Raw genomic sequence first — 72,089 nt, 5'->3', positions numbered from 1 at the left:
TACATCGGCGTTATGAAAAGTATGTTCCAAGTAAACACAGGCTAGATTTAATTGTACTACTCTAAGAGGTGGTACAGTCGTGGACTGAAGTGTTTGTGTTTGAAAACATGTTAATCGCTCCAAGATTTTTTTTGCGTGGCCATCTTAGAAAGTCTTTTCGTTTTGGTATGGATTCACTTCTTTGGTGGAGGAAGTGGGTGGTGTCTGAATGTTACTAGTTATACCCAAACCGCCGCCGTACAACATTTTCCGAGTTTGGCTGACTCGTGGAAATGCATTGCAATTCCTTTCTGATTGCTTTCGCATAGAAGACGAAAATGTACTAAACATATTGCATTTGTACTAACATAATACAGCGTCCAAATCGAGCCATTTTTCTTGTGTAGAATCCTCATTAATCAATGAGGATTTTACAGCCAGCAAGGGGCAGAAAACGGGCAGTTTCAGACTCTTCCTCACTATCTACTAGTGACCTATAATACACTACGTGCTACCTCATCCGCGTTTTAGTGTGGTCGGTGCATGGCAATGCAGTTCTTTATACCCGTCCACATCGAGCACTGCTACGAGTACAAGAAAATAACGTGAGCTAGAACAAAAAAAAAAGATACGCTGCCTCCTGCGCTAACCAAAACTTGAACGCTAAAATGTTCCACATTGCGGTATCTGTTGGAAAGCGATCTATAATTGCCATAAAGCTCAAGGATCTTAAACCACCATGTCTCTTTATGTAATTCCGTTTTCCTTCCTTAGTTACACGCCTTTAGAACTTGCTGATTTAGAAATATCTCAAGACCACAATAGGAATATGTATGTATATTAATAAACTTACTTACTAAGTTAGATAATATAACTCAAATAAATTCAAGCTATTTTTTTTCACAACATTGCATATTTTATACAAAGCTTCTACACATCCGTCCATGCGTCTGTCAAGCAGATGTTAATGCAAACAGACTGTTAAGCCTCATTTAGACGAGGTGAAAACATCGCGCTAATTACAATACATTGCTGGCAAAGCTACTTCACTTTTGAAACCAGAGCTGTGAAAATCCGCAATGGATTGCTACACACGATAATTCTCGCATTATCTAAGCGAAATTTCATAGTCACAAGTCTAATTTTAGTATTTTTTCTCAAGTAAAGTATATGTTAGTGTCATGTTGTAATTGGTTATTAAAGCTTGATCAAGTCGAGACAAATTATAATAAAAAACAATCGCTCGATAATTGTGAGCTTCGGACATGATTACAAGTAATTTGTGGTTGCAATTGTTTTGCGTATGATAATCAATGTTGTTTAGTTGTTCGTTAATTTGTTGTTTTGAGATTATGTTGGGATTATTGTTTTTCATTGCGGTATAAGTTTAGTGATCAATGCTTAAACTTCCCGTATATAAGAAGGGGTCTGTGCCCAGTAATTATGTGTGATTAATGCTTTGATGATTTTAATTAGAAATATTAGTTAAAATTCTTGAAAGTATTAAGTTTTCTATGTTCATTTATACGTGTCATTATACTAGTTAAATTTATTTTATGACCCTTTTAGGTAGGTATCTGAAATGGTGTCATTAAATCTTAACACCTAAATTGTTCGTTTTTGAGGTACTATTCAAAGGCACAATCCAAGACCCACTAGTAATAATATATGTATTTTACAAATAAATGAAATTAAATAGACACGGTTTGTTTTTTTTTAATTTCATTTTCATTTTCTTTTCTCACAGCATAATGCTTTTCAGAATATACTACTTGCATAACGCAATAATGCAATGACGCGTCGTATTTAATTTCGAATACAAGGAGTTCTTATTAAGTCACATAAAGAATATATTATTATTTCCGTTGTTACCTATAACCTATAGACTATTATAAAAACTACCCCATATTATGTGTTAATGTTTAGTCTATTTTTCATGGTAAACAGCCATTTTGCATATTATCTAACGAACAAATAAACTCTGCCATAAACAGTTAACAAATGTGTTAGAAATTGCTCGTGTATCGATGTTCATTTGCATTCAATAAAAGACTAGAATATTATTAGATATGAGTTTTTAATGTATGTCGTGGAAGTGAGACACCGATATACGAAAAGTAGAGCTCTATCTCGCTCGCACACTTGCCATGATTATGCAGACGAGTTTCATATTACAAGTACTGATATTTTTATAGCAATTGCTAACAAGAATTGGAATAAACGTTTCAAACAGAAACGTGGAGTTATAAATAAGCTGTGGGCTGCGCACGCGCATAATAATCGTATATTAGTTGAATTGTGATAAATTTAGGTATGGTGATGAAATATTTACAAGCTTAACACGAATAATCATCATCATCATATCTTTAAACGCTTGCTTCCGGTCTTGGCAGATGTGTTTTGCATCAGCTGGGAGTATGAGCACAGAAATACTTGAAATTATTTATAAAATATTGTAACGGTTTATTTTACTTGTTTTTAGTATTTAACAAATGCAAACATCATTTTATTTATCTTGATAAGAATATCTACAATCGTGTAAAATATTTTTTCGTTTATTTAATAACTTGTATTTGTATTAACCGAATAACTAATTTAAAAATATGAAGACACGCAACGAAAAACGTAAATTAACTTCTTAATTAAGTAAAGACATTTTTTATTTGAATTTTACGCATTTTTATAAAATTTGTATCTAGCGAATACGAAACAATAGAAGTTATTTAAAAATGTTTTTAATTTTTATTTATAAAATTAATAGTTTAAAAATTTTAAAAGTTAAAAATAATTTAAAAGTTTTATCATTTCCAATGACGATAGGAAAATAATAATTAATAATTTTCAAAAATATTTATTATTAAATTCCTGATTTAAAAAAGTGCAAATACTTTTTTTAATAATTTAATTATTTGTATCTGAGTTACGCGCATAATAATGAAATTATTCATTGATACCCCAATTATTCAAGATCGTAACTCATAAATTGAATCAATAAATAAATTTACGATTCATCTTCACACCTGCATTCCTGGATGGGGTAAACAGAGGTGTCCTATTACAGAACGATGTTAGCAATATTAAACAGTATCTATGTGACAAACTTGATATTACTGTCATTTACCTATTCCAAATAAGCAGTTAATGGCTCAATATTAATGTATGGGGTAATAATGAACAAGCTACGTAGGACTTTAGGATAAGCTAGCATGTTAAATGGCACGTGAGTACTTGCATCTTTGCATCAATGTAAGAATTAATCCGGTCTCTAAAAGGCTGGATATAACAGTTTACGCCAGTCATAAGTCAACGCAGCTTTCATTTCTTGTGAGGAGGAAAGGAAAAAAAATAGGTCACATGCACAAAAAATCCAGACTCAGAACGAACAGTTGTTGGTCACAAAAATACTTGTTATACTCGCGAACGAAACCTCTACTCTTCTCGCCACTCGACTATCCGTGCAATCAACATTTTTAGTAGTTAGACAACTAATAATATTATAATCAGTAGACTACAAGGATAGGCCATTTAAAATAAAAAAGTTTAACACGTTAAGCATACATCCGTGGTCGAGTGGCGTACACACCGGTTTCAAGGTGTCGCTAGCTCTGAGGTCCCGGGATCGATCCCCGGTCGGGTCAATGTAAAAATTCACATTTCTACATTGTCTCGGGTCTGGGTGTTTGTGGTACCTTCGTTGTATCTGAATTCCATAACACAAGTGCTTTAGCAACTTACTTTGGGTTCAGAACAATGTATGTGATGTTGTCCGCATTTTTTTTATTTATTTATACCTATATTTTTTATAGGTACACGAAACGATGTATTTTTTTGTTACTACCTAACATTTATTCTACAACCATATCTTCTAAATAAAAACTTTCCAGAAATCACATAATATTAATATAACACTTTTGAACACAACTGTACCTAGCCAACAATAATTATGCAAACTTTACGTCAAAATGGTCACTCGTGAAAATATGTCAAACGTAAATACATGCAATTAATGTTTATGAAACGTGCCCCCGGTACGTACTAAAGCCGATTATGTCAAGAAAGTCCGCGAATTTTTGACGTTAATTTGTAATTTAAATATCGAATCTGCATATTTTGCATATTGTGACCGTTGTTCGGTTTTAAAACTGCATTTTGTAGAACAATAATTAATATTGATTTGTGATTTCAAATTGGATGGTATTGGATATTCATTATCAAATGTTTTTTTCGCGTATTTAATATTGTTTGTTTAAATAACACTTTTTGAATTTGGTAGTACAATGGACAACACCCTGGTTAGAAAATTGGAGATCTATCCGGTTCGCAGTATGATATAAAGCTTCCATTGTCTTCAAAACTAATGCATGGCATGACCAATAACTATTAACATTTATTAGACAAAGTAACTATTACTTTAAAATATTCCTTTTTGTTAACAACTTTGAGTTGATTATCACTAAGTGCTAGACATCTTCATCAGCCTAGCCTTTTCCCAACTATGTTCAGGTAGGCTTCTACTCTTACCAGATGCAAATAAATAGGTACCAGTATTTAACGAGAAGCAACTGCCTATTTGACCTTCCAGTTTCTGATTTCCCGTAAAGACTATCAAAGATGTCTAAATAACGGAAAGGACCCACAATTTACCGTGCCTTCCGAATTAGCCAGCAACTCTTTATGGCAGATGGCCACCCATCCACGCAACGACCGTATCAAGCGTAGCTTAACCTGCGATCGTTCTATTTGTGCAGTAGCAGCAGCTCGTCCTTCATCACTATGAACTACTCAACCTCATAAAAGCACCCGCAAATCATTCATTAAGGTCCCACTCTAGTGGGTGGCAGACTTAATTGTAACAAGTGATGTTTGTAGGACATGCGAGCATTAACGACGTGCACAGGTGCACAGGTGTACGCAGACCTTTATTTTAGACGTTAAAGTTATTAAGCTGATATCGAGTACTGAGTGATGGCGCTACCGTCAAAGCGACTGTGAAATAATACCGCTCTATGTAATAACTTAGGAGGGTTGACAAAAAAATATTTTTAATTTTTTATGAGAGTATTTTTTTTTTGTTAAATTTGTTATTTTCTTCATGTGACTAAATAATAGTGTAGTTACCGGTACGGATCTTGAGTGCTGACCTTCACCTGCGCAGAAGTGATTATTTGGGAGGGATTCGTTCTGGGCTGCAGTTGCATGCACCTCAAGACGTCGAGTACGCACAATAAAATTGATTTTCGTTTTATTTTACGATGCGCAAAGCGATCCCCACTCTGTCGCCGAGCGCTGTAAGTAGGTTTCCGTTGTCATTAAACGATATGCTATACTAAGGTTAAGATGTCTTTTTTACGTTATTCATCGTTTATCTCATACTAATGACGTATTTTTACCAAAACAGCATCTGTAAGAGCAAAAAACATGACATTATTACTACTAAATCTAAGCACAGCTCATTTATGGGCACACTTTTGTTCAAGATTTGTTTTAAAGTATTTTATTTTTCTTGAAGATGGTTCATACTTAAAAAAAGCAACTGTTATCTCCGTCGCATTTATAAGGCCTGCGATACGCGTTTTTCATTGCTATTCTATTTTTATGTTATAAAAAATAAGTTCTTCGGCAAATGTACAAATGTACAGAATCCAAGAAAACAACATAGTTATTACAAGACTATTAACTGAATTACATCTATAAACATATGTTAAGATTAACACAAAAAAGTACTAATTATTATATTACCCTATTCCAGGTTTAATTTACGATGCAATATACTTTACACCTTCTATAATTATTGAACAACCAATAAAGATGTACAAAAATAAATAAAAAATATTACACGCAATAAAAAGGATGAGAAAAATATTTTTACAACTTCGTACCAAAAAAAAGTTAAATAAAGAAAGGTTTATAATTACATTTCTGGACAGGGTAAGTGGATAAAGTTACATGGAATTCGAATAGAAAATTTCAAATTATGTAGCGAAGATTGAGCAATGCGGTGAAGTGAGTTGATTGCTATCTTTTTAAAAAACAAAACTTACGGTTCTAGCTTCTCTAGCTAAAGAACATATTTCGAAAGTCGATGGCGTTGATCGAGAACGCCCTAAAGTATGGAGAGAGGGTCCAAGTCACGTGACTAATCTTAACGAAATGTAATTTCTTACATTGGAGATTTTTTGTTGAATATACGTCTGTAGAAATATTATAAGAGGGTAAATTCTGTATTCAAATAGCTACTGGACTTTTTTTAGTTTAATTGATATCATTTGATTTTGAAATTGTGATCTCAATTTAATTTTGGAATAATACTTCAACTTAATGGAAGCAATAGATTGATGTTATCAACATTGACATATAATATTTTGTTTCCTAAACAATTGTACTCACTTACAAGAATGGAAGGGAGGCCCAATCAGTAGTAAACTGAAGGCTATACAAAAAATACACCGATCTACTTTTATTCCATGACACATTGACCCAGGCAACACGATAAACATAGTTTTTTCCAGCCAATAAGGATAATAAAATTGAATAAAACAAAAATGAAATAATAATCATATTTTCTTATTTGTTTTGCCATCGTTACTCGCTAAAGAGTGAAACCGGACCGATTTCCTGACGATGCAACACAAACAGAACAGTTGAATATTTTACATTTAAAAATTCACCTTTAAAACCTTTTTTGTATATTTATTTTGTCCCTAAATATCTATTTACATGGCACGATGTATATCTAATTGTAAAAGGCAGGATGAATCCAAATAGGCGTATTAGTTACGAAATTTATTGCGACTTTTTATAGAGCAATGATGGTGGTCGAAAATTACTTTTTTAATATTTATGAACATTGAATTCAATTGAATTTTTAAAGGACCAAGACTGGTTGCAATCGTATTGACTATAAAATGTGTGTTGGTTTTTTAATGCTCTGTGGGACGTTTTTTTTATTAATACTTTTTATAGATTTTTTAAGTTATGAAGTTACTCATATTTTGCCCGTTGACAGTGTCAAGTATTAAAGGAATTAGGTTGAAACCTTTTATATGTTATCTATTTGATTACAGGAAAAGTGGCAAACATATTAGGAATAAATTACAAATCAAAATAGTTTCTTAAGATTATTTAAATTCCTAGAATTATTATTTATTTAAGTTTCTAAATTATTATCTTGCTGCAGATGTTTTTTTTAATCAAAAGACAAAAGACCCGGATAGAGCAATCATCTGCCCTGCGTCACATCACAATTGTCATAAACCATTTTAAAGTTCGACCAACAACAATTAAAAACAAAATTTATTGCAACTAATATGTAATATCTCGAACAAAACCGATCTCATTAATACAATATTTATTTCTGCTTATGTTATAAACGGACTGTCGTAATGATACCTATCTTAATCGTTGACGCACGCTTCCAAGAACGTATGCGTAGCGGCGCCTGCGCACGCGATTCTAACGGCTTTTTTTTTTGAAGTACAGTGAAAAGGGTCAATGTCGTCTTAGTTCGAGAAGCTGGGAGCTAATTTGGATGTCCTTTGAAAGTTACAAATTAAAATGATTTTGTGTATACATTATTAAATGATGTAACGGTTTACTCACGCGTATTTATCGGGGTAGCCCGACTAGTTTCGGACCCAACCGGAGTCCTTAATCATGAGCAGACGCGGCGGGATCGCGTATACAATTGCATTCTATAACAATAATTTTAAATTGGTGGTAGTAGGTACTAATTCCATTTTGTACTTTATTATTTTTCAACTTTAAGAAAGCAAGACTACGGTCCTCTGTCAATTTTAGAACTTTTTGTTTTGCTAACAAAAAGTATTTTTTTTATATGCTAGCAATGTTTGTGACTTATTGAATGAAGATCGAAGAAAGGAAACAATTCTTGCAAAATTTTACTACCGAAAATATAATAATCAATTAAAAACATAATTACCTGTTCAGATGCAGACACGGATGGCAACAAACAAAATAATTTCAAAACATCAAAACTAGTAGTCAAGTTCACTACATAACATTAATTAATACTTAACTGTTAACATAATTCTAAAAATAGAAAACACCTAGCACAAAAATAGAGACGTTACTTCAGTGTTCCATATATTGGCAGATAATTCTGTTAATACCTTAGTTAAATCGATAAATACACTCGAAAGGTGTCCCATTGAGTCCTCAAGTAGCGATAAGTCCCTTCAAGCCCTAGATTAAGACTAATTATTTGAATTAAAGGATAAGTGCAAATGTTAAAGGGATAACAGTTATTTTACCAACAAATAGGAGCAGTTTTGAACGGTATAGTGGAACTCTGACAAGATAAGGGACGGGAATATGCTCTTGAAAGTATAATTGATAAATAAAAGATGTGCAAAGTGTTTGTTGTTGGATAGCTACACAGTCTTTGAGTCTATTGTCACTATAACAACAAAAAATTTAGAACAATGTCCATAACTTGGTTGGCTAACAGATTACTAAATAGTTACTACGTAAGTGGGGTGCCGAATAGAATTGCAGATTAAAATTTTGTTTGCCACACAAACGATTTGTTCTTCTTGAGCTTATTTCTTCGAAACTCTCAAATTTCGCGAGCGAGACGTACACAGTACCAAAAAACTCAGTGCTAAGACTCGTCGCAATAATATTATCAAGAGACACTTCTGATTCACTTTTTTTCCTATTGCGATTACGATGACAAAACATACAATTTCCGAAGTTCAACGACTACTTATCAATTTAAATTGGTGTTTAACTGTTGAAATTAAGGACAAAAGCCCTTTATTTTATGTTATAGACTTTTGTCAATTGTTTTAATTTATTTTTTACATCTTTTACTTTAATTTATTATTCGTGTAAGGAATTTGTGCTGCATTATTAATAATTGAATTTACTATTAACTGCAAATAGTGTACTAAAATGGATTTATGCTATCGTCTCAAGTTGGATTCGAACCTGTGACCTTTTATTGACTGTTGTAGTTAAGTGCTATAGAATTAAAAATACAATGGATATGAGGGATAAAACCATTAATTATAAATTATCTCCGCTTTCAATGGCTATCTCGAAAAGTATGTCCTTTTTGGTACAGCTATTTAGAGTGTATGCTCATCGATATTCAATTAATGACAAGACATTAATTTGGTATCAAATTACTTTCCCATTTCTCCACTTTTCACATTTATATTAGTGTAAATACCTATTTTGTTTTCAATTTAAAATTACATACAACAAAGTAAACGTTCTTACATAACGTATGTGCATAAATAAAAAGAAATACCTACCTATGTAAACGTGTATTTATTTTGAAAAGCGTCATCAATATGCGAAAACTACTCATTAACCTAATTATTAGCCAAAACACAATTTCTGCGAAAAATAGCTTATTAATGCCTTAAAAAGACAAACAATTAAAGATTCCGAACGAACACCTTTAAAAAAACCGTTACGTTCAAAAACGCCTGTTCCGTGTTCAAAATTTTAAAATCGCAAAACGTTCGTATAATTTGTTCGAATTGTCAGCTTGCGAATTACGATCTGATATGATAATTGTTATAAAACTGCTCATTTTTTGCTACAAGATTGTTTATAATTTTGTATAATGCATTTAATATGATGTCAAATGTATCAAGATTGTGTATTGTAGTGTAATAATGTGTTGGCTTCCAGCATTTAATTATAGGTAATGTGTGGTAAGAAGATATCGACCTTAATAATGATCGTTTTTTGTAAAATCTAAGCAAAGACAATTGGTATGTCATGTGGTTTATTGGTGATAAACCATATATTATATGAAATTAACTCAGAATTCTTTATTTCTATTTCAAAGTTACAAAATTGCCCATTTGATATCAACAAAGACTTTTATCATCGGAATTGACACACAATAACGCAAACAATTTTATTGAAATTACTGAATTTATACATTTAACATTGTAGGTATGAATTTCGAGATATCCTTTAAGGATTACGGATCGACTGAGTTGAAATTGTATCGACTGTAGAAGCAAAAGTAGAAGATTAATAATGTTGCCTTCGAAATTTGGTTGGTTTTTGGTGTCATCCCATGCTCTAAGTTCAGCGTTCTCGCCGGGCGCTGCTGCTGGGGCCGCGGAAACCCTAAGACGTCCACAATAATTTATAAAAACCTTCTTGCTTATTTCTAAATATATTTTTGCTCTTTATAAAGAACTTGCAAAGCGTTTGGTTGACTCTACCCGTGATGAGAAGGGTGGTCTGCTTTTTACTCAAAGAATTAGAATTGCCATTCAACGTTGCAATGTTTCTAGCCTCCTCTGCACCCGAATTTTTCAGGGTTGAACACGTATTATCATCATCATCAAGACGCATGTTTATTTTTATATAGTATTCAAATGTCAAAATTTGGTATAGTTTTATGTAATATTATTATATCAGGCAAAAACTATAGTAAAAATACAAATGATTAAACAAACATCCATTTAACGATCGCCCTTGACTTAAAAGAACTAATAGTTTTTACCAGTAGTAAAATTCGTAAGGAGGTTATAATTAGCTAACAAGGCTAATATAATTATCAAACCCAAAAACAAGGTTTAATAATTCAATTTATTCGACGGAACCATACTCAAACAAACGTAACCCAACACGATCCGTACCAATTACACGATTCCTTTGTATCACCCGCTTTGAACATCAAAGGGGCCGAACTGAACGATTCTTCATACTCATTTACTAAAATTAAACCACTATACACCGACCAATATAAGTTGAACCCTCACATTGCATAGAAAACAAAAATATTTTATGATGACTGTTAGAACGCCAGCAAAAAGGCTTAAACTAGAAAAATTGAATTAATAAATTTTATATTCTCAAAAACTACATGAAAAAAACTGTTTAGTAAGCATGTTTTTAAATCGAAACATTTAATTTTGTAGTTAATTTTTGAAGCCAAACTATCTGTTTATTTTCTCGACGTATAGCCAGAGGTCAATATATCTGGTAGGTGTGGTAAGATGTCAAATAGTCAAAGATTCACCGACCTATTATCTCGTTAGTAGTGTGTATGTTTTTTTGATGAGCATTTAAATTGAGCGTGTAATTTGTAGGTGTTTGTGTGTGTGCGTTTCCTTGAGTAGGAAACAAAAAGTTATGTTTCTCTTTATAAGAATGATTGAAATAACTAAGCAACAAGTCATTCATGTTCTAGAATGATTTACTCACACGTAGTTTTCGGGATCGTCTGACTAGTTTCGGATCTAACTGAATTCTCGGATTGCGACATCGCCGATTTTTGATTCGCCTTAGAGGCAATAAGTGAGTTGATTTTGGATTTTCTCCTGGTACAGAAAGCCCTCATGTTTTACTACCTACTTTTTCCCTGATTAAAATCTCAAGTACTTCTCTTAAATGCTCTCCCAGTGCTTTAGTAAAACACAAATCAGTACAAAGTCATTTAGTAAATTATGAACTGTTAAATAATTAGTACAAAACTTTTTTTGTAACCTTTTTTTGTACCTTTAACAATACTTAAAAGTAAGCTGCAAAAACTGCACTACTACATAAAAGTGTGATGTGTATGGCACCCGCAATATAATAAAATTCCGGAATATATTAAAGAAATCTATCAAACTGAGCTGTTAAAAAGTTCCTGATTGAAAAATGTTTTTATAGTGTTAGAGATTTTTTAATGTAGTACATAAGTATAGTAAGTAGTTATAGAATAATATTTTTAAAATATGTATGTTCTATATATATGTTCTATATATAAATATGTGGCCGGAACTTGCACAAAACAGAGAAGTGTGGAAGAGTAAGGGGGAGGCCTTTGCCCAGCAGTGGGATCTAAAACAGGCTACATAAAAAAAAAAAAAAAAAATGTATGTTCAATTAATACCGTTTTAATTTGTTATTTTATTCTTAAAAAGTTATGTTTGTTAATTTTTTGTATGCTAAACTGTGGCAAAACATGTCTGGACTTAAGGGTTATGTCTGTCATTCCCAATTTTTTTCCATCCACATTTACATTTCTATGTTATGTTACACATGTTTATACAAATAAATATATCTTTATCTTTATTTATCTTTATCTTTAAGAATTATCTAATTTGGTGACGTCACTCGAAAGTTTCTAAGTTTCTCGAAATAACATAATATACAACAAGTAGGTACTTAATCAAGAACCTAGATAAAACAGGGTTTAAATTCTATCGAAACCATACAATACCATCTCAGACACCACACAAGATCCAATAAAACAATTGAGTATCAATAAACATGAATTCATAATTGAGCTCACTGATTGACCTCGCAGAGTAAGTAGCGTGATGCATACCGTTGCGTCTTCAGTCCATTGCGCAGGCGCATCCAGATGCTAGATAACGTAGCACAATTAGCGTATGCAAACACTGTAATTACATTCCTAGTATTGTATGGTACTGCGAGTTTTTTGTGTGGAGAAAATCTTGCGCACGTGTGGTTTGGGGATCCGTCAGAGTATCGGTAAAGCCTTTGTTGGTTGGGTTTGAAATGATTTATACGGTTTTCGAATAATGTTGGAAATGTGTGACCTATAAAATAGCACCTTATATTTATAGAAATCTTTAATAGATTTAAATTGAAATTCTCTGAATTTCTAATGTGAGAAAAAAGTCAACATGGAGACTCCGTATGGGACTGTTGCTGTTTTGGATGTGAGATATAGCTTTATCCTGCGTATAGTGATGTTTTACTGCCAAAACAGAATCAAACTTACTTTATTATATTTTTTGAAAATATTACCTGAAATAGAAACCTTTTTTTACCTAATGACAGCTTTTTGACATTTAATTAAAAAAGAATAAACAAAACCGGTTTATCCAGGCCAAACTTCTGAGGTAAGAAACGGATGAATTGAGAAAGTCTCGGATTTTGAAGTCGATTCAAAAGGTTACAGAGCCACAAAAATACTTCAACACCTAACCTCTAAGTTCCTTGAACGTTTTATCCAGCACGGCCCTACAATAGTGACATTAATGAGGTGTACGGAACCATTGGCAATAAAAGAGAATTGCACCAAACCAAGTAACCGTGTAAGTAGTGAGCATGCGGACGGTGTTGATCAAGCATGCGATTCAATCGTTTGGTTATTTTTCATTACGTTAAAAACAAGCCACACTCATTACTCACTTATAAAATTAAACATGTTATTGATTTCTAATTGTAGATGAAGATATTAACGTTTATTGTATGAATGTAGAATATTAATAGATGATAGTTTAAAAAGGTGTGGTACTAGGTACTTGTATGTGGAGGTACACCACACCTCTTTAAACCATTCAAAATTATGATTATAGATAAATCCTAGATTGTTTTTTTTCTGTGTATTGATGAAAAAAAAATATTGTTTGTTGCTGGTGATCAAAAAATTGTATCATTTTGAAAACATGTTTTGATTAAATAATTCTAGTGATTGGACAACACTCTTTCTAAAATCACCTTTGTTACAATTGTCTCAACATCGGGGTAACGTGTGTGTTTGGGGAATTTACGATAAAAACATAAAATATTTACGCTTTACAAAAATTGACAATTTGAAATTATATATCCCATTTAAAGCTCCAAGAAATTATTCCTTACATACAAAATTCAGTCATCAATTGCTCAGCTTTGTATTAGAGGAACAACAATATTTCTATAACTATTTTCATTGTACTTTATTTGTTTTAAAATATTAATGCACTTGTTAATTCCAATGTCCAGTAGCGATATTCCGAGCATGCCATCTCTCAAACACTTTACACATAAAACAAGACACAAACAAATTAGACTTGAACACATTCTTGACGAGCATTATCGATTCCTCGACAGTTCACAGTCTACAATTTTTAAAATGCAACAAAGCTGTCTTGTACATTTTTAACCATCGACATTTATCGCGTTGCCAAGTTGATTGACGTTAACCTTTTGTTTTATCTATCGCTGTAGTTGTGCATGAACTTTGTATCCTATTCAAGGCATATTATTCTATTTTAAAGTTGGCTATTTAAGTAGTTCAATCGTTTAAATTAACTTTATCAGACTTAGTTAGAATAAGAAAAAAATAGATAAAGATTTTGTTTTTGGCTCAAATAATTATTATGTATTGCCTTTCAACGTGGCAATGGTGCCAGCTTTCCATGTACGTTTTCCGATTCGAACCAGGATGAAGATGTCTTTTTGACGCTTTAAATGTAATTATTCTTGTGTTCATTTTTAAGTTTGATGAACTGAGTTCATCATCATCATCATCAATTGGTAGGTATGGTGTTTTCCATCTTTCTCTATCCTATGCCATATCTTTTATTTGATTGAGTCTTTTATTACATTTGCTCTATGTACTTCCTTCTTGAGCTCTGTCATCTCTTGGAGCCACTAGCTTATAGTGGCTCAACTGAGTGTAAACTTTTATAAGATCACAAGGTTTCTACGAAAATTTAAGGTAGCTAAAAGTTCACTCCTAATATTTCATTACTTATACTTTTCATAATAAATTTATAACTTGTGTATTTTTTTTTTAAATTTGAGTTGAGGTGCAATATTATAATTTTCGATTTCGTGATGTATTGGATACCAAGTCAAACTCGTTTCTTATTACCGAAATTATTTTATTTGGATGGGAAATCATCAAATGGTTCCTTTGGGTTGAGCAGAATCGAAACTTAAAACTCACCAATTTCTCTTCCTTTTCCCTTTGTCTACTGTATTCCAAGTTATTATTTATACTCAAAGAAGGAAATCAATATTTTCCATTTTATAATACTGTCATATTATACGCTATATTATATATGTTCATTATGTGATATTTTTAGCATAAAGTCATTTCTACAGCTTTTTTTCTTAAATTTACATTCCCTTCGAATCCTTCCATGTATCGTGGTCACGGGTGGCCGGTAATTATTTATTGCTATTAGATTCCGAGTACAACAATATGGTCGTTAGAGACGTGGAACATAAGATTAGAAGGAAGTGGCATTTAAGCTACGCTAGCGAGTCACATTCGGAGGTGGCGATCAACCTTAGCAATAATAATGAAAGATTTAAACGGATTTATTTTAAACGAACCCCTTAGGAAAATTATATTTTCCTCAATAGGGTATTTAGGATATTTTCCAAGGATATCTAATAATGTAAATCAATTTAGGCCGTCAGACAAATTTCTAAAAATATTCATAAACAAGAAAGGAAGTTAAAAAGCATTTTAGTTTGGTAAGAAGATTTCAATAATCTGTATACCTACTAGATAAAAAAAATACTTATCTATTTTTTTTGTTGAAATCTGTCTAACGAACTAAACAGTTTTTTTTTGTTTAATACACGTTTTGGTAAACTTACGACCTCTGACTTAACAGTCCAACAAACATACGGCCAGACTATTCACGTAATAACACTGTAGAAGCACTTCTCTCCACTTCTATGTTCCGCGGTTAGACCAGTTTCTAATCAATCTACTAGCCCCCTATCGCCTCAAATAGAACTACTATTATACGCTCCGGTGCTTGCCATACAAGAGGTTAAAATACTAGCTAGGTAGGCACGTATGTTTCCCACAAACATAGCCTGAATTAACATAGATAGTAGGTAGATATACTATCACGCATGCCTTGAAATGGTACCTTTGTACCGTCTATCAGCCTTCAGAATAGACACGAATGTTATCGGAATAGTATTTATAATGATCTTTTGAAAATGCTTTTCCCAAGACATGTTGGAGGATATTTAATTTTTCTGTTTCAGTGGTAACTGGTTGTCTTGCTGACCTTGGTTTAATGAGCTATTTATTAAGTTGAACCTCCTTACGTATAGCCTGTCTATATAGATTAAGTGGATAATCTAGTGGTAAGGTCAAAGGTTTCAAGTTCAGTTTCAAGACAAACCGCGCACCGATCTTTTCTTTTTAAACTACTCCCGCGGTCAGGGAATTAATCCTTGTGTCGCGGTTGGTTTACAAACATACAAATCACATGCACAAAGACACCCAGACTCAAAGCAAGCATTCGTGGATCTCACAAATGCTTGTCATACGTGGGGATCCTACGTGGGTTCTTAGTGGGTTGTAATGTGTGTATGTAACATGTAAATGTGGGTCCTGCTCCTGATCTCTATCCGGTCGTATCGGATTGCTGTTCTATTGGGCTTTGAGAGTGATTGAACAGAAAGTGCACCTCCTTGAGTGTTTACGCATACGCTTGTGGACTATAATGAATTACAAAATTCAGTCAGAACATTATTATTATAGTTAATGTTACATCTTTATAATTAGCCCTTGATATCTACTTGACATTTCATTCGAAAGATACATTCTTGCAATTAATTAAAAATTATAATTATTGATCTTTAAAAACTATCATAGATCAATGTTTACAAAAAATGTAGAGCTATCATTCTATAACTAAGTTACATCCTCGCCCTAAGGGCATATAACCTTAAAATAAAATAAACAAGTATCATAAATCATCATTCGTGTGATCAAAAGAAAAAATAAAGAAAAAACTCGAACAAGTACTTAAATGTTAATTTTATAGTAGCTGTATAAGTGAACGTATAAAAACTAAATAAAAAAAAACCCTTAATGTTGCATATAAAGAATATTACATTAATTATTTTTATATGAATTCGTGCATAGCATACATTAGGTACAATTTTGCCAGCCATTCTCCGAAACGTAACCTAATTTACGCTGGTTTTGAAGAGTCTCTCTGTTTCTTTTATTTGTGACATATCGATCGATGACTTTAACTTGTACGTCCTGAAATCTGGTAGATCTAGCCCAGCTAATATTTGGTATCTACTAATCAAGTTTCCTTACAATGTTTACTTACTTTGAAAAAGTCACATTCGTAATTTTCTTCCGTTGAGATCTAACACTTCATGCATACCAATCCATGCATACATCAAATCTTTAAACCTAACCCATGCAAATCATTAAACAAAAATGTAAAATATTGAAGATATTGTTGAGTAATGCAATCTAAATCAAAATTGATGACTTTAAAAACCCAAACACCTCCAAAAGTTACCAAACCAATTAAAAAAGATAATATTAAACCAAAACTTTAACAAAGAAGAACAGCTTATCGTAACGAAATTATAAAATACCTGTAAAGCTATATAATTACCGCGTATCATAAGATAAAACTATGACACTCTACTTATTAACTTATAACTTTGTGCCGTCGCAATTACAACAAGGTCCTTTAAACAACAATTAACGAAATGCCTCAAGTTCCACATAATTAAGAACTCAATCCATCTAGCCAACTTATAAATACGCAACGGAAGGACACTTCACAATAACATAGTATGCAAAAAAATATATAAAACAGGTTTTATCTAAAATCTAGAAACGTGGATAATTGCTAACACCCGTCCAGGGACCGTTCTGAATGTTAAAAAAAACATACCAGACGCCATTACAAGTAAGTATAACGATTACACACCGTTTGGCAAAAAAAGTTTGTGTTAAAAATTATACCTGGAATGTATTGTAGAAAAAAGATGTAAGCGACATCGAAAATTTAACGGGAAATCAGCCTTAGAGACCGACACATTAGATTGGATTTAGAACGCGTCGTGCAAGCATTAGAATGCCCTAAAAATGTATAACAGTGGTCTCGTAGAAAAACATTAAGCCATCTGTAATTTGTATAGTGCGAGAGACAGGGAGGACCGAGTGTTCAATACGGGGGTTAGCAAGTTAGAGCGAGATGGGTATATTCTAGGTGATACTTTTCTAACAATGTTATGGTAGCCAATAAGGGAGCAGAAAGGCGGGCCGGCTTCTGTTTTCAAATAGATTGATGAAAATTGGTTCCTTACATTGGGTTCAGTAGGATTATGGTCATAAAAAACGGGTATATTTGGAGGTTTTGTTTTTTAACTTCTTTGAATTTACTGAGGTTTTTTATGTTAGTTAAATGACGGGTTTAAAGTTAACCGATGGATGGATGACTGGCAGGTAGCCTGGGAGGATTTCCTGTTAAAATTTTGAAGGTGTATTTAATATCTATACGCTAAACAAAATTTATTAAGTTTCGTTAAAATTTATTAATTTTGTATTCAAAATGATTGCATATTAACATTTTAATATGGCACTAGTTATGTCGAGAAAACCTTGTTCTGCAATAGGTATATCTTACTAATACAATAAACGTGAGAGTTTGCAAGTATGGCTGGTTGCTTGTTGCCTTTTCACGCAAAAACTACTGAACGGATTTGGACAAAATTCTTTACACAAATAGGTTTTAACCCGGATATTTAACGTGGGATCATTATCGATTTATAGCGAGCAGACAGCTAGTTCCGTATACAACTCTTTTGCATATAACTCTATAATACCTTGCCATAAATTCTATTTCAATACCTAATCGAAATGACGGTTAATTATTCCATTTAATTGAAAGTTAATACACGCAAAACAATGTCATGTTCGCCATTTGTTGATACAAACGGCTGGGTGAATTTTGATGAGACTTTCATTCATTTATAATTATCTTGCTTCGGAATCGAGTACTTACACGCAATGGTCAAGAAATATCAATTTGTAATTTTTAGGTACTGTCGAGTTCATTAATAAGTAGTACTGTCAAAGATTGAAAATTTTTGATAGATGATTAGCTAATTTTTGTACAAAAATAAGCTAAGCATGAATTAATAGCAATTCGATTAAATTTGAAACTATTAGTATTCTCTTAAGCATCTTGCTTTCAAAGTAATTGGAAATTCATTGTGTTGACCGAGAGTGTTCAACCCCGTAATGAATTTGGAAAAATGAGTTTAGTTATCACAGCATTATGAACTTATTTCATGTTAATGTTTTTTTTAAGCCTGAGAAAGGCTTTATATTGATGAACGCGACTATACAGGGAAGTATTTAAACATGTATTATGAGTATAACGACTGTCAGCTGTTTGAAATGAAGTCGCATAACGTCTGCTTACTCAAATTTGACCATTTCAGTTTTTAATAAGTACGAATATTATGAAATAATATGTAATTATTTGTTTGATCTTTCTCGTAAAAGTTAAATAGTAAGTAATATAATACATATCAGTATTAAATTTATAGATTTTTTTATTAAAGCAAAAAGTCCTTAAAAAGCAGCTAAAAACCTAATTTTAGCTCAAAAAACATATTCTAGACTCAATATAAAGTGCTAACAGACACAAAAATCAAACACACCAGTCATATCTACTTGTGTAATAACATTGCAGCTAAAATTACCCATATTACGACGTAATAGCTGAAATGAGGTAACTTCAACAAATCTAGTAGCCGTGATAAACAGTGCTATTTATTTTCAAAATACACTGTTTTTGCATCGCACACGATTGGTATCGATATTGTTCGTGTCTCTTCCACCATTTATGTTGCGGTTATAGTTTGAAAATTTACTTCAAAAGTCGGACTAGTGATAATGAGTGCTTCATTAAGACAGGCTTAAGAAAACTGTAACTGTTGCTTAATTTAATTTTTTATTTTAGTATTTTTAAAGTGGTAATACAAATAAGCATCTGTGATTTAAAATGTGTAGCTGTAAAGATTTATGAGATACATCCCGGTGACGGATGGACAGACAGAAAGCGGATTGTGAATAGAGTTCCGTAACTCGTAAAGATAATATAATTCATTAAATTGTTTTTATGAGAAGTAGTTTCATTGGAATGAAACTGAAACAAAGCAAAAGTCTTATTTACAAAAAAAAAATCTTTTTACATTTCAACATTCCAAAAAATTAAATTGGCTCTACATGGACTCTACAATCCAGTCAACATCCAATCACCCTAAAACCATACTTTCACAGTGACACATAAATAAATAACCATTTAATATCCATCACAGTTGTGTAGCGATAATGCCACCATACATACATACACACAAACACCATACAACACTATGGAACATACAAACGTCGATCGTAGTTAAGATTAGAGGTAATTGTAGCGACCTGGTTAAAAAATATTACCTTCCTATGTATTTTATATAGAATTGTACTTATATACCTACTAACACTGATTATTTACCTTTTTATGGTAGATTGTTGTTATAATGGATATTGAAAATGTTTTTAAAATATTTCTTATTTAATTAAGTAATTATTTTGTTTTATTTTTTGAGCTTCTACTCGTAGTAGCCATTTATCTTGTCGTGTTATCACGAAAATGCTATGAAATTATGCATCGTATTAAAAATTGTTGAGTTTTACGAAGAGATAACATGAAACTTGATTTTATTATTTATAATTGTTGGTTAAAGATATGATCGTTGTAAATCTACAACAGGTAAACTTTAAGATAATCAAGAATGTTACCATTCATGGTAATTTGCGACAGCGTTCTCGCTTGGCCCCCCACTAAAGGGAGCAAGGAACCATTCCAGTGGTTTTAGTCGGTAGGAGTCAGCACACCCCTTGGCCTTCCCCAGGGCGAAGGAAGGACATGAGGATATCCACTCTATAAAAAAACAAAAAGTATGTGTTACCACAGGGCCCCAATTCTGCTTACAATGGCCGATGAATGAATGTAAAGTGGACACTTTTCGGTATTCTCAAAGCATTTATCTAATAAAATCATTGAATATTCGTTGTATTGATTGTGAGTTTTCTTCCCCATTAGTTGAGGCCGAGGTAACTATTTTATGTTTGTAAAATCATATTCAAAAAGTTTCTGGTCTGTGTTACATTTAACAGAAGTGTAGACGCTTTTCTACTGCTTAAAAAAAAACACAAATTAAAAAAAAAGATTCAATTCTTTCCATTCTATCTAAGTAATGTACCAACTTACAAACCAATATTAACAGTCTATTCTAGACCAGTTAATAACACCAACAAATCTAGGTAACCGATAGAAGGTCAACTTATAATGGACTTCAACAGAACTCTATAATACCTATCATTATCAATACTTAGCAATCTATCCACTCAATTAAATAGGAACTGAGAAATGGGTATAAACAAAAAATCTGTGTAAAACCTCTTTGGTCTGATTCGTAATATCATTTTGAAAAAGTTGTACAATCAATTTCGACTACTACCTGATTATTGCTCAAAGTTTTGCTATACAGGAAGAGGCCTGTCTCCAGTTAATATTTATACGCTAGTAGTAATTATTTTATTAGGTACGTAAATAATATAAAAGTTACCGCGACCCTTGAGTTTGTTCTTCTCGTGTGAGGAAAGCATTGTCAAAAAAAGTAACGATTTATATTACTTGCAGATTAATTATTTCGTTTCATTTATATAGAGCAGCATTCTAGTGTAGAGCAATATCACAGAATCATTTATTATTATTTCAAATCAAAAAATTACACTGTGGAAAAAATACTAAAATATTTTTCTATTCTTTAATTTATCTCAATAGCTAGACAAGAGTCCGCGGGCACTTACAAATCATTTCGAATGCCAGAAGACATTCTTATATCTTATCGCGTTCACAAAGCCAGTAGGACTATTATACCAATTATATAAATTATTATAATGCTCAGATAGTTTCGTAACATTATAATATCTACCTGTTTTGCTTCGGGTTTGAATTCTGTGTAATCATTAACTTGTATTAGTCGAATTGATCGTATTAGTGAATCGATTTCGTGAAATGGATTTAAAATTCTATTTAAATAATACATAGATATAATGGTACTGTCCTTGTATTTTAAATTTCTAACTAAAAGGAATTAAGTGTTCTTTAGATGTCTATGAAAATAATAATTAAGTGTTTGGTTATTGTAACATTAGCTAATCAGCTGAAAAAGATCTATTTAGATACGAACCTTTCGATTTTGTTTTAAATTCGATTCTTTCAAGATGAATGAATGCTTCCTGCATTCATTCATTTCAATTTGGAACGGCACATTATTACGAGTCATTATTTTTCCCAATGTTCCCAAAACAGCTTCAAGTTAAGCTTTGTTTCAAATTATAACTTTGAAATTATTTATTTTATAGGCAGCTTAAATTCCCACTGCTAGGCGTAGTCCCCCCCCCTCGACTTCTTTATACAAACTTCTCTATCTATTGCAGTTTCTGTCCTGCTCCACCTCGCATATCTGACAATATCATCCCACCACTTTCTCCGGCAACGACTTCGACGACGATGTCCATCCTTCAAAATCCAGTGGTTGACAATCTTTGGTCATCGATCAGATTGCATTCGTGACCACCCCTTGGGAATAAACTCATTACATATTTAAGTTGCTCCTAAGAAACCTAGACCACAAAACAAGAATACCCTTTAAAAACAAAAAGTAATAACAAGTTTATGTAACGAGTGATCTATCATTGTTAAACACATGCTGAGTCTACACCTGGTAACCTATACATGATACAGTACTTAACCTTTCTATTCTCTAGACGTCTAAGGCTTTGCAATAATCAACCTTATTGTCAATAATAATAAAGAATTTAGTTTCAGATTGATATTTTTAGGGTTTCTTAACCAAAGTACTGAGGGTCTGATTGCTGTTCATCCATCTCTTATCAGGCTGTATGATTACAGTTAATGCATCACTTGCACGGATAGCCGAGTAATTAGGACGTCACCGTGCTATGCGCGATGTGTCGCGGGATTCCCGTGTAAGACAAACATTTGTGTGATTCACGAATACTTGTCCTGAGTCTGGGTGTCTTTGTGTATGTGACTTGAATGTTTGTGAAAGCCCACACAAAAATTACATTTCTTAATGCGGGAGTCCTTTTTTATCAAAAAAAGGACTGGCTGCTTTAACAACAATAGATAATAAAAATCTTATTTTAAACAACTCTTAGTATGGTCATAAATTTAATACGTGATCAATTTTTCTTTAGCCAATTGCACGAAATCTAACGCGCACTTGGTCAGTATTTTTCCATTGCAGTTGGTTTACAAAAGGCGTCTGATATTAAGTGTAGTCGCTTGTCCTAAGTCATTTGACAGCTGTTTTTTGTATTCAAGATATAATGTCTCTTTTAAAACATTAAAATAAAGAATTGCATCAATAAGAATTGTGGCCCGAAGGCATGAATTCAAGATAGTAACTATTTAACTTTGTCATTATTACTTTGCCTATTTACGTAAAAGAAATGTTTTATAAGTTTTTGTTAGAAATAAATTGAGTCATTTCAAATGCCTTTTAATGGCAGAATAGCAATCAATAAGAGCGGCAGTAGATGTAAAAGTTAACCTGTAAGAAAAGAGGTTATGTGTACGATTATCTATCCCAGTCGTGGGCACAGGCTCCACTAGGTACTGCAATTTTGAATTTGCGATTCAGGTTCGAAATCAAGGTAAGTTTCCTCGCTGTCTCCTGTAATAATATGACTTGTTTTTTGGGTTTCATACAAAAAATCTTATAAAATCGACCCTATTATTAAGGTTTTTATGTCAGTTCGTTTGTCAGTGACCAGGCTAAATCTCATTAAATTTCACCAAAGACGTGTCTGTTACTCCCTATTAAATTCAAGGTTAAACAGCGGTTGATACAGTCAAAAAATGTATTACGTCTAGAATATCTGTACCTACAGAATTGACGGATTAACAAAATTATTCAGGACAGCAGATCCATAAAACTTTAAATCACTCATTACATTATATCTATAAAAACAGTAACAAAAATGTTTATCTTTCTTGGACAACAACAATCATCATCATCATCGTCCTAACCTTTTTCCCAACTATGTTTGGGTCGGCTTCCAGTCTAACCGCATAGCAATGATGAATAAAATATTATCATAGTTTAACATACGTATATCATATAACAGAAAACTAAAGCCTCAATTAAAACGATCTTTGACGAAGCTTTCCGACAAAACACGAAGTTTCCCGATCGCAAATGTTTTAATAATCTCTCGAATCAAAGTAATTGTTTTATGACATCATAGTCGTATGTAAATCATTGTTATGAATAGACGAACACCTAGGAACAATGGCGTATTTATTATGAGTACAAAAACAACGCCTGCAATTAACCGAGCTGGTTTTATTTTTAACTTACCGCTATGCGTTGGCCGTGTAAATGGTTCCGTTGATATTGTAGAGTCCCTTGTTTTGGTTCAGTGAAGTTCTGTAAATAAACATTTTTCAGAAAAAGTTTATTATTTTAATCATTATCAAAGAGGCTTGTCAACCAATTTTCTCTATGTCGAATCTGTCTGTTTGAATTTTGGTCGAAAAAAAAAACCGTAGGTATACTAAACAACTTTGCTGATTGATTAGATTTTTTATAAAATTTATATTGAATAAATTTAATGGTAGCAATATTGACTTAATAATTCCTCAATAAAATTCCGTTAACAGTTTAAGTTCCTCCAAAAAAAAGTTTTACCTTACTCTACCTTTAACGAGATCTATATCTATATCTACACTTCTATACTAATATATAAAGCTGAAGAGTTTGTTTGTTTGTTTGAACGCGCTAATCTCAGGAACTACTGGTCAAAATTCTTTTTGTGTTGAATAGACCATTCATCGAGGAAGGCTGTAGGCTATAAAACATCATGCTGCGACTAATAGGAGTGAAGATACAATCGAAAATGTGAAAAAAAAACAGGGCAGGTATTGGTAAATCATAACTTATATCTTCTACCCACGGGGACGAAGTCGCGGGCAACAGCTAGTAATAAACAGCGTAACTTTCACGGAACTCTGACTAAATACTTAGCCAGTTTTTACCCCAGTGGCGCTAGGTCGGTATAATTAGAGAGAGGTATATGCCGAAGGCAGAAACCCCAGCTGATTGTAGCGACTAGTTTTTTTGTTGTTCAAACCTATTTCTGTTGAGACCAACAACAAGTGAGAGCAGAAGTACAATGGGATTGACGACTGGGTATAAAAAGAAAAAACGTCTGTTTATTCCTTCAATAAGTTATTGATGAATATTAGACAAGCATTTTTTCCTTTTTCTGAAAACTGAAATTGACACAGCTAAACTGTAACGTAAAGTCACGTGCAATTTTCAATCACTGTATTTGATCAATTTAGGTTTGCGGGACAAATTAAAAAATACGTATCCATAATTATACATGAAACTACAAGACGGTCACTGAAAAAAAGAAATATTATCCCATTTGAAGTGTGATATTGTACTTGGTGTTGTTTTGGAAATGAAAATCACTTTTTTTCCTCTAGCGGTGCCCCTCTACTAGTGAAAGTTAGCGATCATATTGTAGTTCGGCGGAATATTTTTTCTGAGCTACCTATACCGGTCCACTCCCTGATGTTCCTCAACCAAGACTCTTTCCTGCGGTCAACTTTTCTTTTTCAATCATTGATAACTTGAAATTTCATTTTTGCGGGCTTGGTAAAATAATGTAGGGTTCAAATTTTAGAGTCGTTAGCTGTTTTTTCAAATTTAGTTGAATTAGAAAAAAAAATCGAATAAATAAATTAAATTATTTAGGTATGAATATTTTTGTTAATTCCTCTTTTTCGTATTTCTACGTTTCGTGGACCTTTTGAACTTGTACTTTTGCTTGATACATTCCATAATATTAGAATTAGTAATCGAATATTTCATCCTTCATTGATTTTAATCACAAATCAAGTGGACGAAAACCGGCATTGTTTATTGGTGTGTTACGTGAAAAACCTATACGGGATTATTAATTATAAGTATTTACTGTAATAATGTCCTGACCGAGTTTCGCAAGACACCAGCCAGCTAAGCTACACTTATTATTGGGCCAAAGCATGTGCCTGAAGCAGCATGCCGCCGTCCTGCTTCCACAATGGATGCACCACCACACTAAGCTTGTTCAAAGCATGTTAGTAGACAGTCAAACTAAGCAAAACTTTACGAATCATGACGATTAAAATTTTGCTATGACAATATAGTAAGGGGTTTATCTACCGAGTTTTACTTTAAGGAGTAATTATAGGAGTAGGCATTCAGATTTTTAACCTTCGTTTTTATTTACCATTGAGTATTAAAATCTTTTTTTTTTTTTAATTAAAATACACTTGCGAGACTTGTAGACTAACAAAATAAAACAAAATTCATGTAGGTTTCGGCTATCGCCACTGATACTCAAATGAAATTTTCCAAAAGCATTTTATAGATCTTTTTTTTATTTTATTTTGTAGAATTGTCCCGTTTATAGTTGCAATTCACTTATCTATTTACATTATTCTTCTTTGTTTATCTACTTTACGTATGTTAATGAACTCCTTTGCAACGTTCAATTTTTAATTTGTTTTTTTTTATTTGCGTTTTGTTTGGTGGCTTACATTCCCAAAAAGAAGTCATTGATTATATATTTGCCTAATCGCTCGAAATATGGTGCAGTGAAACGTTGTAAAACGAATATTATTATATTATTGTCAACTCGAGTTCTGATTAAAGTTGTATATTAATTGAGTAGAAATATGCAATTAATAATATTTTGTTTTATAACATGTTCTATGTATAGCTAAGAATATATTGACATCCGCCTCATAGGGCTAGCCTTGTCACACCTGCGTAATAACTTGACATGTTCAGCTCAAGTACTTAAATAATTCGACAATTTATTCACGCGAATTTATTAGGGATTTTATGACTAATTTCGGACCCAACCGAAGTCTTTGATCATGACCTTACGTGGGATCTCGAAATTAGTCCTTAATAGGAAAATTCCAATTAATATGCAGTAAAAAAATATGATGTTCAGATTCTTTTAACTGATTGTATTCTAATCAATCAAATCAAATTTAATGTCTTTATTTGCTGATATTTTCGTTATAGAGATGAGAGCCGAAAGATGTCAGTGTTTACTGTTTAAAGAAGGGCCTAAAGACAGGCTTAAAATAAAATGGTTTTACGGTAAATGTTGAAATGGTATTTAATTAGTCTAAATACCCTTTAGGCTAGACAAATCAATTCGCTCAAATTTCTTGGTCACCTAATCGATTTGTTTTTAGTTTCACGTGGACGACTCGTACTTGATCGGTTTCTTTAAATGTGACCAGTGGACTTACCACTTCAAATTTTGATGCTACAATCTTACTTAATCAATATAATTTGTTGTGCAATAAAAATGTTATAAGGATGATAAAAAAAAACAAGGGTTAATATTTTTAAACATTTATTTATCAGATTTCTTAAAAAAGTGCTATCTACAACAAAAAATCAAAACTTCCAAGTCAACAAACAGTCTAACGCTAGAAAATTAAAACTACTGGTAGTAGTACTACCTAACAAAAATAGATGTCGTTTTATAAAAGTTCGACAAACTTTCAATAGATGGCGCGGCGCTATGTTCATTGAGATGACTGTTTCATAATTAAAGGACGGCGCGCGGCGTCAAGTTTTACTTTTTAACTACGATATTCACGAGTAGGGTACCTCTTGAGGGATTGTGCAGAAGAAAGCTGCTCAAAGCCCTTTAGGGCGCTAACAGTCTCTTTATGCCACAAATGCAATAACATAATTGACGTTAATTAGGTAAGTAAATATTTTTTTCTTAAACACTTCTTTGACCAGCTCCGGAAAGATTTGGTATTCAAAGGCCCGTTTAGTAATGTATGTCCTAGATACACTGAACGCTACCCGAAAAAACATACGATGAATTTAATCATCTATTTCAAGAACTACAACCCAAAAGCCAATAATCTGTCTGGAAAGATGACCCACGTAAATGGTCGTATAAGGTATGGCCGTGTCATTTACGTATTAGACTAATTAATTCCCCTGCCACTAGATAGAACTAGCAAAATCAGTGTGGACAATATTGAACCTTCTTTCCGCATTTCGGCGGGGTGGGGGTAAAACAGCGGACACGGTGTAGCTTCCTCTCGATATTTTTTGATAACATTTTGCGAAATTAAATGCGATATCCCGAGCAGGAATTGCTTTCTGACTGAGACATTTGTCAATTAAATCTTCTACTTCTCTTCTTTCTGCAAAAAGAATAATGGTTTTTATTGACTTATGAATCACTCAGAGTACTTTTTTCTACGCAAACTAAATGTATATCATTATTTTGAGCTCGAATATCAACAATATTTCTTAAATGAACGTGTATATTTTTGTGAAGGATATTACTACACAACGGCAAAAATTATCTTCATCATCATCATCCACAGCCTTTATCCTTTCACGGCTGGGCATAGGCCTCCCCTTTCTCGTGCCAAAATCTATGGTCCTGTGCCAGTCTCATCCAGACTCGACCTGAGACCTTAAGTATACATCGGCTCATCTCGCTCTCGGACGACCGATGAATCATGGTTTATTTTACTATGAATAAATAGAAGAAGGAGGTCCTTACCTTCGTGTGGTACTTGCTGCAGAGCTACATCTATTAGATAGACTCCCTCCTTAGTCATCAGTCCGGCTTTCATCATCACGCAAAGTGTCCATTCCTTAACGAGCTCCACTTTATCCTGAATTGTATAAATAATAATTTGAAGTATCCAATTATTTTATGTATATCACTATTGGTGCATGTAACAGACAAATGCGAATATTTTTAACGTGGTAGAGTGATGGCAGAAATTGACTTAGGATGTAAAACTGAAATCCAAAAAATATTTAAAACTAGAAAATACAGATATAAGACAAAGACAGTCAGGTACTGTATTTTGTAGAATCGAATCAAATAAAAACCTGTGGAATTATCCAACTTCCTTTTCGAACCCTCAAAATCACATCAGGGTCCACTCTGGTCTCTTCAATGCATTCCAACTGATACCTCACCACTAACTGTTCAGGACTTAATCTAAATTCGTTCGAGGCACACTGAAAGAATCAAATATAATAATATGAAAAAAGATAATTAATTTAACATGACAGATGACATTTTGGAAATCATCAAAAATTAGATTACAAAAAAATATCTGATGAGTCTAGATAGAATTGATCTAATAAAAATAAATAAAACGAATTACCTCAATAGTGATAGCGCCAAACCAAATAGATAAGAGGACATAGTTCAAACAACGAACCATTGTTTCATTAATCTATCCAAATCCACTGATGACATCCAAGGTGAGATGTGAATTGCGTTATGAAGAAAGCCATTTTCAAACACTCTTATATATCCCATTTCGCATAAAAACAATGGTATTAGAAACAAAAATATTATTGTAGATTATTGCTTATTTTCAGGCATTGTTCAGGTAAGGCGTTTAGTTGTATAGGATCAAGTTACTTCATGTTCTCGTAATGACCTAGCGGTTGGATAAGCAGATTGTGGCCACGAAAGTTTAATTCAAACCCAAAAGAGTTTGAGTTACAATACAATAGCGGTTTCTTACGTTTACGCGAAAGTTAGACATTGACATGAAACTACTTTTACGGATTTTATCGCGGTTTAATTTTTGATTTTAGTTCCCGACGCTTCGACACCTTTGCAGGTATCATGGTCACGGGCAGACTGAGATGGTGAGATGTGACTGCAAAGGTGTCGAAACGTCGGGAACTAAAATCAAAAATTCAACCGCGATAAAATCCGTAAAAGTAGTTTCATTTCAATTACAATACAATGTTTTCAAATGTAGCCTACCTAACTGTCTAGGCTATGCATTATTGTGGTTCTTACTTTCACCCGGTTAGTACATGTTTTCAGGGGATAGAGAGTAGCTTGTGTTTATCTAGACTGCCGGTATCTTCTTTCATGCAAAATGTCATTATTGCTGGACATTACAACAAACTTTTGCCTATGTTTTATAATTTACTATAACTCAGACAAACAATCAATTTGACCTCGGGATCGCTGGCGTCGTAATTTCTTGACTACTACTACTACCTACTAAAAAGAAACGTCAAACCAACTTCAGGGGACATTCTTTTTCAAAATTAGACAACTTCAGTGAGATTGGTGACCCATACTTGTTCCATTTCTGTGTGGAAATAACTTTTTCTTAATAGTGGACACTAAAATCCAATAAGCCCATTAAGGTCGCTTATAAAATCGCTAAGTCTGAACAGACCCTTAAGTAGCAACATAGATTCCTTCTTCTGGACTTAGTTCAATAATATTTATTCCTACAATAGAAAAAGTAGTGACTGATGTGTATAAACAAAATCATAGTAGCATTTCCTTAAGACAAAGGGTTCCGTATCGTAAAAGAAACCTGATAGGATCGTTCTATTGTTATTTTTTTGTCTGACTGTCGATCTACCTGCCCAACAAAAGCCTTTTTTTATTTATTAACATCAAATTATTTACCGAAATTAACATCAAATAATAACACCATGTGGAGCTACGGAAAAGCCTCTTACAAATCTAGTAATATGTATGTCTTAGTTTATAATAGTTTCCATGCACTCGCAAAAGGAATAAAAATTTGTAGGTGCTATACACTGACTTTGATTCTTGTAATTTAGCAACAAAAGTAACTATCAGTATAAGCATAAGTTACGAACGGTGGGTGATGGGTATCTGACCAGGCTAATCTTGGACGGCGCGTTCATGTTCAAAATGATGATTTCCGATCCAAAATGAGACATGAGAACTTGAGAATTGCTTACTAAATCTTTAATTATCGTGATAAATAGCCCAAAACCCCTTTCATGAAACTTCTATTGTCAATTTAATGTGTATAATGGCTATAGACTGGATTATTTATGAGGTCATAATACTAAAGATTCTGACGCAACCAGTCATCGTGGTGTGAATAATATGAGTGCAAGAATTGCTTAATTTAAACTAAATAACTTACTAAACTGGAAAGTGTCCAAAGTGATGATTCCGTTAGGAATACACAAAAATGAGATATGATTAAGTTTTTTAATGAACGTCCTGGGGTTATACCCTGGTGTTGGCTGGCTTCTTAAAAAATAACAAAAAAAATCCCTTTTGTCACAAATAAAGGTGCCCTGATCTTTTATTAGTTTGCGGTGGAAAAAAATGCGTGATACGGGCCCAGAATATAGAATAGTACGTACCTACGGGCTCCACAGCGCGTGATTCTGACTCACACTTGCCCGGTTTTATCATAAAGCATAACAGTTATGGCTACCTAGACATAATACAGACTCTAGGTTTAACTTAATAAATTGAGTTCAAGAACTATGTTTTTACAGACATTGTTGAAAACTCAGACTGCCTTCGACATTGTATGAAGTTTTGTAATGCATTGCCATACACCGATACAAATGCGCGGATGACATAGTACGGCGGTTTAGGCTGATACCACCCGTTCCCAACTGACGGAACACTTCACTCCCCCGGGAGTGGGTGTCCATTAGGATTCCTACGTCTTACCAAACATAGGCTGTCTTCGATACGGCAAAATAGAAGAGCATACTAAATGCATAAAGTTACCTTTGCTAGTTTGGGTTTGTACCAAAAGGGTGAAAGCGGTACCTTATTACTGAGGTTTTAATGTTTTCCGTCTAACCGTCTGTTCAGCTGCCTATGCGTCTGTTCTGTATCACGTTATCTTATATAGGTAGACAGTTGAGATTTTCAGATTTCTATTCCCAATATAACAACAAAGTTGGTGGGTGGCAAATAAATTAAAGGCTACACACATATTTAGTTCCAGGTAACTTGGAAAGTTCTTTGCCATGAAGATATGTAATAACATTTTTTTTTAATTCCTGAGAAGTATGTTATGATCCTATATGGGTCCTAGGACGCACCGTTTCCGACATACATATATCACCATTATTTCTGTTTTTACTCAGATCGCTACAACTCATTCATCTCAGCCTATCGCCGTCCACTGCTGAACGTAGGCCTCCCCCAAAGAGCGCCAACCATCCCGGTCCTGGGCAGCCCGCATCCATCCGCTGCCAGCCACCTTCTTCAAATCATCGGTCCATCGTGCCGCAGGACGTCCTACACTACGTTTGCCTAAACGTGGTCTCCACTCTAACACGTGTCTGCTCCATCGACCGTCTGTCCGTCTGCAGACATGGCCGGCCCATTTCCACTTCAGCGTGCTGATTCTGCGAGCAATATCGGTAACTTTGGTTCTCTGGCGGATGACTTCGTTACGAATTTTATCCACCAGAGATACCCCGAGCATCGCTCTCTCCATCGCACGCTGAGCAACCTTGAATTTATGGACCAGGCCCACGGTGAGTGTCCACGTTTCAGCTCCATACGTCATTACGGGTAGGACGCACTGGTTAAAGACCCTGGTCTTAAGGGATTGTGGTATCGACGATTCAAAGATATGACGTAGCTTCCCGAATGCTGCCCAGCCCAAACGTATTCTTCTGCTCGCTTCCTTCTCGAAGTTGTGTCGCCCCAGTTGGATGGTTTGGCCAAGATATATGTATTCTTGCACAACCTCGAGAGCAGCGCCATTTACGACCACGGGTCTCGGAAGAACAAGGCCATTGTACATGACTTTAGTTTTATTTAGGTTCATTCCGAGACCCACACGTCGCGAAGAATCGCTTAGGCCGTTAAGCATCAGCTCCAACTCCTGCAGAGATTCCGCCATGATGACTATGTCATCTGCAAATCGCAGGTGTGAGATGTACTGACCGTTGATGTTCAATCCCCGTCCTTTCCAATCAAGCGTTTTAAAAACGTCCTCCAATGCGTTTGTAAACAGTTTCGGAGAGATTACGTCTCCCTGTCTTACTCCTCGACGCAATTGGATTGGTTTTGTGCTCTGTTCTTGTACTTGAACGGTCATTGTCGCGGCCTTGTACAAACACCTCAGCACCTCGACATATCGGCAGTCCACGAGACATCTCTGCATGGATTCCATCACAGCCCAGGTCTCGACGGTGTCGAAGGCTTTTTCGTAGTCCACATACGCTAGGCATAGAGGTTGATTATACTCCTCTGTCTTCTGTATAATTTGCCTTAGCGTATGTATGTGGTCCACGGTGCTGTAGCCTTTTCGAAACCCGGCCTGCTCCGGTGGCTGGAAGTCATCGAACTTTTGGGCGAGACGATTCGAGATAACCCTCGAGAACAGCTTATACACATGGCTCAGAAGTGAAATGGGGCGGTAATTTTCAAGCCGCGTATTATCGCCTTTTTTGAAAAATAATACCACCACGCTTCTGCTCCATGCCTCCGGTGTTATGCCAGTATGGATGACGGAATTGAAGAGCTTAACAAGCTCTGTCAAGACAGGTGTTCCACCTGCCTTGAGCAGCTCAGTGGTTATTCCGTCATCTCCCGGAGCTTTGTTGTTGTGTAGCTGTCCGAGAGCTATTCTAATCTCACCCATGTCAATGTCGGGAAGCTCGTCTGTAAGGTGGCGTGTAAGTCTGGCTCGTGGGTCATCCGCGCTGTGTGCTTGGGGCGGGCTCGATTTTGGTGAGTATAAGTCCCCATAATACTTTTCGACTTCAGCGAGTATCTCTGGCTTCGAGGTAACGGTAGTGCCCTGTGACGTACTGAGTTTTGTCAGGTGACAACGGGAGATATGAGCCTTGGAAAATACTTTTGAGCCTTGGTTCCGCTCTATAGCTTGCTCAATGGATCGGGTATTCGCACGCCGAGTATCGCGTCTTATCAGCTTTTTTATCTCCCTGTTAAGTACCTGACGCTCAGACGGTGTTGCGTTTATGTTTTCTCGCCGTTTCCTCATCAATTCCAGGGTCTCGCTGGTGGGTGCCGACTTGCGTCCATTACTCATCGGTCGAAAATACTTATAGCCCACCTCACGGACAACCCGTACCAGACAATCGGTGGCGTCGTTAATATCCTGAGTAGTTTCCAACATAGCGAATCGATTTCGTAGCTCCAACTGGAAGCTTTCGCAGCCAGCCTCGACCTGGGGCAGGGTTGGTCTGAGAGTTGACTTCATCAATCGCGCTCGCTCGATTTTGAGATTTATACTCAGAGTGCCTCTTACCAGTCGGTGATCACTACCGGTATTGACCCTGTTAATCACAGAGACATCTCTGAATATCTGGCGCTTGTTTGACATAATGAAGTCTATCTCGTTCCTCGTCACGTTATCGGGGCTCCGCCAGGTCCACTTCCTTTGGGGCTTCTTCTGAAAGAATGAGTTCATCAGGAAGAGCCCCTGAGCCTCGAGGAAGTTTACCAGCATTTGCCCCCTGTGATTTCTGCGCCCAAAGCCGAAGGGACCCACTCTCGACTCGCCATTCTCTTGTACTCCTACTTTGGCGTTGAAGTCACCCATGACAACAGTGTAGAATGTTTTGGTACGAGACATAGCTTTCACTATGTCTTCGTACATGGCCTCGACTTCGTCGTCTGGGTGCGAAGACGTTGGGGCATACACTTGAATGACCTTCAAAGTGTAACGCTCCGTTATTTTAAGAACAAGGTATGCCACCCTTGCCGACACACTGCCAACTTCCACAATGCTGCCCTTGAGTGACTTGTGGATCATAAAACCGACGCCACCTTGAGATGGTTGGTGTCCTTCTCGGAAATAGAGTAAGTGACCAGCCTCGAGAGTTATCGTCTCCTCCCCCTGTCTTCGAAGTTCTGATAACCCTACGATATGCCAGTTAATACGACTTAACTCTACTTCCAATTCGGCAACGTGCTCGTTCAGCCGTAGTGTACGTCCGTTATACGTCGCCAAAGTCAATTTGCGTAGGTACCCTGCCGTCACCCGGGGATTCTTAGCACCCCCCACTGCACCGTTACCGTGGCCGGTACCATGGCCAGGAATAGTGCAGCTACCGGGAACTGGGGGCCGTGAATTTAAATTGTGCTGCATAAGGGGGGGATTTGCCGTAGTCACCACGCTTGGCATGCGGGTTGGTGACCGCAGTTCTGTGGTATAGTTATTCTCCATGGGGCGCTGCTGCCCGCCCCCGGTGTTGTTTTGTCCCTTAGTCGCCTCCTACGACACCCACGAGAAGAAATGGGGTGGTGCAATTCTAGCCCGGCACTACAACTCATTAATGGTAATTAATCCTTTTGGATCTCATTTCCTTTGTTGTTGAAGTTAACTAATATAATTTATTATAAGTTGAAACTTGACTCTTATTTCACATGTTATATGTTTTTGATGGGATTTCCCTTCCTTAACCTTATTGTGCGGATCCCTCACGTCTGGAGTTGGACTCTCTGTTGACCGGTTATTCTGGTCTATACTCTTAGTTAAAATCCTTGCCTACTGGTTGCTTTGAGATAAGCCTTGTAGATTAATAATAAGCGTGTAAAGCATTTATTTAACTAGCATGTGTGGTCGTACAAAAGCTCCTTTGTCTAAGCCTGGTGAAGATTCCGGAGTGCCCAGAGAGCACAACTATCTCTTAAAATAAGCTTAAAGCCTCACAGCGATTCCAAACTTATTGTATTTAACTATTTAAATTAAATTAAATTTATTTTTTAATAATCATGAGTGTATTTTTTACCAATTTTTTGTCGTCGTGAAGATGACAAATCGCTGAATAAAGAGTAATGCTCTTAGACCAGTTAAATTGCAATAATTGATCGTTAATCTTAAGATCACCAATTTACATGAATGAGTACCTATTCTTATCATCATCTTTGCCTTGTACACCTCTACTGTTGATAAAAGGACTCTTTGTTAAAGACATGCTCTTTTGGCTCTCGTCTGTTGCATCCATACTACAGATATTTTAATGTTATTCATTATAAATGAATAAACTGCACAAACGGGATATAGTGCATGTTTTGGTTTTTAACCTTCCTAATACCTACTTCACCATTTTTTTTTACAGCTGCAAATAAATTAATTATAGACATAGTGTATGTCATAATCAAGCTAGCCTACAATTTTGAAGTACTTTACATTCACTATAAAATAAATGAAACAAAAACTTTTGTTATTAATAATTGTTTATCTTTATAAATGTTTCTAAGAGCGCCATCTATTAAAAAGGTTGAAAACTACTGACGTACACGTGTTATTCGTTGCTTACAAGTAATAAAACACCTCGCTAGGTGGCGCTCTGCTTAAGTTTGGGCTTTTTTTAATAGATGGCACTCTTCCAAAGAGAATTGTTTAGTTAGTCGATAATAGATGGCGTTAATGCAGCATCGTTACAAAACTGTCACAGTGTAGTTTCCTTTTGCTTTTTGATAGCATTTTATGAACATCAATGCGATGTCCGGAGGAGGGATTGCTTTCTTACTAAGACAAGTGTCTATTAATTTTTCTACGTTTCTCTTATCTGAAAACAAAAAAATAAATAAGTATTTGGATTATGCTCATGAAGTCGTTGATTTATTTGTACCTACCAACGTAATGTAAAATAAAAACGCAGGGTATTTTTTTTCTATAGTTAGAAAGCAGGACATTAACGCATTGTGTCATAAGTTTTAATTCAATAATTTGATAACATTTAACGAAGTTAAACGCAATATCCGTCGCTGGGGTCACTTTTTTGGCCAAACATTTGTCAATTGCCTGTTCAACTGCCTCTTTATCTAAAATATAAAAGCTTGCATTTTGGCAAAGAAAAAAGACTTATGGATTAAGGACTACTGGAAATTTAAAAAAAGGAGAAATTCTCCTTTCCTTTGGCTATCTCTAGCTCTATTTGTCACTAATAAGAACAAATGAATGAGACATTAATACAACATCAATATTTGAAATCTATTATAAAATTAACAAACTGATTCTGAAGACCTTTTTTGCTATAGTGAAGTATTCTTACTGTAATTTGAATGTAAAAGAGCAGCAAAAACAAGTGTTAGAACCTCTTCCGATGCTCATCAATAAACCTTACCCTCAGTTGGTACTTGAGCCAGCGCCACATCAATTTGATAAACTCCTTCTTTAGTCATCAGTCCAGCTTTCGTCATCATGCAAAGAGACCATTCCTTAACGCCCTGCATCTTTTCCTGAAAAACGAAATGTGAAATGATCAATCAATAACGTTTGTGAGAATCAACGAACGTACAGTAGGAGCTTGTGAGACCAAAAAACAGAGCAATGTTGCTATAATTATCATCAGCACACCCAGATAATACTCATAAGCATTTTATAGAACTGGGAATGTAATTGTAATAAGGTAGAGTGACATAGTTACCTTTGGAATTTTCCAATCTCCGTTTTTTATGTTCTCGACGAAACCAGGATCCGCTTTGGTTTGTTCCATGCATTCTAAATTATACCGTTTTATCAAGTGTTTCAACTCTTCATCATTAGGGGTACACTGAAAGATAAGAAAACGTCAGTATAGGTGCGATGAGAACAAATAAAAGATTTTCTTTTTCAACAGTGCACTATTTAAATTGTCACTATTTACGTTACCTCAATAATATACGTTCCAGTAAAAATAGCAATAATCAAAATATTCAGGGCGATCATTTTTCTTTATTTTATGAACCACAACTTCGGAGGTAAGTTTCCGAATGATTGGTGATGAAAGATTTTTTCGCTCTTATACCCAATTTGGTATATAAACAATGGGTATAGTAATTCAAATATTAGTGATGAATTCTTATTTTAGGGCATTGTTCGGATAAAGCGATTAGCACAATGGAAAATCGAAAAACGAATCTTGTTGATGTTTTTTGTTTTGATGATGTAATTTGTTTTGGTGATCGAGCAGTTGACTGTCATGAAAAAAGAATAAGTGCACAAGGTGACAAGTTCAAGTCAGAATAACTTGAACGTAATAATGTGGATGATAGGAAACAACATTAAACCATTCTCAATTTCAGGAGACCTTGAAATAATAAATGTTGACGTCACCCAAGAAAAAACGACGCCAGAGCTACTGTAAATACTAGGGATGATGATTGAGTCACAAAAGTAAGTATCTGTTAAGTCCCTCAGTTACATAATAAAGAAATAATACGTATATTTGTCTTTATCTGAGCAAAATAATTGACACAAATATTCTTAAAAGAAGGCTTGGGGCGCAATAATTTCGTAAATTAATACACAATCGTGACGTCATGCGTAATTTTCATTCGTTGAAAGATTAATTAATGTAAGCGGGACAAAAGAAATAATATGTATCCAGTATTGTTCATTAAAGTTCAAAAGGAAAACTGGCAAAATAAAAATGTCATCATACCCATTGTATTGATGATCTGAAAGGTGAAATACATTATTTAATCGTTAAAAAAACTCTAAATGGAATCTTTGGATTTTTAATTATACCAAATCAAAGATCTATAGCAATTCACTTGAAAATTGTTCAGGTAAAACATTCATGGGATTAAGAGCCGTATTTTCTCCAAAGTCTCTCGCATCTTTAAAAAAATGCAAAGAACCTTTTGCTTACCAGGGTGAAGTGCAGACCTACTGCCATGTCTTAACCCATAACCTGGTCCATACAACGTTGAACGATTAATCTGTCGTTCTTGGCTATATGTTAAGTCATTCCTGGTAGAATGAGTTGAACAGTTGGCCTTTAAAATTACTGTTAAAGTACTGTTAGGATGAGTTCAATGCTAAACAAACAAACTTCCAACAGGACAACAGACGCCTTTATAGTGCGAAGTGTCTACCATGAATGTTAGTCTTATTTTAAGAGTATTGTAGTGGAGACCCCACTTTTAAGGATTTGATACCACTTTAATCTCACTTATCAAATTCGATAGATTGGTGGATGGAAATAGTATTATTTATTTAGACACAAATTCATTGTTCATTTTTAACTACTCTTCCACTATGTAATGCAAATGTAATGTTATTTATGTCTCGGGAGGTTTACAATCATTCAAATTATATGCACAAGACACAAAAAGAAGTTAAAAGTTCGTGGATTGTACAAATGCTTACGCGGGGACCTAACCCACGATATGTCGCGCACTGTGGATTAGCTTGTTGACCGATACCACTCGGTGGGAGACAAAACAAGTACGTGTCAATAGGGATGATGACAATTTTTTTCCAGTGTCCGTCTTGTAGTTCATTGCATAATAATGGATACGTATTTTTTAATTTGTCCCGCAAACATAAAATGACCAAATTACTGTGAATGAAACTTACGCGTGACGTCACGATTGAGTATAAATTTTACCATAACGTGACGTCACAAGCCCCCTCTCCTAAACATTAAAGCAATTAATCTTTGTCAATTTATTTTTTTTGAAAAAGGAAAAAATACCTATTAAATACTTTTCAATTATCTAACTGAGGGACTAATTGGATTTTGTCTTTTTTTACCCAGTCATCATCCCTATTCAAAAAAGTTCAGTTAGCGAAAGAATTCCTAGTAAAGAAAATTTATATTACTGCAAATCTGCTTGTCTTAACCGACTTCTGTAATTCTATTCTCATCTGAGGTTACCCCTTTAAATACACGATTTTTACTTTTTTATTAATAAGTACTAGTACTATTATTTGATAATAGTATTGAAACCATGAGAGTCGAACCCAAATACCGATTCACAACCCCGCTGCCCTATCATTCAAAGACTAACACCAATCGTACATGATTATATTAGTACAAATTAAAAGACAAGGATAGCAGAATAAAAACTCTTTTGTTAATTGTACATTTTTATTTTTGCAGTGTTTCAAACAGAGCCATCTACAGTAAAAGTTCCAAACTATTTCCAAATGTAATGTTTCAAATAAATTTAAATCAATCTTATTCCCAACACCTCTTTGTATAATTCAACCTTTTTCTTAATAGATGGCTCTCTTTTCAGTTAAAGCGTAGAGTGCATGTAGTTGACAATAGATGGCACATTTACAAGACTGTCACGGTGTAGTTTCCTCTCGCTTTTTGATAGCATTTTATAAACATCATTGCGATGTCTGGAGCAGGAATAGCTTTTTTACTAAGACAAGTATCTATTAAATTTTCAACGCTTCCTTTGTCTGGAACAAAATAATTAAAATATTACACATTTATATCTAAGGCGGCAAAAGAACAATACGAAAATTTTGCATGAGAAGGTAAAGACGCATTCACAAATCACATATCTTAACTTACACGCCTGCTGTCCGTTTGAATAATCTGCCCACAATTACTCATAAAAAAAGTTCTACTGCCTCTACAATAAAAGTGAGAGAAAGCATTTGTAATAGTAACCGTCCTACTTAATTGGGACATTTTTTTATAACGACTCCTTGTGTAGGAGGGGGTTTCAGAAACATACAATTAGTTATTCTCATGCACAAAGACACCCAGACAAGTATTCGTGGATCACACAAACGCTTCTCCAGTCTCCTACGCAGGGATCGAGCCCGCGATGACCTCAACCACTCTACTATCGGTGCAGTAAGTAGTATCTAAGTGTTTGATCCTTACCTTCGGAAGGTACCTGAGACAGCGCCACGTCGATTTTGTACACTCCTTGCTTAGTCATTAGTCCAGCTTTCATCATCACGCAAAGACACCATTCCTTTATCTGCTGAAGTTTTGCCTGAAACAAAGGGAATAAAATGATAAATTACAACATTTTCACTGGAGCAGTATACTAAGGTGCAAGAATAAAATCAAAATTCGAATCGACAAGCAAACGTGGTCTTATTCCGAAGATGTGAGTGGCCATAAGGAATCATGCCGAAAAAATATATAGATACCTAGTACCACAGGGATATTGGACCTGTACTTATTCAAGAGGTAAGTCACTACTATTCACACAGATAATGCAGATTTGAATAAAAACCTTTGGAATTTTCCAATCTCCCTTTTTAATCCTCGCAACGATACCGGGATCCGCTTTTGTTTCATCTATGCATTCTAAATGATACTTCTTCACAATTTGTACGGGATCTTCTTTCTTTGGTGTACACTGAAATAAAAACAAAAACTCATGAGAAATTAGAACTAAGACAATGGATATTTATATGGATATTTTGAAAGGAGAAAATTTGAAAAAAAATAATCAGACGGAACATGTTTAGTCTGAAGAATTAATAATACGACCTAAAATTAAGTAAAGTCAATTACCTCAATAATGTAAGCGCAGAAACAGACAGAAATGAGGAAAACGTTCCACCGCCAAAACATTATGTTTCTTAACCACAAGAAGCCTCAGAAGTGATATTTCAAGTGCATATGATGAAAGATTTTCTATAATACTCTTTTATATCCCATATGGAATAAAAACAATGGTATTAGGAACATAAATATTATGATAAATGAATTCTTATTTTAAGGCATTGTTCAGATAAAGCGTGTCGATGGAGATGAAGAGCTCTCATTAATATTGCATATGCACAATTTTAAAAGGAATAAAAACCGATGAAAAGGCGTGTTCTAACCCAAAAATCTTTTTTGGTGTAATGAGTTATTTTTATTTTTATGTTATCCATCGCAATATTGGGTAAATGAATTGGGTGTTAAAGTAAACGGATTGCTTTTTAGTAGGTAAATGGTAAAAGTACGAATAATTATGGTTTTTTACTTTAAGCGATGTCACACTCTAGAACAAAATAAGTAGCATCACATTCCTAATATCTGCAGAAGCTACTGAAAATTTTAACCGCTTCATCTACACAGACCCTTTATTTGTTACAGATTCCTTCAGTAGTAGAAGATAGTTCAATAATATTATTTTTCCATTTGTAGATAATTATGCAATGACTGTTATGACTAGAGTGGGACGTTATTGACTGTATGGCAGAAATATTGCTTTGATTTTCTTCGAGGAAAATATAAATTATGATCCGGAACTATATTTTCTTGAAATACATTAAATGTCGTGTAATAGTTGAGATGTTTGCAATTTTCAACCGCCTTTTTGTTTTTATTGTTTGTTGCCTTATAACCGCGGAGTGCATGAACCAATCTTGCTAACTCTTGTTTAATTTATTTTGAAAAAGCTGAAATTTGGTCCATTTCATCAGGCTACCGAACTAAACTACTTAGCTATAGTATTTTTTTTGTTTGGTTGTAAGTTGTTTAAAATGTTATGTTAATATAACAAAATTAAGAAGTAGCAGTTTATTTTTGTATAGTACTTAAAATGCTATTTGCAATTAATTAATTTCTTAGCTTTGTACACTACGTACATACACTATAACATATCTTTATGCGCTGAAAACAGCAGAATATTATGGGAGGGATTGAGGACAATTCAAAACAACAAAATTCAAATACTCTTCTTTATTCCTGTTCTACAATAAATTCGTTAAGGCAGTTTTGCTAAGTAAAATTTAATTTTTACCTTATTTTTCCCTGTAGTCCGAATTAATCTTAAACAATACTTTTGATAATATACAACTACTTTTTAATATACTCTGAAAAATAAAAAACAAAGAAAAAACGCGAGTGACATCTGTCGGCGACATTAAGAACTAATTTTGTCATTTGGTTGTTGAACGCTGTAGGAACAGACGTCTCAAGCTAAAAAAAATATTTGTGTGTTTTATGTACAGACATTTGTTTTAAAAATTGTGATTGTAACAGAATATCCTTAGGAAGAATCCAAATGCTGATGGTGTTCGGCAATTACAAAAAAATCGCGTGCTTGGGGTCCTTCTCATGGTAACACTTGACGTAGTTCCAGGCGGTCTGGTGAGGGGTGTTCCCTTTATTAGCCAGACATGCATCAATCAGCTTCTCAACAGTGGGCTTGTCAGCTAGAAGAAAGAAAACACTTTAAAATTTTGTTGTATGGTAAATATGAGCAGTGAAGAGAATGGCTTCAGTGAATGATGCTGAGTATTCTAGGTGGGTCAGAATCACTCAGAACACACTTTATTCATTTGAGTAGCAACTCATCTGTTTTATACTAATTGCGGTTATAGGCTTTATTGTCTTTATTTGGTTTCCACGTATCATGTTGCCATGCTTTTTTTCGGCTAAAAAAGCTAAAACATTTATCCATTATTTTTTTTCAAAATAAGTTCGATATATGCGTTATTTTACCTGCGTTAGGGACCTTCGCCAAAGCAACATCCTTCTTGAATTTGCCGTCCTTGGTCATCAGCTCTGACTTCATCAGCATGCACAGAGCGTACTTCTTCAGGGGCTCGCTTTCGGTCTAACAGAAAACAATACTTTGTTAGTGGAATGGAGTGACGAGGTTGTATGAAGCTAGATCACACTAGGATCGCTTTGATAACACCTTGGGTTTCGGGGACTTATATTTTCTGTAAATTGTAGCAAAATTTTAAGGTGTGAGTATTTCACTTTATGATATTTTTTTTATTATACACTGTCTTCACGGTGGATTGTTTAGCTTTGATTATCCCGATCTCCAAAAATATTATAAAAAAAACTGATATATTACTGGTTGTCAGTATGCAAGCTGCTGGTACTCTTTGGATCAAGTTGTCCGCGATTTATACTGCTGCAAATTGATTTATAACGTTTAATTTTGTCCTTACCTTGTAGTCTCCACCCTTGAGCTTGTTGACGAGAGTCTCATCAACCTTGGACTCGCTGAGGCACTCGGTGCGGTGCTTCTTGAGTTTCTCCTTCTGCTCGTCAGTCAAAGCCTGGACAAGGAAACTCTTATAAGAGACACACAGATGGTGATTCTGTGATGTATTTTGTACATATTTTTTAAACTATTCTGCTTTAAAAGAGTTAAACCTTGTGTCGCGGGGGTTCTACGAACATTCAAGTTACCTGCACAAAGTTTTCATGTTTGATGTAATTTTACTTAAGTATCATGAAACGATTGCCAGCTTAGTAAAATTGCCGTTTAATGAAAAGCTAAAAAATGTATTATAAAATAAACGGGATATTGACTTAAGGATTTTTTAATGATTATTTCTAGTAGTATTCAAATGAGATAAAAATATACGGCAAATATTAAGTCTTCACATCGCAGAGGCAAAAGAGGCAAAGCGAAAAAAAGGAAAGTTATTTTATGAAATTCTAACTTATTGTTGCTCTTGAAAACTTATGATCCACACTGTTTAGCTCAGAAGTACAAATGCGTAAATGTAATAAAAGATTTCCAACATCTCACTCTAATTTAAAATCAAAAAGTTTTTATTTCAACCAGGCTGTTTTCCAGGCACTTTTAAAACGTTATAGTTACGGAATTGACTCTAATTGCGCTCAAAACTCAATTTACAAATCAACGAATTAAATAAATAGGTTACAACATCCGAACTGACCTGAGCAAAGAGGATGCAAGCGGCGAACACGAGTAAAGTCTTCATCTTGATATCTTGATACTTGTTGTACTGGGTAATGTGCGCAGGAGTGTGTGGCGGGTCCTGCGGGAGCCGGCTTATATACCGCTAGGACCAAGATTTAGCATATTGATTATAATCGCCGGCGGATCAGATGGGGTTGGAAACATTTTTTGCATCTTTTTTATATTTGTTGAAAGAAAAATAATAAATAATACAACTTAACACATTCACAACGTTGTCATTTTGTACGAAAAATAATGAGCCTACCTTTAATAACCTTTGTCAGATCTATCGTTTAAATTATGTTCGCACGTAATACTTTAAAAAGGAATGCAAGATTTATTCCCTTGAATTTATCATTCTTCATCCACAATTTTTTTACTCACTACTTTATTTATTACGGCAGGCAGAGTTCTAGAAAGCAAGTGCTATACTCAAGTAAGTGTCATTACCTAATTTAAAGTATATTTGACTCTATATTCTTCACAACGCGGACGCAAACAAAATAAAATGTATATATATATAAGTCTTTCATGCGTGTTTTGGGAATGGGGAGGTTGAGAATTCTACATTTTTTCTCAGCATTCCCATGGAAACGGGAATCAAGTACTGCAGCCACCACTTAGTTTAATACAGACACGAAGTACATACTCCTCTTGGATCGAGCACGGATATTTTTCATGGAATTATGAAACCGAATGTTTAGTTTTTTTTGCCACGAGTGAGTGTTGAGCACCCCTGACCACGGCGTGGGTTGCTCTGGAAAGATCCGGGACCTTCTTGTGTACAGGCGACAATAAAGGTGCAGTCATATGGGTGGAGTGTTTTTTACTTTATCTATTATTCGTTATAGACATGTTTTATAGATTTTCTTTTTTAGTTGGAGGTGGCAACTGAAATAGAATCTAAAAAAAATGTGGTCTGAGAATTTCGTAATTCAAATATCAGTTTAGAATATTTAAAGGCGCATAGGTAGTTTTTTGTTTATTTAAAGTAGGTACATAGGCAGGGCTACGCCGACTGCTTATATTTTTATTATCTTTATTAAAAAAGCTATATTAAGTCAGAAACTACTACAAAATCACAAAATAGTCTTGTTATTTTTTTGGTTCCAGTGTGTATAAATAAATTACCCTTACAACGATCTAATTGCATATTATAAGTATAGTACATACCTCTAACTACTAGGGAATAATTTACACTAATAACATAAATGAGATGAATGTGAGTGTGTTTATATGTATGTTTTACCTTTTCATGCTCAAACGGCTAGAGTGATTTCGATGAATGCACGGATAGCCGAGTGGTTCAGGTCACCACGCCTAACCCACTGTGTGCGACGTGTCGCGGGATCGATTCCCGCGTAGTCACGATCACACAAGCATTTGTGTGATCCACGAATACTTGTTCTGAGTCTGGGTGTCATTGTGCATGTGATTTGTTTGTTTCTGAAACACTCCGCGACACAAGGATTGAAATCCTTACTGCGGGAGGTGCTTAAAAAAAATGAAAATTTGTTTGGTGGTAGCTGACACACCGGATTGACACGTCAAAGGAGAATCCTTTTATAGCTATAACAGATATCTAAGCAAGCGAAGCCGTGAGCAACAGCTAGTACAATATAAAACTATACTCCTATGAAAGGAAATTAATTGTATTTTAATTACTACCACTAAAAGTAATTGTTTGTTCATCGCGTGTCTCTAAATATTTCATGTTACGTAATTATCTAATTTTTTCTTGTCTATTTTTAACTTTATATTTCTAACTAAATATTAGTTACTTTATTTTGTGGGTCGAAATGTTGGTAACTAGAATTATTAGGATTAACTAGGATTATGAAGAGAAATCAAAACCAAAAAGCTTTTATTTAAAGTGGGCCTTTTTCAGGTATTATTGTTTCAATCATCAATGCTGATGATAGTGGTATATTTCAATGGGAAAAAAAAAATCTGTTTAAATACAAAGTGGAAAACTATTTAACATTTATTTATTTTCGTTTTAGAATATTTGTAATTCAGGAACTGCACTGAAGGCTTTTAAATAAATCTTACTTAAACTCCACATTTTGTATAGGTACTTTTTAAACATATATGATATAGATATAGGAATGAAATTTTGGAACCGAGCACCTAGAGCTATTATTTTAACGTTATAAAAGTGCCATTCAAATAACATCTTTGATTTAGAACTAGAATTTGTTTTTAGGTTTTTAGAATCTATATAAATAAAGAGTTTAGTATCTACCTAAGATCAGCTGAAGGCCCGACCACCCGCGGCCATCCAATATACCTACATCGGAGGAGTGCTGACTTGCAGCGAATGTGGACGGACATTTACTGCTAAAATTGGCTTTGTCAGTCACTGGAGAGCACACCAGCGAAGCTCTCAAAATTAGGCGCAGATCCAAGTCGCTGTGGCCGAAATCGGCTAGGATATATAAATATATATACTATATAAGATCAGAGCTCAGTGTGGACGCCGGCTAAGCCCTAACTGATAAATTGCGAGTGAACAATCAAACTAACGACATAATGCAATAACCGACGGTTGCCGTTGATTTATTGTTGTACGTTGACCCTTATGCCCTCTGCTCTCACTTGTATTATATCAGTTTTCTTTTATAACCTTTCTTTGGCAAGTGGTCTTTGTGCCTTAATTTGTGTGTGACATTTTTGCAACACTTATCTATACTAATATATAATCTATATCTATACTAATATATAAAGCTGAAGAGTTTGTTTGTTTGAACGCGCTAATCTCAGGAACTACTGATCCAAATTGAAAAAATATTTTTGTGTTAAATAGGCCATTCATCGAGGAAGGCTTTAGGCTATAAACCATCACGCTGCGACTAATAGGAGCGAAGATACAATGGAAAATGTGAAAAAAACAGGGCAGGTATAAATCATAACTTATATCTTCTACCCACGGGGACGAAGTCGCGGGCAACAGCTAGTGGCTAATAAATGTCATTATTGTCTATTCATTTAATAAATTTTCGAAAAGTTAATCTTTAGATATTATATGTTTGTTTATTTATCAATTATTTACGGAAATGGATATTGATGATGCCCCAGATAGGTAGACAGACAAACAATTGAAACTTCTTGCATCGAAGATTGACCAGCATCTTTCAAGGTTTTCAAGACATCTACATTTAGTGTTCCATAGATAGAATACATTCAGAGTTCGTGGTTGCTAGAGGATAAAGATTTGTTAGTATATCATAAAAAAACTGAACTTCTAACATAATAATGAATCCAGTTAACAATTGTTATAACCAGTAAAATAATATTAACACCGACTCAAACTAGTTTAAATAAAACCAAGGGACTTGATACCAGTTTAAAATATTAAAACCAGTCTTGAACCGACATATTATCGTTTTTGCATGAAGGAAGATTGTATAATATATCTAGGGGTCTACCAATAACTCTTGAAGTAGTTATGCTCAAGTTGTGGGAGCGAGAAGATGCACTATACAATATAGAGCGCTATCTCTCTCTTTCAAACCTGCGACGGTATTATTTCAAGAGGTGGTAATAGGCGCTCTGAATTAACCATGATTAGTTAATATTGCTATTAATCCTACGTTTTGTTGGAAGAAGATCCAGATTTCGTTTTACAGCCTAGATCTTATTGCCAAGAGTTGTGTTAGATTATTATCTAGATAGATCTAACAATTTATCTTTGAAAAGGAAATTCTTACATTTACTATAAATAGTACCTACAACTGTAAATTATGAATCCAAGCTTCATCTCTCCCCGTTACGGTTTTGCATTTAACAGGTCAAATGATTGTGATAAAACTGCTTAGTGAAACTTGAAAACACCGACATTCTCTTCAAAAACCGATTTCTCTGAATACCATATTATAAGCACGAGCGAAACCTAATAAAATGGTAATTTCTGAAAAATATAATGGCAAAAAAAAACAAACATACCTCACAAAGGACTCGAACCTGCGTCTCCTGGCAATACGCGCCTGTCGCCTTACAAACCAAGCTACTAAGGTCACTGATGTGTAATTTTCCTTATATCTAACTCTCCTGGTAACCTCCTTTTACCTTTTATGGGTCATTACGACCAATCATGAATTCCGGAGATCGGTCAATTGAGCCATTACGTTACGTGAGCCGTGTCATAGTGCAAGAGAGTGTGGAGTCTTTGTCTGAGCATTATCGTTATAATTATGTATACAGTTTTTTTTTAAATAAATGGCCCATATCAACCAAATATATGTAAACGTAGTTGTTTCCCGTAAAGCCGTCTGCGTGGACTTCAGTTCATAGCCCACAATGGCTACAAAATAGACTATAGAATCTATCTGAGAACCAAAATTTTATTAAAATCGGTTGAGTGGTTTTGGTGTGAAAGCGAGATAGACAAAGATACTTTCGCATTTATAATATGAATATATATTAGAGTGTCTGTTTGTTATATTGCAATAATCTTTTTTTAATACATACTTATGAATAATGTATGGGTGTACTGTGTACATAGACGAAACATTTTTCCACAAATTTTGTCTGTCTGTTTTGTTAGATCTAATCCGTGAAACGGCTTGACCAATTTTGATAGAACTTTTATTGGCAGGTAGTAATGTTTCTAACATGAAAAATGGCTCTTTTGCTTGAACGGGACGCACAGTATGGAAACTTTTCTAGATTTAATTTCCAATCGTCATGCCACTTCATCTACACTCAAAATTAAAGAAGATTCTAAATATTCACTATCCCATATATATCTGTCAACTGCAATAATTTTAGAAAGTCGATGAAAACGTTGCAAACACCGTAAATATTACCGTAGCGGGATTTTTGGCAGTTCACCGCGCATGCGCAGGCCCGACCTAGCCAAAAGTCTAACCTAAAACAAAGTTTTTCTTCGCCGCGGCAAAACAGGTCGACGTCAACCGGCCACAGTTTTTCCAAAATGTAAACAAAGGAATAAAAACAAATAATTGGATGGAATTCGAAATTATTGAATTTTAATTGTATTTTGAATTTGGAATTGGATTCAATTGAAATGGTGAAGTATTTGCGTGTCACGAAAAATGCGAGCGGTAAGTGTTACAAACAATTTTTATTTATTTCTAAATATTGAGTATTAATTTATTTATTTTGAATGCAGAATTTAAGGTGTATTTAATAAGCATATAACGTAGTAATTACGAATTGCTAAGACTATTTTGACAAATATTATTTTTTATACGAAATTTAACTTTTTATAAGGATTAATTTTCATTATTATCCATAAACTTTTAAAGTTCTGAACTTCTATTAATTTAAAATCTCAACATGAAACCCTTTCATCCATATCACTAATAATGGACAATCGTACTTGAATAAACAATTAACAGGATCGATTAAAGCAGTAAGTAAGAAGATACAAATAAGATAAGTATGTACATTACAAAAAGCTATGATATCTGAGATTTATAATGTCCTAAAATTCCATTCCTGTAGTGTGGGTGAATTCCAATAAAAACATCAGACATAAAAATAATGTTGTGGTAATCAATTGTATACCATATAAATACCAATCCATATCTGTTCGAAAAAGTATTTACATATACTTTCTTGACTGAAAATACTCCTAAAAGAACAATCCTAAAAAGTCATAACAAACTTTACAAAACGCCATCGAATCAAATGAAGCTTGTATGCAGTAAACAGACAAAGCCCAACTTCACGTTTCTACTCGTACTCCGCATTGCGCAGTACGAACCTAATGAACTTCACACCAGTAGAAAATAACACATCGACGTGAAAACTCAACATTTCCAACAAAAAACACACAAAATTCCCAACATCTGTGATAAAACAATAATACACCGCTAAAAGACTATTATTTATAAATTAGAATTGATATTTTGTAATTGGAATACAGAAAAACAATTGAATGTTTTGAAATTGGAAAACGTGAGGCGTGATTGCTGGTGAGTTCTATTTTTAAACATGTTGTTGAAATTCAATTAATTGATTTACCATGTCTGCACTGTTAGATTCTATTTCAATTAAAAGTGATGTGTTTTTATTCTTGATATTTTTCAACGTATAAGCAACAAAGTGTTCGTAGTTTTTTCATTCTGCACTTGTAAAGTTCATGGTGTTGTTAAAAACGTGCATATACATGCAGGCATTAGAGCTGTTATTATCTTACATTGCAACGAGTACTCGGTTGGTATTTAAATTAGTTTTAATCAACATAAAATAACAATTGAAAACCTGTTGATTGGGACTATAACAATCGGATGTCAAAGGTCGAAAATGAATTTAAATTATGCTTTGCGGCTCGTTCTAGAATAATGATATTTATTTACTTATTTTATGGCTGGATAACCTGACCTGTTATACTTGACATGTTACGTGTTATTCTTATCTCTTCACACAACGTCCATTTTAAATAGATTATAATCAACATTCTGTTCATTATAAATATCACATGACACGTCTCCATTCCATGAGGATTGCGTGCATATTTTTTTTTAAATATACTTTCCGGACGTTGACATGTTTATAAAAACCCCTCCTCCGTTGTCCGCACTGCAGCGTCAGATCGATCGTGCCACCACGCATGCGCAAATAACTTACATTTACGTCAGTGGTCGTAGGACGCGGGTTGGGAGTCGACATGCCGAAACCGACACCCGTTGAGGACCTTGTAGTCCCTCCGCAGGACACGAAAATATGTGGAACCATCTGTATATGTCAGATGACGGCGGTACTAAGTGCAGTGGCTATTGTTTACCTCACCGTCGCGATATACATGCCTTACACACGAGCCATCGCGTCGGGGATCGATCCTACCCCAATCATGTGTACTACGACGAGGGCGATCAACAAAGATAATTGTGACTGGGGCTCCTGCGGCGAGTGGTGCCTCAGCAAGACGTCCGGAGCCTGCATCCAGATCTACGTCAACGTCCGCAAGAATGGAACGTCCTTACTGCTCTCTGAATGTGGAAGCGCCGCGAACAAAACCTGCTTCGGTATCGATCAGGAAAACGCGAAGAAATACCATTGTATCAGAGACGAATGTCGAAATTTAACTGGAACTTTCAACTGCACTGAAGGAAAGTGTATAAACATAACAGACGCCTTCGAATGCGCCTTCAGAGATACCGATCCACCATTAAAGTGTTCAGGTAGAAGAGGGAAAATAACTTGTATAGACGTGCATGGTTTATTCTCGTGTAACAGAGGCACGTGTAGAAAAATAAGAACGCCTTACAACTGTGATCGTAGATGCGTCGACATCCCAACCCGCAACAAGAACGTTATAGTACTAAGTGGGGACAGAGTGTTTCTAGCAAGATGTGCAAAGTTAGTTCAAGAAGAAAAATCTGAAATAGTTTGGACTGATTCCGGTGAAGAGGTTCTAATGTTGTCGTGTCACGCGGTACATAACGGTACTCAAGGGGTCGTCGCCGTCGATTGTATTAACGCTGCCTTACTCCCGCGTACAGATATCGCGGATTTAACTAATTTCACGTATCTTCAATATCTATACCAGTCTAGAGCTACACCAAACCGTGTCATTGCGCCGTCCGAAGTAGAATTAACTTTAGCAAATGACAGCCGATTGATGATAAACTTAGAAGGCTGTGTGAACACCCTAGCTGATGAATGTAAAGAATTTCTAAAGGATTACGGACGCGATGGTACTGACCATAACGCTAAAGCGCGATTCCCATGTTTCTTCATGGAAAACAGCCCCGACACGGTTGTTGCTCGATTTGATTTGGAAACTACATACCGTCAGTTCCTTGTGGCACTTGTGCTGCCGACTGTACTGGTTGTCGTTTCGTGTATTACTCTAATGTTGTGTCAACGGACCGTTGAAGTTGGTGACGATGCGAAGATGCGCTTCAAGGGATGCGCTGGTGGTCAGGCTGATTTGCAAATGCATCCAAACGATCCTGTTTCTCCACTCTGAGATCAGTCACGTAAGAATCGTCGATTTTCCATTAATATAAAATATTTTATCGACATTTTCATTGCTACTATTAATGGCACTAATTACCGAGATTAATAAAGTAGGTCGTTAAAATACCTGCAACATTAGTGTTATGTTCTACAAGGCTTGTTATACTCAACGATTCACTTCTAAAGTTTGAACTATTTATAACTCGGGTTACGTAATTGTATCTGAAATTTCATCGCCTTTGTCAGCATGACGGATCATAGCTTTATATACCTCACTGACAAAAGTCCGTTCACTTGTTTAACCTAAATCGATCGCTCTAATGTTCGTGTCCTTGACATGGTTTTTCTCTAGGGTGTTTTTCTTGAATATTTTAGGTCCCTGATTTATACGGTAGTGTGAGACCCCTGCGTCAAACATTTCCAGTAAACCATCTAACAATAGCCCGGATTTAATATTTATTTGCGGCATTAAGGGTAGTTTACATTGGTCCGCTGTTAGGGGTAGGTCAATTGTAGGGTGGCGCGGTGGGCTTAATTTTGTTTTTTGAAACCTTTCGTGGTATTATTATGGAATAATTCTTTTTGCATTGTGTAACTGAAATATTTTGAATAATTTAATTGTTAATTTTATACATAAAAAAATCCTATATTTATATTAAAAAAACTATGTTAAATTCTCGGTAACACTAAAACATTACATAAGATGTTTTTCGGTGTGACCGAGAACAACAGTCTGAGATTTTTTCTAATGTTTGAATGTTTCTCTGTTTCAGGCGTTCCCCTCCTTTGTGAGGGTCCGGCTAGTTCATTAAGAGACGACTAACTTGCTTGCAATGCTTTCTACTGGCTGACACTCCCTCCAGATGTCTACTATGAGCAGGTCCAGGGCCAGCCTTTCCCCAGCAGCGTCAGAGAGGTCCACCTTACCTATGGGTGCGTCCGCTGAGCCCGGCAGCCCGGACTTCAAGTCACTTGAACAACCGACGAGGGAGCAGCTGCTAAACCACTTTTTTGAAAGATTCAAGTTCTACACATCGCTCTGTCTCGGCACGTCAGCTATACTCGCAGTGTTTGCCTTCCTCTTCTTAATACCATTCGTCGTGGAACCAGCTATACAGACGATCCTGGCAGAGTTCGTGCCCGAAGCCGGCATCTGTTCAGTTTCCCAGCACGTTCACGCAGAAACCTTAACGAACTGCACATGGGCGTCTTGCAGGGAAGGCTGTACGACGGCTCATACGAAATGCCACAAAATTCGTGTGAATTTAGTAAGAAGGCCTTTCGTGGAATCAGCGCCGGTACCAACCGAATGGGACGAGACTGATTTGAAGTTCCTTATAAACCCTGAAGGGTGTGGGTATCCTCCGACTGTGAATTGCTCGGTGTTTGCAAGTGATTACGCGGGGCCGAGGGCTCCGAAGACTTTTCCTTGCTACTACAGTCTGACGCGGCCGGACCTGGTGGTGGCGCGGTATTCGTGGGAGTCGACCGTGCGAGGGTTGGTTCTGGCGCTGGTGCTACCCACCACTGTCTTCGTGTTCAGTCTGAGCGTGCTCGCGTACTGGCACTGTCGTTGCTGCGACAGGGCGTGTAACAGACGGGTGCACGCCGAATCGTTCGCGAGCAAAGAGGAGTAAGTACTGCACTTCAATAATTTTAATTTTAGTAGATTTTTATTATTGCCAGAAATTAATAATGGCTATCAAAAGTCCAAATTTATGATGTATCTCATTCAGATAAAAAAAAATGGTTGTTTATTTCTGGCAATAACGGTAGTATATTGTATTTAAGTATTATAAACAAATAGTTTAATTCCTGGACTTTCAGGTCCTATCTCAAGTACGGTGTTGGAACAACGTAGTTTTAATGGATTATAGTTTGAACAAGTACGTTTTATTTTAGAATTCTGCACTGTGATGAGTGATTTTTTAGTATTTTGTAGTATTTCGTAAGTACAATCACTGTACGCGTTAAAATTATGCTCTTTGTAGTACACTAATTGTATACTTTTTTCTAAAATATAGAACGTACTGCTTCACACAATATGGTAAACACAAAAAGAAATGTAGATAAGCAAAAACTGTAGCACATCTGAAGTAGTTAACTAATTATGTAGACTAAAAACAAAATAAACCAATTTTTCTTAAAATATTTGAAGAACGAACAGCACTAATCCAAAAACAATAAAAACGGAAAAATATTAAACAAAAATGAACAATAATTGAATAAAAAATATATTTGTAATAAATGTATTTATATTTTAATTTTATCTTTTACAGTAGCAAACTATTGTGCGAGTTGGATGATGACCCGAGCGACGATGTGTTCTGACGCCGAGCTTCAGCCGCCCGCCGCCGTGCCTCCCCAAGAAACCCTGATGGTTACACGCAACTGTAAACCTGCATGGTTGCCGCGTGGTTGCTGCGTGGCTGCTGCGTGGGTAACGCGTGGGCGACGCGTACTAGCTGCGTGGTTGCCGCATCGTCACTTCTTTCAGGGTCTCCCTAACCACATTACCTTACCGTTCTAAATCCAACATGATTTCCTCGTTCTCACTATCAATTGAAAAGTTCACATAAACAAAGGTTGTGACATATAATTACGCTCTTGCTACAGTGCTATAGATTCGTTTACAACCTTCATTACCTAAGAAATGCATTAACTAAAATTACACTTAAAATTAAATTGAAATTAATTGATATTTTTGTGGATTTTTCAATTGGTAGTTTTCTGTCTATTTCAATCTTGCTCTATCCATAATACAAGTAGTATGCAAAACGAAGATATTTAATAGAAAAAGGCTGCAAAAAACTGGGGAGGAGTAATCGGAACAGTATTAACGTTTTACGACTTTTTGGCGGGCAAAAAGGCTTCTGCTTAAATCTATTTATAAAAAACTAAAGAAAATACTAAGAATCGTCTCTTTATTCTTAATCTGAGCTATGCCGGATAGATTTAAGTCATTTATTTATATTTTTTAAGCTTCCGGAAACGCGTGACTGTTTTATTTTATTTTGTACTTATAATGTTAATATTAAACTTAGTTAGAAAAAAAATATCATACGAATATCATGTTCAAAATCGTGTACCTTAATAAAAATAGTGAACCATATTTTTCGTCAGCATTTTTTTGGGAATCGCATTTAATGTAGACAATATTTATCATCTCAAATACAAATAAATAATTTATAAATAAATGTAGCGAACACTTTCAAAACTTTATTCACATGCCTGAAATTCGCAAATATTGTAATGTAAATAAAAAATAAGATGATAATTGTAATTTTTAAGTTAATTGCATTTTTTTTGAAGATATTTTTTAAGTTTCTTCTTTTCAATAGTAAAATACTTTCATGAATGTTATCTACTTTAAAACTGTTTTCGGTTTTTAATATAGAAGCAGTAGTTTTTCGTACTTATTATTTAGCCAATTGTTTTAATAGCATTTATGTAGTTAAATAAGATAAGTAAAGTGGGTTATGTTAAAACAATGTCTTAAATTCGTATGATGTTTATTAAAAGTAATAATAATATAATTTAAGTAGAGAAAATGTTTCATTTCAAAAATGTATTTTTCAAACCCCATAATAATTGAAAAATGCTTTATTTTTGAAATGCGTTTGTTTGAACTTGGAACAAATTTGAGTAATTTATAAATTTATTTAAACTTTGTGCTTCATTTAGCCAAAGAATTAAAATTAATTGAATATAAATAAAATAAAAAAAGGTGTACATAATCTGCCACTTTTTGTGATATTACATTTAATATATTATATTGTTCGAAGCTTTAAATTTAATCGATCTCTACCTGTGTGTTGTAAATGTGTTACATTACTCGAAAATATTAATAAAATTTAAGTTATTTTGTCTTAAAAAAATAATATTCAATTAATTGAATTTATTTTCGTGTTTGTTTAAATATTCAATTTGTATTTGTAAAATATACTCTGAATGTTAATCGCTGTTAATTGTAAATATAATTATTATTATTGAATATTGTTTGTGTCTAAATTATTAGAGTTAGGTAAATACGCAAGAGATGCATCAAACTGCAACCAACACAAAGTGTAATGACAAATAAAGCTTATTTTATAAAATCGTTTTATTTATTCTCATCGTCTTTTTATGCTACCTTCCTAACCGACTTCTCAACTGAAGGAGGTTATCCGTTCCAAAACTTTTTCGTTTTACTCTTTAAATAAATTCATCATTGCCTTATTTATTTCTCGCATACACTATTATATGAGAAATATATTCTAATCTTTCCGCCATTTCTTTATCTGATATCCACCAAAATTAAAGAAAAGAAACAAGCTGAATGTCGTTAGCGAACTTGACATCTAGTGGTCAGAGTGATAAAAGAGTATATCTTTTAAAATATTTTTTAATTGCCACCCCTATACCTCTGAAGACAGACAAACCATTTCATTCAAACGAGGTTTTTTCCATATCATGACTCATTATTTTAATGAATCAAAATGTTTGTGACACTTCAACATGTGATTTGGCATTCTCTTCTTAATTATTGAAAGGTTCTAAAATTCAGACACAAATAATTATTATAATTTACTCTGAATCTGTATTGCGTTACCCTGCCATCTATGATCTAAAGCCGGAGTTATGATACTTCAAACTGTTATTGGAAACTAGGAGAAAAACTTCAGTGAGAGATTTAGGAGGCTCTTGAAATTAATAGATTTATCAAATTATATTTATAACAATTTATTTTTGTTAGATTTATTTAGTAAGATTGAGCTGTATCAATGAATCAGATAACAAATCAGGTGATTAATAGATCTGAATAAATGATTTTGAAAATTTGTTCTTTGCCCTGCAGTTGGCGACAAAGGGAAAATTTTAATTTATTTGAAAGGCTCTAAACTCTACATTTATCTAACTCTTTATTTCCAACAGTTTGAAAGTGTATATTTTTATTTTCACTCTAAACCAATGAAAATGACAATAAAAATCCATTTATTGTTGTTGATATACATCAAACAATTTAGTACATTCGTTTGTGAGTCTAGGCCGCAACTAGGTATCATAAAAATGCTTGCCACGGATCAATAAAAACTAATAATTTAGCACCTAACTAAGAGTTGGTGATGAGCGGAGCGATTTGAATGTAGAGTTAGAGATTTCAGTTATTAAAGAATGTATTGCAGAGTAAGTTTTGAATGAAGACGTCTTGTCTTGTTAATATAGCTCTTGATGTAATATGTGACTTAAATTAATTTCAGTTTTTTTCGTTTTGATCTCAGTTTCAGGGTGAAAGGTTAAAAATGAAGTTTTTTCTTAAATGATAAAAAAATCTGAAAAATTTCACAACCAGGGCAGAAGATAACATAATAAAAATTCGTTCGACATCAAGCTTAATAGTAAAAATATATTTTCTTACACTCTCTTTCTTCATAGTACAATGATTAATCAGACTTCCTATAACCTGAAAGTTTTTTATCTTTAAAAATAGTTTTCTTTAGAAACAGGATCCCCAGTGCGTTTCAATTAGACAGAAATGTGCATCTATTTTGGTTTAGGTCACGTATCAGCTCTGATGTCTTTTTTAGAAAAAGGATTTAATGCATAGGAATTAAGGTCGGGACTCCACCGCACAGCGCTCTAAATTGACTTTACATGTACTGGCATGTAGCGTTTCTTAAACTCGCTAGTCGCTCCGCTTGTCAAACAGAACTAACCTTTTTACAGAATTGCCAGTATTTTAAAAGGGTTGAATGACCGCACATGGCACGGTACCGTGCGTTCGACTGCATTGCCGTGGGTCTACGGTCTACGGCACCATACCATTATGTGGAAATATTCAGTAGGGCCTAGCAACACGTAATGTATATTCACGTTTTTACGTGTACGCTTACGTTACGAGTTACGTTTTGGTATGAGACAATGGTTTTTGGTAGGATTTTGACGATTTCTGTGGGCGAAAAAGGGGCTTAAACGCACAAGCACAAACAAGGTGTCGAGATAGATAAGAAAGGTTTTTAAACTAAGTGTATAGTACAAAAGTTACTATTGTATTATTGAAAAATGCTTTTAAGAAGCTGCTGAACTCGCAACTCTGAGCGTTCCGAACGGATGAGCTGAAAAGAAAACAAATTGATATTATGACTGAGCTCACCTGTTTATTTTTGAATCCAGGCAGACAAATCATGTCTGTCGTGAGAGAAAACATGAATATAAAGAATCCTCTGAAACTTAAGCCTTAAGCTTCAGCATTCGTGTGTATACAGGTATAAAAGGCTTTAAATCTAAATTACATTCATGGTTAGGGTTGAGTTGATAGCCAATACATATTTAATTGTACGCTTTTCGGCCAGAAACTCGTGGCCTTTTTAAATTGCTCTTTTCTCCCTCATTCAATATTCACTATTATTGATGGGAACGGCTTCTGTAAGCATTCTAAGCTATTGGGTATGTAGTTTGTATACCTATTAAGGTTGAGTAAAATTCACTTATTCATACCTTAGTGTAAACTTTACGGTTTGATTAATGTAGAGTTTGAGCCAGCTCACTGCGGTTAGATTGTCGATTGCTTTTCTTCAACACGCAAGAATTCCTTCTGTCTCGAAAATTACGCTTTTAGCTCCGATAAAATTTTGATCCTGACTGTCAAATGTGAATCCAGGGCAGTGGTAAAATCATCAAAGTTCCGACAATCAGTCTGAATGATAAAGAAAAAAATACTAAGAAAAATGGAATGTGGAGGATGTTTCTTATGTTTAGATACTGAAAACCAATCTTATTGAGGGATACCGTTTAACTAAGGCATAGTGACTGTTAAAGTCAGATAGCCATTACTTCATGTGCTGTATGGTGTTCTTAATTTTTTAACAATTTACTAATGGTTTTCTCAAGCTTCTTTATTGGGATAGCTGTAGAGAAGTGAAAAAGAGTTATATTCGTTATAGCCTGCTTCAATGAAATATTCTGCCTCTACCATTAGCTCATCACATCTTTTCACGAACTTCTCTTAGCACAAAACTTACAATTGAATACACCCCACAGCAGGTAAGTCTCAGAAACTCTATAAAAAACTAAGCGCAACATTAAAGCCAAATTATACACAGCAAAGGTTTTTTTATGCAGTAGTCGAACTTGCATGTAATACCAGAAATGGGTCACACAGTTTATAATTACTGCTATTCAGTGGCACGGCAATGTAATTACAGAAAGCAGGGAAACGTCTTTGCGACTTAGTACAAGTACTCTACCATGACTCTACCCTTGCAATTTTTGGTTGTAAATACGACACGAAATGAACCGCTTGGTTTTTTTTGGGGAACTTTTCGTAGGTATTCTTGATTGTTGTGTAAGTTTCCAAATTGCTTGAAATGTTAGTGATACTGGCTTAAAAATATGGTCTCAGCTTTGAATAAATTATTTTAAATTTTCAAAGATGACATAGGTTTATCTACTTATAACAACTGCGAAGTAAACTCTGATTTACAATTTCCTTATCAATAATCTGCTGTTAATTAGATGACTTTAATTAATAAATTAAAGAAGCCACACTTTACTTTTTGAAAGTTTTTAATTCACTGAAGACGTATTTATTTAAAAGACCATTATCCAAAAAATATTTTTTTTTAATAGTTTTTGCACTTCACATCACATCACCAAGAGATTTACTCTCAAAAATGCTCTTATCGTAATCCTACATCGTACAGTACATCGTAACCCATTCCAACATGAAGTCGTAACGATATAAAATTAATGTTTTACCCTGGAGGCTCCACTACAAAGGCAGGCAATTTGTAACAGCTGCATCTATAGTAGAGCGAAATTAAAATCTGTTTACGAGCTGTGCAAAATGCCTTGTGAGTCCTGATAGAATTATAGTGGCAATCTCGTAACTAGACATGTTTTATATTCCATAATACTGCCTATGACTCTGTTGTAAATATGACATTAAGTAAGAATGGGATTTTTGTTTGCTGGTCTTTATATTGACCTATAAATATCAGCAAATATATCGTTTTGCATGACCCTAGTTTCGCCAACAAACTGTTTTAATTTGGCAATTTTAGTCTTATTGAATGGATTTTGATTAGTAAAAAAAGTAGAATAAAAAGCTTAGTGTTCGAGGCGCTTCCCGATAAGTTAGAAGGCTGCAATTTTCAGGGTAGCTTCAAATGCGATGACAATGTGGTTGAAAACTATAAACATGGCTGGACCGATTTTGATAATATTGAATCGAGAGACATTTGTAAAAAAAACCGTGGGATTTAAGATTTTTTAAATCTATTAATTTTATTTGACAACATCAAAGTTCTAAAAACAATTATTACCTACCAATATCGCCAAGATCCAGCAAGCCTATAAAAATACATCAGAATTAGGCTTGAGTTTGAAAGCCGATCCAGAAAAAAGAAGTACGGATGTTGACATAATTATAACGGAAAACGAGGAATTAATGTTTGTCAAGCAGACTGTTTGATTAATTAATAGCTCTGCCCTTTTTAAAAATAGACCTGTTTACACACTTTCCGCTACGTGTACGTGGCTGTAAAGGGTTTTAAAGTGTTTTTAATTGAATACTGTGAGGTCATAAATTAGAATCGTTTGGTGTCATTTCCTCTTTAAAATTTACCTTTTGGAAACTTTTCCTGCCCTTTTTAAAGCAATAAATAACAAAAAGAGTTTTTTTAATCCTCTTTCCTTCTTGTATTATAAGTACGCACCTACTTACAATATAGTTAACTTGTGCTTGTCTTAACAAAGCACTGAAAAATCCTGAAGTAAAAAGTTGGCAACTTTAATGTTATTTTAATTAGTTGAGATAGGAAACAGAAAGAGACGAAGCGAGAAAATTAAAAAAAATCTGGCCTTATACCCAAACGCTTCGAAATAAAGGTTATCCAAGTTGTGACCCATTGAGTGAAGAGGAATCCAAATGTTTGCCAACTCGACAGAAGAGAGATCTTCATAAGTTTTCCACATGAGGGCACACAATAACTTCTTAAAGCAAAGAAGCATTGGCGGCAAGCCAAGAAACTCCAGAAACGATTTTAATAGGTTATATTGAAAATTTATAGACGGCTCATGACATCATTTTATATTTCATCAGTTATTTTTTGTTTCATTTGTTAATCTACATTGTTTTGTATTATTAGTTATAAAGGAGTTAATTTTCAGTGATAAATGATTGGTAAGACGTTTTTTTTTGAGCAACCTACCTCAAACAAGAGTCATTAACCCATAAAACCTAAAACAACATTCATTGCACCCGAAAACCAAGACAAAGTAACCTTACATTGCCAATTCTCTTTCAACGTCAAAACCTGGACATAATGTCGATATTTGTATGCGAAAAATACACGTTGCTCGTCAATTTTGTACGGATACAATCGTAGATGATACAAGGAAAAGTAATCCTAATAACATTCAGCATCGGGACCTCAGAATTGTAAAGCAAGACTATCTGTCGCCGTACAGTGTTGGAACACATGATACCGCTGTATCGACCCGCCGAACCGACGCGCGCACTCAAACAACAGCGTCACACTGCAAAAATACATCCAAAAAATAACATTTTAACCAATTAATAAATGAAATAAAATAAAAATATTCATTTTTTCTACAATAAAATGCAATTACAGGATATTTTTTTGTCAAAAAATAAATTAATATCATTTTCCATTTTATTTTGAATTTAAATTATTTGTAGCGTATTTTTTGCTGTTTTGCATTTAAAATGGGTTCTGTGGTGGGGCTTTCATGGGATTTCGGTGTGTTATGTAGTTTTGAGGTGCCTGTGAGGCTAGCGGGGTCGGCCTGCGCCCAGTAGTAGCCGAGTCGCGGGAACGCGTCGACGTCTGACGGAAAACAGACGTCATAGAAAAAAGAAAATTAAAAAAAAATACGTTTCCAACCAAGAACATAATGATATAGTGTTAAATAGTACCAGTGTTTTTCATAATATTGTTTTCTTCAACGTGTTTCGTTCTAAATGGTAAAAGTGAGATTTAAGCTTTAGTGAGGCTGGTCAAACGTATATCTAGTCATTATTTTTAATCTGCACAATACGATTTAACTATAACAAAGATTCCTTATACATGTTAATGTAAGTAACGGCACAATACAATACAATTTACTCAAAAATATGAAACAAAAATACTCCGTTAAGTCATTACTGCATTATGTCAACGCGTACGCTATTTTGCCTGTATATTTTTACATTTTTATTCTCAATTTATGAAAGAAAATGTACAAGAAATGAAACGGAGAATTTTGAATGTAATTATTACGTAACTTTAATTGTTTATTTCATTTGCGTTGTGTTTTAATTAAAAAATAATAACAATAGTATTCGGATACAAGTGTATGGCATGTTTGTCGTACATTTTCATGTTCGAAATACTTTGAACAGAGAATTTATTGTTGTTTTAGTATTGTGTGACGTCAAAACCTTAAAGTTTGAGGTTAGGTTATGTAATAGTGCTTTTAACGGTACAAAAAAGGTCTAAGTTTTTCAGGGACCAATTTATTCTAGTATTCACGTGTAGATGTATAAGCAATCCAGTTTATGTAGATATGGCTTCGATTGGGTTATAACGGTGCGGGTTGATGTGAAAGGTTTATTGGTATAAGTACTTTGGTTTGTTCGGCTGAGGCTGACCTTATAATCTTATAAGCAATACCTATATTCGTACGTGAGAAAGACACAAAAACCTTTTTTTCACATTTTTTTTGTCACTAATGTTTACCTTTAATAAGTACAAATTTAAGCCAATAAATGACCGTATATAAAACATTTTATATAGTAGCATAGTTGTAGCATAGTTACATAAGCTTCCATGCCTCGCTATGCAAAAACTATGGCTAGCCTTGAAGACAAATATAAGGCTTATTAATTGATTTACTGTTTGTGTTTCAACTAATGAATTTACATAGTTAATGGGTACAGCCAATAAGAGTTATAGATCTTTTACCCTTTGTGTATGTTCAGAGTAAATTGTATTTCTAAGGTTAATAACCTTGGGGTCAGTCATGGTCCTTTTCAGCCCTCTATAGACTTTTGTCAAGCTATGTTGAGTTCGGCTTTCAGTTTTCCTCGATTTATCTTAATACACTTTTAAGATATATTTCGTAGAGTAACTGCTGGTTTCAACTCCACATTTCTTTAGGGTAATGAAGTCATTGGCATCAGCTTAGACTTTTACCAAGTATTTTGGGTCGGCTTCCATTCTAAATGGATGAAAAAGAAAACGGGTTTTACAACTAACGACTGTCTATTTCACCTCCTACTTACGTGAGCAACACGATACCCCTTAGTCAGAGTAGTTGTCAGACTTTCTGACTTCTAACTACCCGTAACGACTTCCAAAGATATATAATTATCAGGCAAGTACCACAACTTAACGTGCCTTCCAAAACACGGAGGAACTCGTTATGGCACAGATGTTCACCCATCCACGTATCGACAGTATCAAGTGTAGCTTAACCTGATTTTCAGCTCCTCATAGGGTAATGTATTATTCCAAAGTAAAGATATTATTCAGAATTTAACGAATGTCAAAGATTAGATATGACAGTTGTAGCCGACGGCGGAAGTCACCCATCGATTTACCAAACGCGACGGAGGCAGCTTAACTTTCATAATACCAAACATATGGGCTTCACGATGCCACAAACGATTTTATCATCTTCTGGCGGAATATCTCTTAATTACATACACCAGTCACTTATTTGTTGTCCTGTCAAACTCATTGTGAAATAGTAGACCAATGTACTCGTAGCTAGATTCAGCCAGACAGGACTTGACAGAACATTAGCCGCCGTATTCACAAATGTCAAACTAGAAGGTGTCCAAAGTGTCATGCTGTCCCTGTCATCGTAGTTAGGATTGTAGAGACACATAGTACTTTTTCACTTTTAGTTCTCAATTAGCTTGTACTTCTTTTTCTTTGTTATCGCAAAAAATCGGGCCGAATGAACCGATGCTGTTGTTTCTTTTTTAATTGTACGTGAAATATCTGTTATTTGGTGTCATAAAAGTTCATCTAATTTGACTCTTGGTTTTTATTTAAAGTAGGTTGTATTTTTTGTAGTTAAAACAATACACTTTACTTTTAAATAGACATTTTTAAAAGTCACTATGCAAAGTATACAACTTATTCAATATTATTGTGAACCTCTACCACTTGCAGTATAGCTGATAAATGTATTATTTTATTTCCGCCTTTATAAGATTTCTGTTTTTTTTTTCAATACAATCAATCTTTTCCAGACGCATCAAGTTTAAGTTGTCAATGGCATCCATTCGTTGTCATGTAGATCCTGGCTTACAAGAGTAGGCATAAATGGCAAGTTAGACAACGACTCCACCACCAAATCCAAATTTAATCAAAATAAATGTAACTAGTGAAAAGCCCTTTTATGTTTCAAAACAAACCCATAAAAGACTTTAATAACTCTATGATTCATAGATATATATTACAGGATAACTGAAGCAGACGTCTCCTAGTCTAGGCCTAGACTATCTGACGCCTAGACCAGACATTAGCCGTCTAGGCTGTCTGGTTTAGCGTTAGAACTATTTGTATTATAATGTGTTTTGTTTTGAGTCTCTAACAATTGTCGTTGAAGATAGCAAAGGGCTATTTTTTGGCGAAATTCGAATAAAAATCGACTAAGTGTGAGTTAGACACACGACTCTCAGGATCCTGTAAAATAGGACAAAGTAAAAATGAATTTGCTAACAAAATTGGTCACCTATCATTATCTACTCCTTTACTGGGTCATAAAGGCATATGACGTATTATCAAAGTAAGCAGAGCTTTCATTTTCAGAAATATCAGTGCCATACTGTTACTGATACAGTTTTACTTTAAAATGTACCAAATAATGTTTTATAAGCTAAACTAAAAATATCCGAGACCGCCGACGAAAATATTTCTATTAAGTTTTTCTCAAAATGCAACCAAAACATAAATTGCTTGGTTTAAGTACAACGTAATACGGTGAGCAAAGCTGGCTACAACCCACTCTATTGCCTACGGTCTAAGGGCTACGAGCATTGCGTATCGGCGTAGCTACGCTACGTACTACGCAGTAGTACTACGAAAAATTGTACCACGCGTTAACAAAACATGTTGCATTGATTTATTAATTATTATTCTATATGCTTTTGTTACTAAAATTTTATTACGATACTTAAGATTATTGTTTATCATATTTTGACAGGGGAAATGAAAATGCTCTTTTTGCCGTAATTATAATGATGCTATACTCCCGTCGACTTATTAGGATGTGTACTTTTTACCTTGATTGTATTTATATTTATATGGCTGATAGCTAAAGCCAATATTATTTAAAATAATAATAATTAACAGATATTATAAATCTAAACACCCAAGTTTGAAATTGTCACTCCATTCAAATAATCAAAATCGGTCTAGCTGTTTTTTTAGTTATAAATCACATTGTCATCGGGTTTGGAAAACCCTGAATATTTCGATCCTCAAAATGAGTGTATAAAAACGTGGGAAAAAACAATTTATTTTTATCCACATTACACTTTACACTAAAATATAATTTATTACTATTTTAACATTCAAACGTTAACATCAACCGAGTTTGAACCTAAGAAACTTGATTATAACCAACCAGGCTAATACTATACCCTAATTCCATATCGATTACTGAAAGTGAGGGTGAACTACCCTTGCATGTAGTTAATATCTTAATTATCCGCACTTCCCCTTAATTATGCCGAGAAGCTAATAGAAACCGTATCGGAATAGAATTAAGTTTGATTTTAACTTGCAGTATATTATTCATTTTGTTTGAAAAAGCGATAGTTGCTTAGTAATTTTGGTTGTTACTGTTTCAATTTAAAAGATGAACTTGTTTTTTTTAATTAATTGAATTTAGTTTTTATTTCCTTACTCAAAGAGTTTAAAACAGAACGCATATTACTGAGGCTCCGCTGTCCGTCTCTCTATCTTTCTTTCAATTTTTTTGCCAGGCTGTTTCTCGTGAACTGATAAAATTTTCACAGATGATTTATTTCTGTTGCCGCTATAACAACAAAAATTCAAATAAATATCGGGGTTAATCCTTGTTGAGAAATCAATTTGAGATTACTCCGGGTTTTTGCTATATTTATTTATCTTAAACCTATTTGTACGAAATCCTCAGCATCGCAAATTCCGACTCCACTTGACCGGGTTTTTATATAAATTAATAGTTTAAAAGTCACTGAAATTTCACTTGTCTAGGGGACCGATGCAGTTCTACTTACAATAGTATTTTCCTATTCTTGAAACTCACAAGCAGGATCATTGACCGCTACCTCTGAACCTGAAGCTGCAATAGTAAGAACTAGAGGTATATAATCTGGTTTCCATTACCCTCTTCTTCATGAATGCTGACTCCCATCCAGCCATACATTTCCTTCACACCACTATATCTGTTCAGTATTTAGGTCTTCTAAAACAACCTTATCGGTGCCTCACATTCGTACATCTTACAATGGATGCAGAAACATAATGAACAATGGCCGACCATGCTCCGACGTTCCAATGACATTTCTCTTACAAATGCTGTCCCCGTTTCGCTATTCTTAAGGTTTTCTACACGTTTTTTCTTATTGGTACTGGAATTACCTTCTTTGAAACTTTAGAAAGTAAAAGAATAATTTCCTTTCTTCACTTGGACATCGGAAGATTCTTTTGATGGTACTTTTTTTGTTTTATTGAAATGAAATGTGATCGTTTATTCTGTAAGTAGGATATGTCACCATTCCAAGTTGGAAACTTGTTTTTAGAGCTCTTTGAAGTGTAACTTTCCAATTTGATTACCTTGATGTAGATGTAAATGAAGATTTTAGGTTATCAACCCCTATGCCGCGCTAGGTCATGATTACGGACTCCGGTTGGGTTACAAAACTAGTCGGAAAATTCTAATAAAGGCAATTGAGAAAACCGTTTTGTTATTTCAAAAACAAAAATCAATATAAGAAGTTATATTTAAAGCATTTTGAAAACGTTATAACTATGAGTCTAGTTGTGAGGGATCAGGTTTTCAAGTCTAGTAACGTCTCAAAAAGACAATCATGACATTTTGGAACCGCGCTACTACTGAAAAATCATAAAATTTATGTATATTTCAGAAAATGTAGTTAAATATTTACTTACACAGAAACAATGTTAAGACGTATTTGCTTATCTTGAAGGGATGAACCCTCAGAATCTAAACTTATTCCAAGGCTTAACTTGTCATAGGTAAGGCAACTTGAGTTAACTTAACTATGTGAGGTATGAGTATTAATATTGTGTTATGTTTCTTACCTGTACTTATACTATTTTGTGGGTATATGGAGTGTAGAGTCAAAGGGTAGAGTCAGTTTTATTATATCTCTTAGATAATAATATTTAAGTGGTAGTTAAAGTTATTAATATGTATTTTAATAAATAAACTATAGAAGTCCTTAATTATAAGCTGAGGCGGTGGTAGAGTCGTTAAATGAAGAATTGTCATCAATAGACACATAAACGCAGACGACATGGCACGGTGGTTAAGGTTTAATTAATAAGAGGCTGATACTGGCCGTTCGTTCCCCTGCAGCTATAAGTTCACAAGCTGATCGTCTGGTTAAGCTACACTTGTCACGGTTGGTCCGTGAGTGAGTGATCATCCATATCAAGACGAGGTTCTCCGTGTTTCGGAAGGCACGTTAAATTGTAGGTCCCGACAGTTACTCTTACATCTTTGACAGTCATTACGGGTATTCAAAAAGTATAATATCAGAATTAACACTAGTCAAATTGACATTCAATACAATAATGCTTTTTGCAACTTAATATTGGGCTACTAAAATAAGTTGGTGTCTATTAAAATATCTAGTGTTGAGTGCATTCTATAAGGTTTATAAAATGAGAGTAAACAATCAGTGAGCGGGACAGATTCTTAAAACTGGCTTAAGAAAAACTTTTTAGCAATAAAACTCATGGTATTTTAATACATATTTGAATTTCTGTTTTTCAAATTGATTATTTTCATACGAGAATGTTTTGTATAAACATTTCTGACAAAAAGCATGTAAGTCGTGCGTTACCGAAATGTGTTTACCGACCTGGTAAATACATATCCGGATCCGGATATTTTCATAGCTCATACAATATTTGATTCTAAATGTTCTTGTATGTTCCTTTACTATATTGTGTGAAATTTATTAGAGTTAAATTGAATTGCAGTGATAATGCGAGAAACAGAAATGTATAAAAATAATTGGATGAATTGGATTCGTAGATTTTAAAATTATTCGTAATGAAATAAAAACAAATCAAATACGAAACGATGCGATCATTATTACAGCTGTTCATTAGTTAACAGAACTAGTAATATTAATGAATCATCTGAAAACATCTGGTTAGAGTTTTAATAAAAACTAACTTCATAACTAAAAAAAGTGTATTAGGGTACTTAATTCCTCAGTATCCGACATCTTTGTAGGCAAAGCCAAAGCAAAAACTAGTCACCATTAATGACATGGGATAACGTCAAAGCTCAAAGGCTTTCTAAAATTTTGCTCACACAGACACACATTTTGAAGGAAGTATTTACCCAGATTTATAAATAGCACTGCATTTTAAACAACTGTAGCTTGCGTAACATATTCCTACAAATTTGACATGTACACGGGTGCTGCTCATTAATTTTTGTGCTAAAACGCTTCAACGGTAATAAAGTTAAATTTATTCAATTTTGAACTCTATTGCGTTGACATAAAGTGCTCAAAATTGAATATGATGTGGGCTGCTACAATTAGGGTTTCGAGTAACTCTACACGTACAATATTAAAATTTTAAGAAAACGTTAAACGTTGTAACAATAGACGAAATTGAATATGCCAGTAGGTATATTTTATGAGCAGAGATTGTTCCACAATATACAAATATTTTTATAAATCGTAATCAAATAAAAATAATATAATTGCATTATTCATTTTATTCCAATAACATTATTATTCTAAATTTTTATTATTGGCCTAGCCTTTTCCCAACTATGTTGGGGTCGGCTACCAGTCCAACCGGTTTCAGCTAAGTACCAGTGTTTTACAAGGAGCGACTGCCTATCTGACCTCCTCAACCCAGTTACCTGGGCAACACGATACCCCTTGGTTAGACTGGCTGTCAGACTTTTTCAAGCTTCTGACCTGTAACGACTGTCAGAGATGTAGGAATAACAGCCGGGACCCACAATTTTACGTGCCTTCCGAAACACGGAGGAACTCGTTATGACAAAGATGGTCACCCATCTACGGATTAACCGCGTCAAGCATAGCTTAACCTGTGATCGAATCACTTATGCGGTTATAGCTTAGCCACGAGCTCCTCGTTTGATTATTATTCTAAATAAAAATGTTTATTCATTGAATAAAAGTTACCTGAAATGAATTTTATTTTTCGAATTAATTTTGGTGAATGCGTGAATATTGTATAAATGTCTAAATATAATATTTATACACTAATGACCCATCATGCCAACTCATTAATAAATACGTGCGATGCTCGTCACTGAAGGGACTGTAAGGTCAGTCATTAAAAATAGATAGTTCACGTTATAAATCTATTTTTGTAGAAACTGCTTGTATCTAACTATCAAAGTTATCGGGAGGTTCACTTTATAGAGAAGCGTACAGCTGGAAAATGATGAAAGTTTTTCGCGTTGAGATATATTTATTTTTAACTTTTCTATTTTAATACATGATTTAAAACAGAGCTATTACAATTATTGTGCAGTGCTCCTAGATGTAATGCGGAAGACATACTTCTAATAATAGGACAGTAAATGAAAGTCGTTTTTACATTATATAGTTTTGCGGAAAAAAAACATTACTCAGTTAAACATATTTTTGGAAAGAAGCCGAATTGCAAAACACTTTTAGGTAAAAATATAATCTGAAATGAATCACTTTAATTCCACCAAGGGCTAGCGATTGACAGAATATGGAAAACAGGGAATCGAGTATTACGACACAATTTGGGAGCGGCCGATGTCAGGGCTGAGGACAGCTAAATGATTGATGACGATCAATGTCCGCAAAACATAGTTCCACTAAGATTATAATGGAGTTTTGATAATATGATATTCAGAATATTAAAGCAGTAGTGAGTAGCCATGTTAAAGGTGCTAATGTAAAGTTGGATTATTTTCAATGCGACTTGTAAAACGATAAAAAATACTTTATTATTGGAAATTAATTAACTATTAATTAATGTGTGCTGATAGTTGATAGAGTTTCGTACCAAAAGGGTAAAAATAACCCTATTGCTGTGACTCCGCTATCCGCCCATTTGTCAACGGGATGCACCTCATAAATTGTGGTAGCCAGAGAGTTGAAATGTTGACAGATGATGTAATTCTGTTGCTGCTGTAACAGCATTGTCTATAGATTGAGGTTAAGTTATGTACGACCCGTTAGTACTCCCTTAAACTTATTTGGCATTCAACATATTTGCTCCCATGCAAATCTTGACTAGCTGATGACTATTTTGTAAGGTAAACGATGGGTAAAGCCAATTCGTTGAAAGTAAGCAATATTTAGACATCGGTTTATTAGAATTTAGGATTCTTATCAGCAGCTAAAAAGATTTCTTCATTACCACAATGTATCGACTACATAGAATATTCCTCATGCTAATTCTAGCTCAAATCAATAGTGTGCGGGATTGTTGCTCAGACAGTCTGGCGTCTAGATATAATTGTGTGGTTCCATTCGTAGCGAGCTAATTCAATTAGGACAAAGGTATTCAAAGTATTCAGATTACATTAAGATATCATATTACACACATAGGTGACATTTGTTGTGCTTTATGTCTTCGTTTCAAACCGTGAATATGGATTGTAGACTTTGATTGATGAAGTCATTTTATCTTCAATATTTTACTTAACATTACATTACATTTCATAATTCGTCTTGTATATCAAAAGCAAATAAATTTTGAGAAATAAAAAAACACCTATTTTTATATTGTCAGAAAGATAAATCATAAGGTACGTACCCTTCAATCGCAATTTTAAGGAGATGCTTACTGAAACATCTGAGATTAACAATTCATTACTACCCTCATATCAACATCACACAAACGAAAGCTATAAAATCTTAATCTTAACAAAGTATTACATAAAAACGGTATTTTTGAAACAAAATCAGGTCAGTAAGATAGCCTCCCACGTGACAGACCGCTGTCATCTAAACCGAGCCGTGACAGATGTTGTCAGACCGCACTGCATTCTAGTTATAGTCTGGTATTCGGAATGTTTTGTCCAAATATCAAATGCCAATCTCGATGTTTGGTTGCCTAAATTCTAGGGTTTTGATGATATTGTGGATGGTAGTTGCGAATAGTGAAGCTATAGGGCGTATTGTGTTTAGTAAAAACTTTAGGGCATTATAGGTTAGTAGTTAGTCAGATTCAAGTTCATTATAAGAGATTGTAGGATTTTGAGTAATGTACAAACAAAGCCTCATTAAAGTTTTTCCAGATAAACCAACAAATATGTTAATAACCATCAATCCAAAACCAACGTTTAAAGACTGATGCGATGTATAATGATATGACACAAGCAAGCTGAGACAGCGCTATGGTTGGCCGTAGCGCTCCCACACCATGACCGACGAAGAAATTGTACCCCCAACGTTCGCCGAAAAACTTCTATTTTACACTACAGCGACATTCGTTCTACTCGGAACATTCAGCCTGTTTGCGTTCCTCTTCCTCGTACCATTTGTGATAGAACCCGCCTTTACTACAATATTCATGCAATTCGATCCAGTACCAGCACTATGCGTTACAACCGGGGTGCAGCATCTCGTCGGCGCCAGCAACTGCTCTTGGGCATCCTGCAGGGAGGGCTGTACCAAGGATCTGTTTGAGTGCACGCAGATACGCGTCAACTACAAGTTGGGCATCTACCCCAATGCAACTCCAACTGACATGGATAATTTAATCAGGATCGAAAGGGCATTACGGAAAGACTACGAGTACGAGAATTACGAGGTGACAGCTGACAAATCGTATCCAGATATGGGGGAGGAAGATTTGCCCGAAGCCATACCGACTGGCCTGCAGGGGAACGACTCTGAATGGTACTTTACTGGTGCTCGGCTGTTCCCTAATGTGAAGGGCTGTGGGTACCCGCCTATCCTCAACTGCACAGTCTTCTACGCAAAGCACAAGCCTATTGGCAACAATTACACGTGCTTCTACAGCCGCGTGGATCCTGGTTTGGTGATCACCGAGCTAGACATGTGGCAGAATACCTTAAACCTGGTGTATGCTATGGCAATACCTATACCGTCGTTCATAATTTCAGTGATATATTTGACGTT

The 72,089-nt window shown here is 34.6% G+C and overlaps 7 protein-coding genes across 10 annotated transcripts in view; 3 read left to right on the top strand and 4 right to left on the bottom strand.

Annotated features, from left to right (window-relative positions):
* Positions 1-27,365: 27,365 nt before the first annotated feature.
* On the bottom strand, positions 27,366-28,944 carry LOC113499439. Its single transcript, XM_026879919.1, has 4 exons — positions 28,806-28,944; positions 28,525-28,656; positions 28,187-28,301; positions 27,366-27,818 (listed from the first exon to the last, which is right to left on the bottom strand). Exons 1-4 carry the CDS (start codon positions 28,863-28,865, stop codon positions 27,616-27,618), a joined length of 510 nt encoding a protein of 169 aa, XP_026735720.1. The 5' UTR covers positions 28,866-28,944; the 3' UTR covers positions 27,366-27,615.
* Positions 28,945-35,601: 6,657 nt separating this feature from the next.
* On the bottom strand, positions 35,602-37,163 carry LOC113499441. The gene is made up of 4 exons (XM_026879922.1): positions 37,047-37,163; positions 36,823-36,948; positions 36,520-36,634; positions 35,602-35,961 (listed from the first exon to the last, which is right to left on the bottom strand). The coding sequence occupies exons 1-4, from the start codon at positions 37,101-37,103 to the stop codon at positions 35,831-35,833; spliced, it is 429 nt and encodes a 142-aa protein (XP_026735723.1). The 5' UTR covers positions 37,104-37,163; the 3' UTR covers positions 35,602-35,830.
* Positions 37,164-39,216: 2,053 nt separating this feature from the next.
* On the bottom strand, positions 39,217-40,763 carry LOC113499440. Its single transcript, XM_026879921.1, has 4 exons — positions 40,654-40,763; positions 40,370-40,495; positions 40,009-40,123; positions 39,217-39,575 (listed from the first exon to the last, which is right to left on the bottom strand). Exons 1-4 carry the CDS (start codon positions 40,711-40,713, stop codon positions 39,445-39,447), a joined length of 432 nt encoding a protein of 143 aa, XP_026735722.1. The 5' UTR covers positions 40,714-40,763; the 3' UTR covers positions 39,217-39,444.
* Positions 40,764-41,796: 1,033 nt separating this feature from the next.
* On the bottom strand, positions 41,797-43,974 carry LOC113499442 (B2 protein-like). The gene is made up of 4 exons (XM_026879923.1): positions 43,779-43,974; positions 43,038-43,148; positions 42,577-42,691; positions 41,797-42,287 (listed from the first exon to the last, which is right to left on the bottom strand). Exons 1-4 carry the CDS (start codon positions 43,821-43,823, stop codon positions 42,157-42,159), a joined length of 402 nt encoding a protein of 133 aa, XP_026735724.1. The 5' UTR covers positions 43,824-43,974; the 3' UTR covers positions 41,797-42,156.
* Positions 43,975-49,959: 5,985 nt separating this feature from the next.
* Positions 49,960-51,750, top strand: LOC113499455. The gene has a single exon (XM_026879939.1). It carries the CDS (start codon positions 50,439-50,441, stop codon positions 51,741-51,743), a length of 1,305 nt encoding a protein of 434 aa, XP_026735740.1. The 5' UTR covers positions 49,960-50,438; the 3' UTR covers positions 51,744-51,750.
* Positions 51,751-52,588: 838 nt separating this feature from the next.
* LOC113499456 (protein tipE) lies at positions 52,589-54,983 on the top strand. The gene is made up of 2 exons (XM_026879941.1): positions 52,589-53,366; positions 54,013-54,983. The coding sequence occupies exons 1-2, from the start codon at positions 52,597-52,599 to the stop codon at positions 54,062-54,064; spliced, it is 822 nt and encodes a 273-aa protein (XP_026735742.1). The 5' UTR covers positions 52,589-52,596; the 3' UTR covers positions 54,065-54,983.
* Positions 54,984-61,461: 6,478 nt separating this feature from the next.
* LOC113499510 (protein tipE) overlaps positions 61,462-72,089 on the top strand; it is a 12,666-nt gene continuing 2,038 nt past the window's right edge. For 2 of the 4 annotated variants that reach the window (XM_026880014.1, XM_026880010.1), the window contains exons 1-2: positions 61,462-61,700; positions 71,234-72,089. The exon at positions 71,234-72,089 is cut by the window's right edge and continues 237 nt beyond it. In XM_026880014.1, the coding sequence (XP_026735815.1) occupies positions 71,368-72,089 (722 nt within the window). In that variant the 5' untranslated portion in view covers positions 61,462-61,700; positions 71,234-71,367. Of the gene's footprint in view, positions 61,812-71,233 lie in introns of all 4 variants that reach the window. The other 2 variants (XM_026880013.1, XM_026880011.1) reach the window with 2 other exon arrangements.

This window comes from Trichoplusia ni, chromosome 12 (genome assembly GCF_003590095.1).
Source record: "Trichoplusia ni isolate ovarian cell line Hi5 chromosome 12, tn1, whole genome shotgun sequence".
Classification (NCBI taxonomy): domain Eukaryota; kingdom Metazoa; phylum Arthropoda; class Insecta; order Lepidoptera; family Noctuidae; genus Trichoplusia; species Trichoplusia ni.
The sequence above is the reverse complement of the archived record's forward strand: the minus strand, read 5'-3'. Positions and strand labels throughout refer to the sequence as shown.

Bases quoted from the DNA above. Each gene is read 5' to 3' on its own strand.
- LOC113499441 (XM_026879922.1), bottom strand. From the start codon at position 37,103: ATGATCGCCCTGAATATTTTGATTATTGCTATTTTTACTGGAACGTAT. The intron at 36,635-36,822 runs GTAACTATGTCA...TTCGTTTTTCAG, and splicing joins GAGATTGGAAAATTCCAAAG to GAAAAGATGCAGGGCGTTAA. The intron at 35,962-36,519 runs GTAAGGTTTATT...TTTTGTTTTCAG, and splicing joins GGCTCAAGTACCAACTGAGG to ATAAGAGAAACGTAGAAAAA.
- LOC113499439 (XM_026879919.1), bottom strand. From the start codon at position 28,865: ATGGTTCGTTGTTTGAACTATGTCCTCTTATCTATTTGGTTTGGCGCT. The intron at 28,302-28,524 runs GTTTTTATTTGA...TATACAATTCAG, and splicing joins GAAGTTGGATAATTCCACAG to GATAAAGTGGAGCTCGTTAA. The intron at 27,819-28,186 runs GTAAGGACCTCC...TTCTTTTTGCAG, and splicing joins GCAGCAAGTACCACACGAAG to AAAGAAGAGAAGTAGAAGAT.
- LOC113499455 (XM_026879939.1), top strand. From the start codon at position 50,439: ATGCCGAAACCGACACCCGTTGAGGACCTTGTAGTCCCTCCGCAGGAC.
- LOC113499456 (XM_026879941.1), top strand. From the start codon at position 52,597: ATGTCTACTATGAGCAGGTCCAGGGCCAGCCTTTCCCCAGCAGCGTCA. The intron at 53,367-54,012 runs GTAAGTACTGCA...TATCTTTTACAG, and splicing joins TCGTTCGCGAGCAAAGAGGA to TAGCAAACTATTGTGCGAGT.
- LOC113499442 (XM_026879923.1), bottom strand. From the start codon at position 43,823: ATGAAGACTTTACTCGTGTTCGCCGCTTGCATCCTCTTTGCTCAG. The intron at 43,149-43,778 runs GTCAGTTCGGAT...TTCCTTGTCCAG, and splicing joins CTTGCATCCTCTTTGCTCAG to GCTTTGACTGACGAGCAGAA. The intron at 42,692-43,037 runs GTAAGGACAAAA...GTTTTCTGTTAG, and splicing joins TCAAGGGTGGAGACTACAAG to ACCGAAAGCGAGCCCCTGAA.
- LOC113499440 (XM_026879921.1), bottom strand. From the start codon at position 40,713: ATGTTTTGGCGGTGGAACGTTTTCCTCATTTCTGTCTGTTTCTGCGCT. The intron at 40,496-40,653 runs GTAATTGACTTT...TTTTTATTTCAG, and splicing joins TCTGCGCTTACATTATTGAG to TGTACACCAAAGAAAGAAGA. The intron at 39,576-40,008 runs GTAAGGATCAAA...ATTTTGTTCCAG, and splicing joins GTCTCAGGTACCTTCCGAAG to ACAAAGGAAGCGTTGAAAAT.